At 46.1% G+C, this 71,774-nt stretch overlaps 4 protein-coding genes and 1 long non-coding RNA gene across 5 annotated transcripts; 2 read left to right on the top strand and 3 right to left on the bottom strand.

Moving 5' to 3' along the window:
* The first annotated feature begins 13,762 nt into the window (after positions 1 to 13,762).
* LOC109764228 (protein REDUCED WALL ACETYLATION 3) lies at positions 13,763 to 19,566 on the top strand. Its single transcript, XM_020323074.4, has 16 exons — positions 13,763 to 14,246; positions 15,069 to 15,160; positions 15,342 to 15,470; positions 15,574 to 15,630; positions 15,723 to 15,795; positions 16,300 to 16,458; positions 16,703 to 16,852; positions 16,964 to 17,219; positions 17,304 to 17,425; positions 17,637 to 17,723; positions 17,854 to 17,942; positions 18,032 to 18,094; positions 18,198 to 18,254; positions 18,745 to 18,841; positions 18,917 to 19,075; positions 19,175 to 19,566. Exons 1-15 carry the CDS (start codon positions 14,214 to 14,216, stop codon positions 19,073 to 19,075), a joined length of 1,623 nt encoding a protein of 540 aa, XP_020178663.1. The 5' UTR covers positions 13,763 to 14,213; the 3' UTR covers positions 19,175 to 19,566.
* Positions 19,567 to 24,904: 5,338 nt separating this feature from the next.
* Positions 24,905 to 25,207, bottom strand: LOC109764243 (uncharacterized). Its single transcript, XM_073506518.1, has one exon. The coding sequence runs from the start codon at positions 25,205 to 25,207 to the stop codon at positions 24,905 to 24,907; it is 303 nt and encodes a 100-aa protein (XP_073362619.1).
* An 8,498-nt stretch (positions 25,208 to 33,705) lies between these two features.
* LOC109764229 (uncharacterized) lies at positions 33,706 to 35,252 on the top strand. Its single transcript, XM_020323075.3, has one exon. The coding sequence runs from the start codon at positions 34,054 to 34,056 to the stop codon at positions 34,951 to 34,953; it is 900 nt and encodes a 299-aa protein (XP_020178664.1). The 5' UTR covers positions 33,706 to 34,053; the 3' UTR covers positions 34,954 to 35,252.
* Positions 35,253 to 36,973: 1,721 nt separating this feature from the next.
* Positions 36,974 to 38,001, bottom strand: LOC109764244 (uncharacterized). Its single transcript, XM_020323091.1, has 2 exons — positions 37,525 to 38,001; positions 36,974 to 36,997 (listed from the first exon to the last, which is right to left on the bottom strand). Exons 1-2 carry the CDS (start codon positions 37,999 to 38,001, stop codon positions 36,974 to 36,976), a joined length of 501 nt encoding a protein of 166 aa, XP_020178680.1.
* Positions 38,002 to 62,140: 24,139 nt separating this feature from the next.
* Positions 62,141 to 64,419, bottom strand: LOC109764255 (uncharacterized). Its single transcript, XR_012183294.1, has 4 exons — positions 64,022 to 64,419; positions 63,060 to 63,099; positions 62,612 to 62,751; positions 62,141 to 62,525 (listed from the first exon to the last, which is right to left on the bottom strand). It is a non-coding gene; the product is annotated as an uncharacterized lncRNA (long non-coding RNA).
* Between the last annotated feature and the right edge of the window lie 7,355 nt (positions 64,420 to 71,774).

Below are 71,774 nucleotides of genomic sequence, written 5' to 3'. Positions count from 1 at the left end.
TCATAGGATACCCAAAGGAGACTGTTGGGTACACCTTCTATCACAGATCCGAAGGCAAGACATTCGTTGCTAAGAATGGATCCTTTCTAGAGAAGGAGTTTCTCTCGAAAGAAGTGAGTGGGAGGAAAGTAGAACTTGCTGAGGTAATTGTACCTGCTCCCTTATTGGAAAGTAGTTCATCGCAGAAACCAGTTTCTGTGACGCCTATACCAATTAGTGAGGAAGTTAATGATGATGATCATGGAACTTCAGATCAAGTTATTACTGAACCTCGTGGGTCAACCAGAGTAAGATCCGCACCAGAGTGGTACGGTAATCCTGTTCTGGAGGTTATGTTACTAGATCATGATGAACCTACGAACTATGAAGAAGCGATGGTGAGCCCAGATTCCGCAAAATGGCTTGAGGCCATGAAATCTGAGATGAGATCCATGTATGAGAACAAAGTATGGACTTTAATTGATTTGCCCATTGATCGGCGAGCCATTGAGATTAAATGGATCTTCAAGAGGAAGACGGACGCTGATAGTAGTGTTACTATCTACAAAGTTAGAATTGTCGCAAAAGGTTTTTGACAAGTTTAAGGTGTTGACTACGATGAGAGTTTCTCACTCGTATCTATGCTTAAGTCTGTCCGAATCATGTTAGCAATTGCCGCATTTTATGAAATCTGGCAAATGGATAAACAAAACTGCATTCCTTAATGGATTTATTAAAGAAGAGTTGTATATGATGCAACCAGAAGGTTTTGTCAATCCTAAAGGTGCTAACAAAATATGCAAGCTCCAGCGATCCATCTATGGACTGGTGCAAGCATCTCGGAGTTGAAATATACGCTTTGATAAGTTGATCAAAGGATATAGTTTTATACAGACTTGCGGTGAAGCCTGTATTTACAAGAAAGTGAGTGGGAGCACTACAGCATTTCTGATAAGTATATGTGAATAACATATTGTTGATCGGAAATAATGTAGAATTATTCTGCAAAGCATAAAGGAGTATTTGAAAGGAGTTTTTCAAAGAAGGACCTCGGTGAAGCTGCTTACATATTGAGCATCAAGATCAATAGAGATAGATCAAGACGCTTGATAAGTTTTTCAATGAGTACGTACCTTGACAAGATTTTGAAGTAGTTTAAAATGGAACAGTCAAAGAAAGAGTTTCTTGCCTGTGTTACAAGGTGTGAAATTGAGTAAGAATCAAAGCCTGACCACGGCAGAAGATAGAAAGAGAATGAAAGTCATTCCCTATGCCTCGACCATAGGTTCTATAAAGTATGCCATGCTGTGTACCAGACCTATTGTATACCCTACACTGATTTTGGCAAGGGAGTACAATAGTGATCTAGGAGTAGATCACTGGACAGCGGTCAAAATTATCCTTAGTGGAATAAGGATATGTTTCTCGACTATGGAAGTGACAAAAGGTTCGTCGTAAAGGGTTACGTCGATGCAAGTTTTGACACTAATCTAGATGACTCTAAGTCTCGGTCTAGATACATATTGAAAGTGGGAGCAATTAGCTAGAGTAGCTCCGTGCAGAGCATTGTAGACATAGAAATTTGCAAAATACTTACGGATCTGAATGTGACAGTCCCGTTGACTAAAATTATCTCACAAGCAAAACATGATCACACCTTAGTACTCTTTGGGTGTTAATCACATAGCGATGTGAACTAGATTACTGACTCTAGTAAACCCTTTGGGTGTTGGTCACATGACGATGTGAACTATGGGTGTTAATCACATGGTGATGTGAACTATTGATGTTAAATCACATGGCGATGTGAACTAGATTATTGACTCTAGTGCAAGTGGGAGACTGAAGGAAATATGCCCTAGAGGCAATAATAAAGTTATTATTTATTTTCTTATATCATGATAAATGTTTATTATTCATGCTAGAATTGTATTAACCGGAAAGTTGATACATGTGTGAATACATAGACAAACAGAGTGTCACTAGTATGCCTCTACTTGATTAGCTCGTTGACCAAAGATGGTTATGTTTCCTAGCCATAGACATGAGTTGTTATTTGATTAACGGGATCACATCATTAGGAGAATGATGTGATTGACTTGACCCATTCCGTTAGCTTAGCACTCGATCGTTTAGTATGTTGCTATTGCTTTCTTCATGACTTATACATGTTCCTATGACTATGAGATTATGCAACTCCCGTTTACCGGAGGAACACTTTGTGTGCTATCAAACGTCAAAACATAACTGGGTGATTATAAAGGTGCTCTACAGGTGTCTCCGAAGGTACTTGTTGGGTTGGCGTATTTCGAGATTAGGATTTGTCACTCCGATTGTCGGAGAGGTATCTCTGGGCCCACTCGGTAATGCACATCACTATAAGCCTTGCAAGCATTGCAACTAATGAGCTAGTTGCGGGATGATGTATTACGGAACGAGTAAAGAGACTTGCCGGTAACGAGATTGAACTAGGTATTGAGATACAGACGATCGAATCTCGGGCAAGTAACATACCGATGACAAAGGGAACAACGTATGTTGTTATGCGGTTTGACCGATAAAGATCTTCGTAGAATATGTGGGAGCCAATATGAGCATCCAGGTTCCGCTATTGGTTATTGACCGGAGACGTGTCTCGGTCATGTCTACATAGTTCTCGAACCCATAGGGTCCGCACGCTTAAAGTTAGATGACGGTTATATTATGAGTTTATGTGTTTTGATGTACTGAAGGAGTTCGGAGTCCCGGATGAGATCAGGGACATGATGAGGAGTCTCGAAATAGCCGAGACATAAAGATCGATATATTGGACGACTATATTCGGACTTCGGAAAGGTTCCGAGTGATTCGGGTATTTATCGGAGTAGCGGAGAATTACGGGAATTCGCCGGGGAAAAGTATTGGGCCTTATTGGGCCATGCGGGAATAGAGGAGAGAGGCCAAAAGGAAGGAGGCGCGCACCCCCCCCCCCCCTGGTCCGAATTGGACAAGGGGTGCAGCCCCTTTTCCTTCTCCCTCTCCCCCTCTTTCCTTCTCTCCTACTCCAACAAGGAAAGGAGGAGTCCTACTCCCGGTGGGAGTAGGACTCCCCCCTTGGCGCGCCCTCCTCCTTGGCCGGCCGCCTCCCCTCTTGCTCCTTTATATACGGGGGCAGGGGGCACCCCATAGACACAACAATTGATCATTGATCTCTTAGCCGTGTGCGGTGCCCCCTCCACCATATTACACCTCGATAATATCGTAGCAGTGCTTAGGCGAAGCCCTGCATCGATAGAACATCATCATCGTCACCACACTGTCGTGCTGACGAAACTCTCCCTCAACACTCGGCTGGATCGGAGTTCGAGGGACGTCATCGAGTTGAACGTGTGCTGAACTCGGAGGTGCCGTGCGTTCGGTACTTGATCGGTCGGATCATGAAGACGTACGACTACATCAACCGCGTTGTGCTAACGCTTCCGCTTTCGGTCTACGAGAGTACGTGGATACACTCTCCCCTCTCGTTGCTATGCATCACCATGATCTTGCGTGTGCGTAGGAAATTTTTGAAATTACTACGTTCCCCAACAGAGTGGAACTACCTTGAGGCTATCATGACCAAGATGGGTTTTGCACCTACTTGGGTAGCCTCAATCATGAGAATGGTGACTTCGGTAAAAAAAAATTGTTCTATTCAATAGAAACAAGCTTGAGGAATTCACACCATCCAGAGGGATCCGTCAGGGAGACCCTATTTCTTCATACCTGTTTTTGATTGCAGCGGAGGGCCTTTCGTTCCTCTTAAAAACCCAAGATGAAGCATCGCACCTCGGTGGTATTCGAGTGGCTCCGACGGCACCGCTGGTAAGCCACTTGCTTTTTGCAGATGATAGCCTGCTGTTTGTCAAAGCCATTTCAGCTGGAGCAAATGAGTTATCTTCCTTGATGGATAGTTATTGCAATGCCTCAGGCCAGAGAATAAATTTAGCAAAGTCTTCAGTGTTTTTCAGTAAGGGCACCCCGAATTCGCTGAAAACGAAGGTAAAAACATTTTGAATATTCCAAATGAATCTCTTTCTGATAGATATTTGGGCATGCCCACCGATGTGGGAGCGAGCAAAAACGGAGCCTTCAAATTTCTTAAAGATAGAGTATGGAGCAAGATTAAGGGGTGGATGGAAAAGCTATTGTCAGCCGGAGGAAAAGAGGTTCTGATTAAATCCGTTGCACAAGCGGTTCCCGTTTACTCCATGTCATGTTTTAAGCTCCCACGAGGCCTATGTGAGCATATCAACACGCTCATCAGAAAGTTTTGGTGGGGTAGCAAGGAAGGGAAACGGAAAGCGAGTTGGGTTTCATGGAGCACTATGACCATGCCAAAATTCTGCGGTGGATTGGGATTTCGGGATATTGAGCTTTTCAACCTAGCGTTGCTAGCGAGACAAGCCTGGAGAGTCTTGACGGACCCCCAGTCCCTTAGCGCCCGAGTCCTGAAAGCAAAGTACCACCCTACAACGGATTTCGTGAGCGCGGAGCTGGGTTCGGCTCCCTCCCAAATCTGGCGAGCTATCATGGATGGACGAGAAGTGCTAGATCAGGGGTTAATCCGGCGCATTGGTGATGCCTAACCACGCATATTTTGGAACCAAAACTGGCTACCACGTCCGGCTAATATGAGACCGATAGTGAGCAGAATAGTGAATCCACCTCAGGGGTGAACGAACTAATATTGCCAGGTGCACAATGGGACAGCACAACGATCTCAGAGATTTTTCTTCCAACAGATGCACAGGCGATTATGTCAATACCCTTGTGTACGAGACACATTGAGGATTTCTGGTCTTGGATCCATGAAAAGAATTGGGTGTTCTCCGTAAGATCCGCTTACCGCATGCTGGTTAACACCAAGATGAGGAGAGAAGCATGGCTAGAAGGCCGAGCTAATTCCTCAGATAATGACAGGGACTCAAAGGAATGGGAGCAGTTATGGAAAGTTAATGTACCCCCCAAGGTGAAGATCTTTTTATGGAGGCTTGCTCAGCAATCTATCCCCACGGCAGATTTGCTACATCACCGAAACATGTCCACAAGCACACGTTGTGGCTTGTGCGGGGCAGAAGATTCATGGCAACACTCGTTACTACACTGCATAGTCGCACGTTGTGTGTGAGCGCTGCAAGATCCGGAGCTAGTTGAGGCTTTGAACAACACAACAGAGCCGGACGCGAAGAGGTGGTTGTTTGCCCTAATGGAAATGCTTTCGCCGACAGAGTTCACTCAGGTCGCGGTCACCATGTGGGCGCTTTGGCACTCACGGAGACAGGCGCTGCATGAGAACATATTCCAGAGCCCTTTGTCAACGCATAGCTTCATCTCAAAGTACATTCGGGAAATCGAGGAATGCAAGCCCAAAGTGACTCGAGGAGCTGTGAACCCAAACCGGGTCCAGGTTCAGGCTAAATGGATACCACCGCCGCCGGGAGTGGCGAAGATCAGAGTTGATGGAGCAACTGCGAGAAATACCCTTGTATGCAGAGATGACACGGGTGTATTCCTAGGAGCCTCGGTGATCAAGATTCCAGGAGTGGTGGATCCGGCTACTCTGGAAGCCTTGGCGTGTCAGGAGGCGCTTGCTCTAGCGTCGGACTTGGATCTTCCCCGGCTTGTTATTGCTTCGGACCGCCAGGGTGTGATCAGGGACATCAAAGAAGGCACAAGAGGATTATATGCTAGTACTATCAAGGAGATCAATGAGACGGCACAGGACTTTGATCAATGCACCTTCATCTTTGAGGGCAGATTGACAAATATCGAGGCACATAGCCTCGCTAAACACGCTTTCGGACTAGATTATAGGCGCCATGTATGGCTTATAAACCCACCAGACATTCATTGTATTCCTATGAACTTTTATGATTAATAAAGTGTGTTTAGTCTTAAAAAAAACCCTGAAACGGACACACACACACACAATGACACAAAGCAGCTGCAGTGTCGCTTATCCCTCATCAAAAAGGAAAAAGAAAAAAAAACAGCAGTGTCGCTTTCTTCCTTCCTTTCTTTGCAACCGCCCACCGGCCGTTAGTTGCAGCCCGTGGTTCTGGACCAACCTTGCACCGGTAAATGCACCGTGTTGTTGTCACGGAGGGAATAATAGAATCCCGTTGGGAGGGTTCCTGCTCTTTTTTGTTGGTTTTTTTAGTTTGCTTAGGGTTTGTGTCTTGCTTACAAAGACGAGACGGCAACAATTTCTTGAACATGGAATAAGGTTCTTCCCGCCTAGCCCTCGTCCAGGGGGTGCGTCTAGCTTGTTGGCGACGTGTGGAGGTGTGTCTTTGGTGGATCTTGTGGGATTCGATCGGTGTTTGTATTCGGTGAATCTGCTTGGATCCGATCTTTATTCATCTCAGTTCGTGTGTCTACAAGTTGGATGCTTTCAATCTACGCTTCTTTTCATCGACGATGATTGATGTTTTGGTGTGCTGGTTTCTTGCGGCCTTAGCACGATGATTTTTCGACTATCTATTGCAATAAAGTTTGTCCGACTCGGATGAGAAAAGGACGATGACGGTGGCGTGTCTTAGCTGGGACTTTGGATTACGGCCAACAGGACCAAACCTGACCCTCTTATCCGAGCTGACTCTCTCGTGTTAACCTCGGTCACGCGCGTGGGGCCGTGTTCAAATTTAGCATGCATACGGGCATGGGAATGGCATCCCGGCGGGGAGCGGCCGTAGGAGTTGGCCACATGCATCTGGCTGCTGCCACGACATGGATATACCGCCGGACCGGGCACCCGGCAGCAAGCACTGCCTGCACACCTGCGGCCGTCGGGCGGTGCAGCACTGTACTCGCTTGCATGGCAGGCAGCGACGGCGAACCAATGCAAAGAGTCAAAGCTTCCGAGTTCCGGCGACGATTTGCATTGGCAGTGCCGCAAGAAGTCCAGGCATGTCAATGACTTGACGAGCATCTGATCCGGCAGTGACATACATAAAAGCAGTGGAGATCAGTGCTGTCGCCCCCAACCCATTCGATGCTCTCTCCGTGCACTTGCCACCTGGATGCACGTCTCTCTCTAAAAACTTGGATGCTTTTCTTTGAGCGAAGCTCCGGTGCACGTCGATGCAAATGAAAGTTTTTTTTTTTTGAGGGACATGCAAATGGAAGCAAGCACGAAGTCTCTGACCAGGCACCTGACGGGCTGGTGCAGCGGGCCAAAAAAAGGCCGATAGCTTGGGACTAGCTGAAGCCCAACATGAGAACCTGCAGGCAGTGTCGCTTTCAGCTTTCTTCCTTGCTTTGTGTGCAACACAACAACCTCCCACACCGACCGACTCGTGCCAATCTGAAATCATTCTCGTCGTACACCAACCAGGATGCGACCCACAATGATCGTCCAGCGGCCATGCACGTACGTGCACCGGCATCCAGTTTCTCCCCGTTTTTCTTCTACAATCGTGCCGACGTCCGTTCACCCAAAATCGCAGGAATGACGGACACCAATAGCACTAGATTCTCCTCCTTGTCACTGCACCCATACGTTGTACGCCCGCGCAGCATGCCGATCCGCCTCGCCCCACACCTAACCGTTGCCGCCGGTGACGTTTCTGTCTGCACTGCCCTCTAGCATAATCGTCGGCGATCTCTTTGCCGCGGCACGGCACGTCGAGGTTTTTTTTTTGCGAGCTCAAAAACCTTGTATTACTCAATCATAGTATCATTACAATCCTCAGCAACTAACTCCAAAACCTCAGGAGGACCTGACCCTAACCAAGTTATAATCCTATTATTAAGACGACCAAAAGATGCTAACTTATCACTCGCCTTATTCTGTGAATGAGCAACATGAGCAATACAAGATTGATGAAGGTTCAATAAACCTCTAATCTCATTAACCAACGACGAGTATAGTGATCGATCCGTATCACCACAAGTGATCATAGCTACGGCGACAGAAGAATCCAACTCAACTTGTATCGGTAGAGCTGTACGTTGTCGACGAGGACATCCCCTCCAAGCACGCATAAAGTTCAGCCTCCAACGCATCTCGGCAAAACTGTAATGCCCTGCAAGCAGAAAAAATTATTTTTTCGGACTCATCCCTCAAGATCATGCTAGCACCCGCATTATCACATGCCACAAAAGCTCCATCTGTATTTAGTTTTGTCCACCCGTGCTTCGGTTTCTCCTAGCTAGGCAACTTGGCCATATGAGTATCTGTTTGAACTCTTTTGTCCATAGTAATGTATGCCTTTCCTTTCACTGGGTCAGCTCCATTGTCATTCTTGATGGCCACCAGTGAGACAAGATAACTCTGCAAGAATCTTACTAATACATCCATCTGCGGCGCCGGTTTATGATGCACCACCTCATTGCGTATGTACCAAACTCTCCAGAAAACAAGAAGAAGCATACATCGTTCAATCTCACTTCTTGGCGCAAGTAGCTGCAAAAGCCACTCCTTTCCACAGTTAACAATTGTCTGAAGCCGAGGTAAACTCCAGATTTTTGCCATTTTCGAATATGGATCTCTTCCTAATTGACAACTCAAAAACGGGTGGAAGTTGTCCTCCGTGTCTAGTCCACAAACTGGACAAATACTTGTGGTCTCCAAACCAATCTTATGTTTATTTTTCCACGTTGGCAGCCCATCAGTCTCAGCTCTCCATGCAAAATTTGCCAGCGTTGGCGGCACGCCACAATTCCATATGAACTTCCAACAGTTTCTCGCCCCGGACGGCGACGAACTAGAGGACGCTGCATTGGCCCTATGTGCCTCATCAAACGCCAGATGATATGCACTCTTTACGGAGAAGACACCCAACTTATCCGGTCCCCCATGCAATGACATCTTCGTCCCGCCTGGGTGATGCCCTGATCTTTAGGATCTTTATGCGTGCTTGGAGGGGCTGTCCTCGTCGATCCAACGTACGTACAGCTCTACCGATACAAGTCGAGCTGGATTCTTCTGTTGCCGTAGCTATGATCACTTGTGGTGATACCCTGATCTTTGCTTCGTCATGTCAATCAGCACCGTTGAACTTGCTCCACGGTGAACCGGTCCGCCCAAAGAGTGAAAGCTTCCAAGGACGACGGCATTGACAATTTTTTGACACGTACGCAGCAAGTCTTACTAGCTAGTGTAGGGATCTTAATGTAATGATTTGACGACGAGAGCATCATCAGATCCGGCAGTGCCGTAAATAAATAAAAGCACTCCACCGGAGATGGATGCTGTCGCCCACAACCCAATCCATCCAGGTTCTATCTTCCCTTTTTTTTATAATTTTTTTGAGAGTCCCTTTTTTTATAATTATAAAGAAGAATCCAGGTTCTATCTTCTTTTTCTTGAGCAAAATACAGGTTCTATCTGCAGCACGTCTATGCACGCACTCTTTTTTGTTGTTGTTGAGAAATGTGTACGCACGCAGGCAGCTGTAAATGGAGTCCGTCCCAGGAAAGGGCCCTGACGGGCCGGTCTAGCGGGCCGAAAAAGGACAGCCTGAAACGGACAGCAGCACAAGTGTCGCTTTCTTCCTTCCTTTCTCTCTCTGTAACCTCCCACCGGCCGTATCCCTCAAAAAAAGAAAAAAAACTCGGACCGGCCGTTAGTTCGAGTTGCTACTACTAGTGTCGAGTAGTAGCTTTAGACCAAACAAACCTGCGCCGATGCACCATGTTTTCTCACTACCGACTGTAACATCATTTCTCGTCGTACACCACCAGCAGCACGATCCACAATAATCGACCAGCTAGCTAAGCTGGCCCCACAGGAGAAAAACACATCCATTCCCCTTGGGTTGGGGTGCAGTGGTGCACCGGCGGGCAGTTCCCCCCTGCTTTTCTCCACCAGAACTGCTATACAGACGACATTCACAGACGATTTCAGCACGACACTCCATCTCACACCATCCATTCAAGACGCCAATGTACAGAAAGTTGTTGGATTTGGCATCGGCTCAGGATCGTGCAAGCAAATGTCGTCTGTGAAGTAGTTTTTGTTTCTCCACCCATCACGCCGACATCCCTTCAGCCAATGCGCACCACATGGCGGACACACATTGTTATTGGCACCAGTTTTCCCTATATGTATGTTGTGGCACCAGGTTTTTGATGGTGCTACACCCAGCTCGTAATTTTTCTGCTAGCGATGCAAGTTGGGCTCTCGCTAGGCCTGCAAACTGTGACGCACTAGTTCAAAACAACTCCCTCCGTTTTAAATATATAAGTTTTTTTTAGATTCCAATTAGGACAACATTGGAAGCTAAAATATACTCTATATATACATTCGTATATGGTTTTTATTGAAATATCCGAAAAGACTTATATTTAAAAATGGAAGAGATAGATGCAAAAGGCAAAAGGCGTGCTTTGCTGCACCGTTTGTTTTCTAGAGTTGTCATGTCATTTTCTTTTAGATTCTTATTATTATTGGATTTTCAAATATTTACATTATGTTGATTTTTAAACTCCTATTTTTGAAAATATTACATAAGAGATTAGTCATATGAAGACCAAAGAAATTTCTATATGTACAATTTCATAAGTAAGAAGCAATAACTAACCATGTTGAAATGTTCATTGCACATTAGCTGTGATTGTAGCATAACTCACGGCCACATTATGACCAGTCAAAACCTGTTCGCCCGTAACCATTCCAAGTACTACCAAACAGTGCAAGTACTTAATAGGAGGTATAAAATATAACCTTTATCTATTAGCACATTAGAAGAGAGAGTGAATAAAAAGAAATCTAGGTTAACATAAAAATTATTATTTTTAACACAGTACAGACGCAAGCGTTCATACATATGCGCATACACTTATCTCTATAAACGCACACACGCACACACTACCCCACTGAGCCGACATATTATCTTGAGATTTACAAAGTCATCGTAGGCGTCTCAACGTCGATGGGAACTTTCATCCCGCTGAAAACGCATCGCCGGAAATCCTGAAATAAATGCAGGAATAATGCGAGCACCAGGACTTGAATCCCTGTTGGGCTGGGAATACCGCTGTCTCTCTAACCATCCAACCACAGATTAGTTCACAACATAAAACTTAATTGAAGATATATCACATAAGTAGTTTCACTTCAGAGCATGTCCGTCCCAAGACGTGCAGAGTTTCTCTCTTTTACTTCAGAGCATGTCTGCCCAAGACATGCAGAGTGCATCCGGAAAACAAAATATCGCTAATCATTCATAGTTGAGCACGATGTCACCTCCTTTGAACAAACAGACATTCGTAGTTCCACTGAAAATCTATTTTATGGTGTAAAAGAAATATCAGGACCAGACTTGCACGATAGTGTTCGTATGTGACGTGTATGTTGTATTAAATCCAAAAAACTATGACTAAAATTAGAAGTCGCAACATATGCGGTTCTAGAGTTTCATAAGACCCACATGTTTTCTCTCTCAAAACTCCCCCCCCCCCTAGGAGATGGGTGCGAGCAGGAGAGTCATGGAGCACAACCCCATGGATACTATTCAGATGTAAGCAATCACAACACACATTAAAAATCCAACCGAATGAGAATCACGAGAACACATTAGTTGAGCACGATGCCACCTCCTTCACCGCACGGATGTCGGCATGGCGGGCCTGTGCATGAAAACCTCGCTGGACTGTTTTCCTAATTGGATGTGGCTGCTACAATTTGTTCTCCATGAGTTGTCAGACTCCATGCACCCCCAGTGTTGTTAGTAGCATGACACATGCCCATGCCTCCTCCCAATTGAGTGTAGCAGCATACGGGGCATGGGAGATATTGGAAAAGGGGAGGAAGGGGAACCACCCATGGATTTTGGATGAAGCATAACTTTGCTATGGATTTAGAGTGGACCAGTCAAGGATTGAGAATCAAGTAGATCCTGCGAGGGGTCAGATGGAGCCATGGTGGCGACCGGCGAGTGGTGAAGAGCGAGAGTGGCATGAACGGGGAAGAGGAGAGAACCAAGAACATAGTTTCCCCTTTTTGGGATGCCGCCTACGATTTCAGCGGCGGAATTCCAACTGGGCGTGAGATGAGATACACTAGCCGCTGAGGGCATGACACACAAGTCAAGAGGAAATAAGCAAGCGCCTTCGTTCATTGACTAGGACACCCCCGCAAACCTCTCGAAGTAGCCTCAAGCAACGAATTGCCCACTTGCAAATGAGCCAATGAGCACTTCCCAAGGCCCTCCATGCACCACGGGCAAGTACTCATAGGAAGCTTAGAGTTTTAGGTGATACATGAAAAACCGCCAAGCTCTTCTCACAAAGGATTTAGATGTCGTGAAGCTGAAAGCGGGCTCTACAAAGGCGTCGTTCTGCACTATAGGGTAGCACCCTGCCAGAGCATAACCGAGAAGCCATGCCTTGTAGCATAACCAAAGATTCTTTCGAGCCGTATGGCTAGCTCCTCACTTATCCACAGACGACACGTCGCCAGGGTGATCGGAGGACGAGTCTTTGCGGTCCCGATGACCATGTCCATGTTCATGCTCGTGCTCCCGAGTTCTACACGTCGTTGCACGGAGAATGCGAAGGAAGAAAAATACAGAATGGAAGGCTGTCATCGAAATAGTTAGACATGATTGTAATCCTTAATTTCTAATGATAGAATAATTATTAGAAAAAACCCGTTCCTTACACATAAATGATGCCATATGACATATCGATGACTCTCTCTCTTTAATAAAATAAAAAATCGAGGAGGAACTCACCAGATGAAAAGGAGCACGAGCGAACCAACTCATGGTTGGATGGTTAAAAAGACAGCTGTATCCCGAGCCCACGAGGGTTCAAGTCCTAGACTTGACATCCGTGCTCACATTATTCCCGAGTTTATTTGAAACTTCCGCCGATATTCGTTCAGTGGGAGGAGACGTTTCCGTCGACTATGACGCGCCTATGGTGATCTCGTAAAATCTCAGGATACTATGTCGGCTCAATCTCTCAAAGATGCTTGTAAGAGCATCTCCAGCAGCGCCCCCAATAGGCCCCCACGGCCGTTTTTTAGCGCCGGTTAGGCCAGAAACTGGCGCCAGCGGACCCAGGCCGAACCCGGCGCGCTAGGGGGCGCCGGGGCGACTGATTTTGGCGCGAACGAACAGCGGGCCCGCCGAGTCAGCGATCCCGCCTCGTCGTCCTCAACGCCTCGGTTTTCCCGTGGGGAATCAATGCCAAGGTTGCCGTCGGTCAGCCTTCCATTGATTCCTCACGGGCGGCGCGGGGCGGTGACGCGCCCCCTCCAGCCACGCGTACACACGACGCCGCCCCGCCGCCGCTATATAAGCAGCGCCTCCCTCGCCGGTGGCCGCACCCCGCCCGCAGGCCCCTCTCTCCCGTGCACAGCCGCCGCCGACGACCTCTCTCCTCTTCCCCTCTTCACGTTCGCAGCCGCGACGATGGGCGAGAGGTTCCCCTCTTCCTCTTTTTTAAGTATTTCACTTTGCTATGTAAAAAACTATTTAAGTCGCCTAAGTAATGTCATGTTTGCCGAATTTTAGCCGAATCTTTATCCCTTTGGCCGAATTTTAACCTAATCTTTGTTCAAAAAACTTTAAATAAGGCGTCTGAGGGCGATCCTGGGGCCGGCGGCTGGGAACCCAAACGCTCCCAAGCCGTTTTTAGCGTCGGTTCGCCTCCAGACGGCGATTTTACGAGCCTCTGGTGGGCCAACGGCTGGAGATGCTCAGAGTGTATTCGTGTAGCTGTGATTGTACTGTGTTTTGTGTTTTTAAAAGGAGCACGAGGACAGGGTCCAAAAATCTAAACTAAACCCAGTATAAAAGCAAAGGAAAAGGGGTGGCACCAAACTTTGCAACCACCCACCATCCCGTCGTCGACCAACCCTCCTCCTGCCGCTGCCCCTTTTCCCCATCATTTCCTTCCCCGCCCGTCGGTCCGTCCGTCCGGCCCGACCGCGACCAGCCACCGCCCCGTCGTTCGCTGGGTTGCTTCAGATCTCCTCCTCCCCCTACCTCTCCACCCTCCGCCCTGGGGCGCCACCTCCAATCCCACTCCCGCCATTGCGCAAGATATATAAATCCCATCCCCATCAGCCCAGTCTCCTCCCCACCCGCCCGCGACCTCGCCGTCCGTCTCTCTCCCCCGTCCAGCTCGCTCTCCTCTCCTGCCCTGCTCGCGGGGCATGGCCTGCTGACGACTGATTTGGTACAGAATCCTCTCCCGGATCTGACCCGCCCGCGCCGCCGCTGGGATCGGGATCGGGATCTCGCGCGGGAGGGACGGGCATGGAGGTCTTCGGCCCCGTCACGCCAGGCCAGGTGATTCCCCCTGCTCTACTCGTCGAATTCCTCGTCTCATTTCGTGGCTGCTCAAGCAATTCCCGCCGCGCCGGCCGAGATAAGCGTCTTGCCGGAGTCAATTAGCTCCTCCGCTCTCGTTTGAAATCGTCTAGTACAGTACTTGTGTGTAAGCCTACTGAATTTGCTGTCTAAGCAAGCACTAGGAGCCTCCAGGATCCCTACCGACCAAAATTGCCGACGAATACGTAGCGGGGGTTAGCTCATGCGCCTGAAGCTGTGCTCAACACGCGTCATGTGCACGTGAGCAGCCTGGTTGCGAGTTTAATGCCATGGTTTAAGGTTGCTCCAGGGCTTGAGGAAGAATTGAATTCAGTTCAGTACGTACCCACAAAGGTGTCTTGTGTGCCTGCCACGTGACTCGGTCCTTACCTCACGACTTTGGTGGCGGTCCGGCTCTGATTTAGTTTCACAAATGTCCTTTTTCGTGTCATGATCGAGGAAAGCAAAGAAAATTATGCAAAAAAAGAAATTACTAGAGTTCAGCACTCGAGCTGTGATATTCCAGATCTTATCTGGTCAAAAACATCAAAGCAAACAGTCCACCATGCCAAATTCATTGTGCTGGGATATATATATCACTAGATCTCCCTTTTCCTGAAGACAGTATAGAGCAAAGTTTACCGGGAGTTGGCTGCTTAAGTCCTCAAATCCAAACTTAGGCTGACCTCTTTTTGTTTCCTAGTCTTCTGCTGTTGTTTGCATGGGCTAATTGCGGCTAGGCTCATTTTTCAATGCTGCCATGGGCTTATGTAACACGCACGGTGATTTCATTCCTTGCAGGTGTCATTTTTACTTGGTCTTTTCCCGGTCCTCATTGCATGGGTCTACTCCGAGATCCTGGAGTACAAGAAATCTTCGTTACATGGGAAAGTGTAAGTATCTACTTTTGGTTAACTTTAGAACATAAAACTCGAGTAACTGTTATTAAATATACATATCCACTGCCAGCCGCAGACTGCTGCTTCAAATAATTCAACTGTTTCTTTGTTAATCAGAAGCTGAACAACTACCATCCTAACTTTGCCTAATCATCCATTATTTTGTCATCTGCAGTCACTCAGATGCTACTTTGGAAAATGAAACTTCCAAGGAAGATGAGAAGGCTATATTAATCGAAGGAGGCCAGTTGAAATCACCATCGGCGAAATTCCGGAACATGTCTACCAAAGCCAATTTAATACGGTATCATATGAATAAACAATACGATGCATATTATTGGGTTACAAGTTCTCATAACACATGCAAATGATGATTGCTTATGTCATGATGTGATTGTGATTTCCAGGTTTATAACAATGGATGAGCCTTTTCTGTTAGAAAACCGCGCTGTACTGAGAGCCATGTAAGATCCTACAGAATTAATTGCATCCAGTTTAGATTTTCCAGCTAAGAGATCAGCTATTGAAACTTATGTGTCCACTAACCATCTTTCAGGGCTGAATTTGGCATTGTGCTGGTTTACTTTTACATTTGTGACCGGACAAACATATTTCCAGAAAGCAAGAAGGTAACTATGTTGCTCTTGTGTACGCATTTTGAATGATGTATCATAGTAGAGTAGATATAAACTGTAGCAAGTGTAAAACATTATTCGTATCTCCAAGGAGTGTCATTGTTACTTCTGGTTTCATGATCCGCCATGACTTGTTTCCGCATTCATCTTTCAGCAATTAATACCTTCAAGCTGTAATGGTTTGTCTGGCCTAGCTTTAGTTTAGATATGACTAATAAGCTAGAGACTATGGGCTAGAGCAAAGCAGGTGACACGTTTGCTGGCAAATCTAACAATTTTAAGCTTTCCATCATCTGGGACCCTGTAGCCAATAGATGGTGGCTTATACTTGCAACATTTTGTAAGCTGAGTCTGCCCAACTAACTCTTGTGCTCATGTAATAAGCAACTATGTAGGGATAAACCTGAATTACTCGAAACAAAACCATATATGTTCGTATGTGTACGCCTGTACGCTTCACTTTGCTTGCATTGTAATCTTTCTTCCTTCTTTTTACAGAACTACAACAGAGACCTGTTTCTGTTTCTGTACATTCTTCTCATCATAGCATCAGCACTTACTTCACTTAAGAAGCACCAGGAGAAATCAGCATTTTCTGGAAAGTCCATACTTTATCTTAATCGCCACCAAACTGAGGAATGGAAAGGGTGGATGCAGGTTAGTTTTTACTACTCTGCATTAAATTCAAAAGAATGTGTTGCGTTGTCGTCCAAGTCTGCTACTCCGTATCCAAACTACTCTTGTGACAGTCTCTTCTCATTTATGTTACATCAAACTTATACCACACTGATAGTCAATTATTACAGTGTCATTTCTGTTGCTGTCCTTTGTAAGTTTTGTGCAGTTGTATTCTGGCTGTAACTATGTTATAAACTTATAATTATTCAATCTTCCTTTCCAGGTCTTATTTCTGATGTACCACTATTTTGGCGCATCAGAAATATATAATGCAATCCGTGTTTTCATTGCTTGCTATGTTTGGATGACTGGATTTGGGAATTTCTCGTACTATTATATCAAGAAAGATTTTAGCATTGCAAGATTTGCACAGGTGCTGAGTCTACCTCAACCTTTATTGCTTCTGCGTATGATAAATTTAACTCTCTTGATTTTTGGACCATCTTTCAGACACTAACAGGCAACAAATACACTTTTAACGCAGATGATGTGGAGGCTAAATTTCTTTGTGGCTTTCTGTTGCATTGTCCTTGACAATGATTTTATGTTGTACTATATCTGCCCAATGCACACCCTATTTACACTTATGGTGTACGCATCACTTGGCCTGTTTAACAAGTATAATGAGATACCATCAGTTATGGCTATTAAGATTGCTGGCTGCTTCTTGGCTGTCATCTTGATATGGGAAGTTCCTGGGGTATTCGAAATTTTGTGGGCCCCCTTTACGTTCCTGCTTGGTGAGTTGTCCATATGTTTTTCTGTGGATATTCTTCTCAGTCATGGATCAGAGTATTAATCTTTGTTTTTTCTGTCCAATGTAGGCTATAAAGATCCAGAGCCTTCTAAGTCACACTTACCCTTGTTGCATGAGTGGCATTTCCGATCTGGGCTTGATCGGTACATATGGATTATTGGAATGATTTATGCTTACTTCCACCCTAATGTAAGTTTTTCAAATATGTATATGTATTTCTCTCCTTCAGTTATGCATGCATACACAGTCAATATTGTTAAGTTCTTTCCACAAACTTCCTCTGTGGAGTCTCTCCTGATATAAACAGTAATGATGATAGACTTAGATGTTATTGTCCTATGTATTTGTTCCTTCTGCTTATCCCAAATTAATCTAGTATATAACCTTAAATACTGAGCAGGTGGAAAGATGGATGGAGAAGCTGGAAGAATCTGAGACTAAGGTTAGGTTGTCGATCAAGGGTACCATTGTGACTCTTTCGGTCCTGGTAAGTCACATGACCATCTCATACAAATGCACTGACTTGTTATTTATGTCAGCTAGCTTGGATGTTACCAACTAGTCAACATTGCTGTGTTCCTCAATTGCTATACTAACTAGGACTTCTGTTCTTTTAGGCTGGCTATCTGTGGTATGAATATATCTACAGGCTGGACAAAATTACGTACAACAAGTACCATCCCTACACGTCATGGATTCCTATCACGTACGTATAAAAAAGAAGATATCATAACCAGTATGACACGCGGCCGACATTTGTTTCATGCAGTTGACACAGTGCCTTATTTCTTACAGTGTATATATTTGCCTACGCAATTGCACCCAACAGTTGAGGGGCGCTTCTTTGGCTCTTTTCGCGTAAGCATCTAAGTTTTTAGCACCTTATATGGATTGTTCAGGCATTTTGCCTTTCCCATTCCTTTGCTTTCTCCATTACTAAGACCGAGATCTTATTTGACAGTTGGCTTGGCAAGGTCACACTGGAGACTTATATTTCTCAGATCCACATTTGGCTCAGGTATGGGACTAAGCTGTTTCAGCATATGTTTATTCTACTTTTAGTTACTGAATGTTGAAACAGTTCAGTAGTCCGGTGATAAGTATGCTTTGAGATATTAAATGTTTAAGCTGAAGACTCGAGAATAAAAATCAAAGGGACATTCAACTCTGTCTGTAAGAACTTAAGCTTTTTTATGTAGCTCGAGTAGACATCCAGCTGTTCCTGCCTGATAAACCATTAGTACTTATTCTGTTGGTCTGGATGCGGTAGTTCTACTAAGCACTAGACAAAATGGTAACTATCACAGTTGAACTTGTGTCTATCCCTACTCCATGTAACATTAATGTCCTTGGCCGACAAGAGAGTTTCTTGAAAGCAGATGAATATCTTTTGACTGAAGTGCATGTAGGATTTATTGTCATTCTCCCTGTTTCTGCCTTTTGTGCCTTGTGCCTCTGGTTTCTGGACGTGGGATCTGTTTTCAGAGCTGGCTCTTTTCTTTTTGCAGGTCTAGTGTACCAAACGGGCAGCCCAAATGGCTTCTGTCTTTCATACCGGGCTACCCGATGCTTAACTTCATGCTAACGACATCAATCTATCTTTTGGTAAGTATACCGATCTCAGATGCATTTCACAAAACCGAATCATCAACCATACTTATTCCATGCTCAATGTTGCAGCTATCATACCGGGTATTTGAGATCACAAACGTGCTGAGGGCAGCCTTCATTCCCAGCAGAGACAACAACCGCCTGTACCAGAATTTCGTTGCCGGGGTTGCCATCTCCGTATGTCTGTATTGCTGCTCACTCGTTCTTCTAAAAATTCCGGCTGTATAGGTACAGTGCAGGACCCTACTCTATATACCCAACAGTTTTCAGAAATCACCACTCGCTTATCTTGGAGCATTTTTTACTTACTTTGTCATGTAATTGCAGATGAATAGTTCTTATGGATGTAGAATTGCCAAGTAAATGATACCGGTGGAAGGCTGGCTGCTTCTTCCACACGCACAAAAGAGGTTTGCTTGGCGGGGATGCTCGGTTCCATTTGCATCTAGGGGATCCCCTAAGGAGCTGCCCTTGGGAACTTGATCGCTGTGGAGGGAGACGCAAATTTTTGATCATTTTTCTTCTTGTTGTAAAAGCCAACCCATTCTTCTGGGAGTTGTAACAGCTGTCGGCCGTGTAACTGTCAACTTTGGTGTGCACCTTGTTGTTTTGTAACATGTCTTAGATATTCTTCTTCTATACATACGAGGAAAGCGTTTCCCTCCTGTAAAAAAGAAATAGCGAGTTGAACTGTGAGGCATACCTTGTCGTGCTCCGAATTATTTCTGAGTTATTTTGAGAAGGGCGAACGGGGGAAGGGCCTGATACTCAAATGCCATCTTTATGCCTTGCAAAAGAAGAAAAAAAAACTGAAAAAGCGTGCCTACACATATACCGTGTACTCTATGTACGTGTGGATGTTTATAACACCGAGTAATATGATTTCATATGTGACATAGACAAATGACCAATATGTACATGAAAATGGGGCTTATAGACACATGGGAAGGATGAATCCTTCAAAGATTACAGGCTGGTTATCCGAAACTACGGAACTGGAGCCTAGCAAGCATGCTACCGGATGGCACAGGATTGCATTACAAGCTTTCGGTTGAAATGGTGGCAGGAATTATGTTGAGATGCCGAGGACTAGGAGGGGGATTATAAGGTAATAATTCACACGAGTCATTAGGATTTTAAATACCCACTCATGAAGAAAAATGCAAGCCTCGATTGATCTGTTGGATTTTACTAGAAAAGGTGAAGACAATTTTGTAGCAGAGGATGGCTGACATTATTGATGATTCCGTTCCAATGAATGATTCCTTTCTAGTATAAGACATTGGTTCGCGGATTAAGCTAATTTTCTTGCAGGGCAATACTCACCTCCCGATAGGACTTACCAGCAGAGAAAAAAACAATTCTTCTGCGATCTGTGATATTACTTCTGGACGACCCACTTCTTTCTTTATAGGCGTGGACTTCCATTAGCTTCAGCTACTTATCCATTATTTTAGCTTTGCCTTTTTCGGTTTCTACTTTCGCACCGGTTTAGCTAAAACCAGGCGAGCCTGTTCTTGAGCTCAAGAGTGATATATTCTCTCCTACTCAAAAAAAATGAGCATCGTTCCCGTTTCGTTCCTCTTGGGCCGACCTTCCTCTCACCTCGGTCTTTTCTGCTAGTACGTCCCTTCGTATAAAAAAACCGGGGTGCGGTATTGTGACGGTGTCATGAGGAGGAGCGTCCATAGTGATGCCCCGGGGATGTAGCCATATCGGTGAACCTCGTTAACAAATCTCGGTGTCGTGCCTCGTGTGATTGCTTGGTCCTCGGATGATCGACGAAGCGCCTTGGATTTATTCTAACAAGTGGCATCATGAGCAAGCAAGGTTCAATTTAAGGCCGTGATATTGATCTGGAGGAGGAAAATTCGGCTTTGATCGGTTGTTCGCAGGAAAGATGTCACCGAGGGAGTGCCATAGGCGGATGAGAAATCGATCTTGAAGCGGATGAGTACAAGAAGCGAATCAAGAAGCACGCGGTGGCATACCTATTGGTTTGAGCGGATCAGAACGGAAGTCAGCAGAGAGTGGCGTCGGCGAGATCGATTCGTAGATTGACAGAGGCAGCGGCGGAATCCTAGCGTCGGAAGTCTCGGCGAGATCGGAGTCTAAGCATCGACTAGGCGTACTACAGCCGGTGCTGTTTTTTTTTTTTTTTTTTTAGAACAGCCGGTGCTGGTAGGCTGGCCCAGGCGGGGCTGGCCGAGCCAGGCCATGCGTGGGCGGAGGCCCACGGGGCGCCAGCGGAGTCATGGCTCGGTGGGCAGGTTGGGCCGTGAGAGCACATGGTAGCTAGTCCATGGGTGACTGCCGCAGGCGCGTGTGTGTGCTGGAGGCTGTGAAGCGTATGTGTATGCTGTAGCTACGAGAGATTGGTGAAGGAAAAAGGAACGTCACGAGCCAACACATTGCAATCAGGAGCAGGAGAGTAACGGAATAAAGTCTAAGCTTGGTGTGGTGTATGTCAAGATGGTTTTTGCATGGACACAGGAAAATCTAAGCTACGTGGGATTTTATTGGCTCTTTTGCTTGGTACGTACATGGTCATGTATGGAGATGGCAGCGTGTAGGCTGTGGCCGGATGGTAATCGAGGCGTGGGAGTCGCGGGTCCAGTACAGGTCGACGGAAGTTGGTATTTTGGGTTAATGCTTACATTGACAGGCTACCTGAATTCAAGTGTTGCAGGAATTGTTTGTGCGACGGATATGCTTGATGGAGTAGCAGGATGCCAAGTTGATCAAGATGGACATTGTGCGTATAAGGCTCGGAGGAGTCTGGAGCGTGTTGTTGAAGGATCATGCATACACAGGGCGTTAAGCAATGCACAGAGATGTGCGGGGCGGACACGACGCAGAGTGAAGCATCGTTGCAGTCGGGTAATTTCGGCTGGGTCGGACTGGACTGTCTAACGGATCGACGGGGATGTCGGTCAAAGTAGAAGGCGGCGGTGATTTCAGCGACGATGACATAGGAGCGTGATGCTGATGGTGGCCAAACTTCTGGGGCGTGGAAACACGTGGTGCAGGCCTGATGGCTTGTGCGGCTTCGACAGACTATGACGCAGGGTTGATTCAAGGATGTGTACACATGAGAGCCTGAAGTCGACAGGGCGCGGGGTAGCATAGCGCAGCTACATTGAGTCATGTTGATGGTGGAGCTGGAGTCTAGCGGAAGACTTCACTCTGTGCTGATGGAGGGGCTACGGCGTAAGTCGACAGAGAGTCGAAGCCTGTTTCAGCAGGATAGCGAGAGACATGTGGTTCAGACTGGGTACCAGTGGTCTGATGGAGACGTGATACTCGGCATCGGTCGGTGATGATCGGTGGTTCTCTGCAGTGGGGGTTGAGTGGCGTGGGTTCGCGACCTTGAGAGACTCGACCAGGACAGCAAAGACTCGACGCGGTGATAGCGGTGAGGGGTGCGGTAAGCACGGGACATAGCGACAGGCCAAGGCACTGATCATCAGACATGTGGTCAGATAAAGTGTGCAGAGGGTGCTGAAGCAGTGTTGACGAGTACCAGATTCAAGTTGGTGACTGGGTCTATCGGTGCTAGTTGATGGACAAGAGTTGACCGTGGAGAATCTGAGAAAGTGGCGGAAAGTCTGAAATTGTCAAAAGCTGATAGAGTACATGGCCGTATATTCTGTGATGTTTAGTGCACATAGCAAAGTGCGGATGACAAGTATAGAAGGAGGCGGAGTGCTATAGCTGTGGGACATGCCAGAGACTATCCGGAGAAAGGATGAGACAACTGCGAATTTGACTCAGGGTGACACAGGGCGATGTGAAATTCTTTCAAGTTTTAGACAAGCAGTCAAGAAAGAGCGGTGACGTTGAGTTCAGGTAACTCTAACTCTTATATGTGGCGTCCAATATGTGAGTCTATTCATTTTCACGCAGAAAGTGGTCGGTGTGTGATGGCGTTGAACGGGTTCTCCGGAAGTTGGGAGCACAAAGTAGAGTAATGAGGAACTTAATTTTGCTCGAGTGTTGACTGAGAAGAAGACGAGAAGGGACTACAGTTGCAGGTGGAGTCATATGGAGTCTGGGAGTAGTAGCGGTGCTCATGGCGTATCTCAACTCCAATGTACATGGAGGTTCGACGCATGGATGAATTCAAGGTGGTGAAGAATATTCGCCAAGGTGGAGTTTGTTAGAGTTGTGTCGAATATTATTGTACAAGTTAGGTTACAGTTGGACTTGGTTTAGAACTGTGTGTAGACAGGGTAGGAGTTGTGTCCTAATAGGACACTTGTATCCTAGGCCTCTCATATATAGCGGGGGTGGACACACGATGTAAACTATGCCAACATAATAGCACGCGTACGCGGGGGAGACGGCGGCGTGTGCTGGCGCCCGGGCGGCCGGGGTGCGGTATTGTGACGGTGTCATGAGGAGGAGCGTCCATAGTCATGCCCCGGGGATGTAGCCATATCGGTGAACCTCGTTAACAAATCTCGGTGTCGTGCCTCATGTGATTGCTTGGTCCTCGGATGATCGACGGAGCGCCTTGAATTTATTCTAACAGGTGAGCCGGTGACCAAGTCTTTTTTTTTCTGTCCATACACAAAACATGTGTATCATTTTATTGATAGGTAAGAGAAACAACAATCGCCAGTACCAGAATTTTGTTGCCAGAATTGCCATCTCCGTATGTCTGTATTGCTGATCACTTGTTCTTCTGAAAATTCCAGCTGTATAGGTAAAGCTGCAAACCGACCGTACTTGAAAGTTTTCATAAATTGTTTGTCTCATCTCTCAAAGCATTTCTGACTTTTTGTCCATGTAATTCCAGATGAATAATCATGTAGAATTGCTAAGTAAATGATGTTGGTGGAAGGTTGTTTCCACAAACAAAAAGGAAGTTTGTTTGGTAGGGTTGCTCTGTCTAGGTAAAATGCACTCCTCAAAGAAGCTGCTCCTATGTTGGAAAGCGAATTACCGTATGGTCCAATTTTTTATCATATTTTTCTTCTAAAAATTTGTACTCACTCCCTCCATATATAGGGCCTAATGCGTTTTTTGAGACTGCATTTAACTATTGATAAGATTAATAGTATGCAAAATGTATAGTGTGAAAGGCTCTTTTTACGTACGAATTTGATGGTGTGCTGTGTGTAACTTGCATGCCATATATTATTGTTTTAACATATGATCAAAGTTAGCCTAAAATAGTATTAGACCCTATATACATGGATAAAGGGAGTACACACAATTAGCGATGATGTGCTCTGGGAGTTGTAACAGCTGCCAGCCGTGTAAGAAGCAAATGTTTGTAACATGATCTTGGAGAAGATTCTATACAAGGAACGCATTTTCCTCTTCTAACAGAAAGTAGCAAGTCAAAACATATGCAGTTTGCACTCTGAACTAGGGGGCAAAAAAACTTGGGAATGGTGTGGGTTCTGCTAAGCAAATGAGCTCATGAGCTGGAGCAGTGCTGGTTGACGACAAAGACGGGAGCAACTGTCTGCGCCCTTAGAGCATCTCTAACATGTGCGCAACACGCGACGTGTTAAAAAAGCGTTTACAACGTCTTCGTAGCCAGTTTTTGCGCGTCGTGGATCGCTGGCTCCAGCTACCACTGCAAAAAAAAAATGTGCGCGCCTCTTCAACAGACGCGCTATATTTCTACTCCGACTTGATACGCATTCGGCTCGGCATAGATAAATAAACGATAGATAGATTGTACATAGATAGATACAACGATACATAGATAGTTCATAGCCTCCTTCTATGATAGATAATAAAACGATAGATAAAAAACTACTCCTCGTCGTCCTCCGACTCCGACTCCTCGGTGATGTCCTCCTCCGACGTCACAACGAAGGCGTCAAGGTACCGATCGTCCTTGGAGTCCCAGGACGACGCTGGTCCTAGGTCGATGTTGAATTGAGCGGACGCCTTCCGCGTACGCCTGTCATTGCGATAGGCGGCTCGCTCCGCCCTCCTCTCCTCCCTCTCGGCCCTCCTTTGCGCGAAGAACTGGCACTCGTTGATGACGTCCTGCGGGAAGCGTTGGCGCCACAACTCCATGGCTTCCTCGTCCCTCTAGGCGAGGCTGAGACGGTGCTGGCGCCTCCGGTTGTCGTGACGATCCTCGTCGGTGATAAGCCGTGGAGGAGGCACCGGCTCCTGCGCCAGCTCCCGCGTCGGCACCTTCGATAAGTTCATGTCCCTACGAGGCCGCCGGAGGCGCCACGCCGCCGCGTCGTACGCGCGGGCGGCCTTGTGGGTGGTGTCGAAGGTGTCGAGGCTGAGGCGCATGTCGCCGGACCGGATCTTGGCGGAGAACGCGTCAGAGGGCGCGCGGTCGCCGCGGCAGCCCGAAACTCCCCGGCAGCGCGGCGACATGGTTTAGCGGCGGTGGCTAGGCGAGAAAGCGGCAGAGGGAGCGGGGAGAGAGCGGCAGAGGAGCGCGTGGTGAGGTGGAGAGCGGCGGGAGGGCGCTGCATTTATAAAGCGCGCCGGACGCCGCGTGCTAGCCCGGCCGCTTTTTCGCGCGCGCCTGAGTTTTCCACCACCGCTGGAGCGCGCGAAGCCGCCCCGCGCGTGCTTTTTTTGCAGCCACTGTTGGAGATGCTCTAAGAGCCCTTCCGCAACAAGATGTTTTACTGGCATGGAGCGCTCCAGCACTGTTGTTGGGCGCCTTTTCCATTTGAAAGGTTTTCCTTGCTTGTTTTTTTTGTTTTTTCTTCATTTTTCTGTTTTGGCTTTTTAAACCCTAATATCTAGTTTTTTGTTTTAGTATGCCCTAATATTTACTCCCTACGTTTCTAAATATAAGATCTTTTAGAGATTTCACTATAGACTACATTCAGAGCAAAATGAGTGAATCTGCACTCTAAAGTATATCTATATATATCCGTACGTAGTTCATAGTGAAATCTATTTTATGAACACAGGGGGTAGTGTTCGATTGCAAGGGTAATAGCCCCCCATTAGCTTTTACGCTCGTTTGTCAGTAGGCAGGCCCAGCGCGACCCCCCAAACCCAAAAGGCCCAGTTTAATTATTGAGAGGATAATATTTTTATATTGAAACACCCCAAAACTAAAAACTGCCATGTCATTATAAAATAAAAAATTCCATCCTCTCAACATTAAAAAATGCCCTCCTATTGATAATAAAAATACTATCCTCTTAATAATTAAAATGTCATTGTATTATTGATAAAAGTGCCATCCTATTGTTAATAAAAATGTCGTGAGCTAAACAATAAAATTCTCATGCCAGTAAAAAAAGTCATATCTCAATAATAAAAATGCCATTCTATTATTGATGACAATTCCATCATATCATTAATAAAAATGACATGCACTTAGTAATAAATTTTTCGTGCCATTAAAAAGAAAAATATCATCTCTCAATAATAAAAATAACATCCTCTTAAAAAAATGCCATGCTATAAAAAATAAAACTTCCATGCGAGAAAAACGAAAAAATCAAGATATTTTTATTGAAAAATATATGTGGCATTTTAAAGGAAAAATATTTATAAATGCCCGCTCAGCCAGTGGCATTGGGCGCTCGCGCATACACAAAAGGTCGTGGGTTCTAGTCCCTCGCCCCATGATTTTTTTAAAAACAAACCACGCGTTCACCATAAGCAGCTGAACACCGAACCACTCTAGCGATACTACATGGCGTTTTCTCTACGCTGAGATACTTGCGATGAGTGGGAACCGTTTGCTGGGGTTAGCCCCCCGGCGAACGGTCGTCAGGTAACATTTCTCCTTCTTTTTTGGTTTTTGTTGTTTCTTCTTTCTTCCACATAAAGTGAAGCACAATTGTGTTTCTGCGTGAAGCATAAAATTGTGCTTCTCTGCTTCAGGAAAAAGTGCTTCTACGTGAAGCATAGTTATGCTTCCGCATAAAACACAATATGTACTTATGTGCTTTCCAAAAACAAATGAAGCACAAATTTCTGTGGTTTATTTCCTTTTTGTTTGGTTTCTTGTTTTCTTTCAGGTTTTTGATGTTTCCAGCTACCTTTTTATCTCAAGTTTTTGTTTTTTTGGGTCTTTTTTTTTGTTTTCTACTTTTTGGGTATGTCCCTCCTCGTCCACCCTGTCTCACACCTACAATTTGATAGTCTTGTACTCTAGAAACGTCTACCAAGTTATTTCGTAGATTATAAAATTTAAAATATTATATCAAATATTATTGATATTTATGGATACTGTGAACAAGGACATATATAAGTGCACCAAAATACTTTAAGAGTCTTAAGTAATGCAACAGTTTCTTGGACCTATAGTGTAGCCATTTAAAGAAAAGCAATCCTATATCCAAATTAAATCAATGAAATAAAAATGCAAGAAAATGTCATTTTAGTCTAGCACAACAAAAATGCATAACAAATAATTATTTTATTATATATAGTCATGATTACTTATCAATTATGCTACTCCCTCCGATCCATATTAATTGTTGTTCATTTAATTAGTACAAAGTTGAACTAAATTAGCAACAATTAATATGGATCAAAGGGTAGTTATATTTGACAGTGCTACTAAGATAATACAATGAAAGATGCATCAACAAAATAACATATATTTAATGACAATATTAGTTATGTCAAAGTTAAAAAGTTCAGTATAAATAGTGATGATACTCTAACCTCGTGGTAAGTCGGCACATCAAGCCAGCCTCGGGGCCCATCTACGATCTAGGCCTCTCGTCTAACCTTCTTCCGGAAGCATCATCAGATTGGAGCCCAAGACTCCATTCCTCATATCCAAGCAGAGTGTTAGGTCAGTACGATGCCTACTAAGATTCATGTAATTTATGTCTCGCTTCTTTATATAAGGCGAGACCGGGACTAGGATAGATACCAAATTGCGAAACACTAGCCTAGATAGAACCTTCATATTGTACCCTTATATGAGGCACCCGTACGCCAATCCACTTAAGCGGGAGAAGATATTACAACCACGACGAGGGCCCAAACTTGGGTATAAGTCTCGTGTCAAATTTCCCATATGGTACTTCCGATCACGCACACTACCCTATCAGTGATACTGCCGTTTTCCGACCCGACAAATAGCTAAAGAGTCAAAATTAACTTGCCCCGTTCCCGCATTATTGTTCGATCATCTTTGGTTAAAAGTATTAAATATTAAAACACATTTTATTTCCATGTAATTCCAGATAAATCGTTCTAGTTCTATGGATGTACAATCGCCAGACAAATTAATGATGGTAAAAGCTTGCTTTTATCCTTAAAAGATTAAACAAGTTACTTGGTAGGATGGTTAGATTAATTTGCATCTTGGGAGTGGGGTAGAATATACTCTCCCAAGAAGTTGGTAGTTGAATCGCTAGATGTGTGTGTGTGTGTGTGTGGGGGGGGGGGGGGGGTTAATTTACAATTTTATTCTAAAAACTTCTACACAATTAACCAACACATGTATTCTCTGCGAATTGTAACACACATCTAGTGGTTGTGTAATAAGTGTGAATTCTCTATAGTGCTGCACCTTGTTTTGTAACATGGCCTAGAGATTCTATACAAGGAAAGTGTTTTGCCTCACTTGTAAACAAAAAAATATAACAAGTCAACACATGAGAATATCAGGACACACTCAAGGTGCTTTACTCTCTTTTGTCTCACCAAACAATAAATACCGGGATCCGTTCCCATTTCGTATTACTAGAAGCATACTGTTTGGATATAGAACATTTGATGGTAGATGAAACCCACTATTGTAGACCCACTAAAAATGGAACATGTGAACTTCAATGCATTTTATTCTCACCAGATTCAAAGTCACGTTCTGAATTTATGACATTCTACTAATAGTTGCAGCAATCAACACATTAACTTTAGTATTTAACACTAACTCACACAATAGAATGAGAAAAAATAAGGTTTAAATTTATTTATAATTATTTTGACTCAATTGTATATTACAAAGATGATGCAAAGTTAATGTCCAATATTTTTGACTTCGCTATATTTGCATTATTTCAAGAAAATTCTAGATTTAATTGTTTCAGATACTTCATAATTTCAAAAAAATTCTCGAAGTTAGATTATTCAAAATTTCCCCTAGGTATTTCTTATTTTAGTTCAGATTTCCAGACTGCATACAAACACATGTTTGATCCAGGGTTACAAAATCATCAGGCCCAATAAGAACACATCAAATTTGTGTACACATCAATTAGCACAAAACCAGAATCACAACTATATCAGTTGAAAATATCAAGCCTAATTAAGAATACATGTCTCGTGTCAATAGAACAAATGAATCATATGTCAGCATATGATAAGAAAATAGATCTAATATCTGCTTCGCAATATGAAAATCATTATGGTGGCTTAGTGATGAAAACCTCGACATGGATTTTTTCTGACGATTGCTTGTCTTTCGCCGCCTAGTGAAATCCCAACACATTTGGTTCGTCTACTGTACCAAATTATAGAGAGCCAACCATCAAATTTGTGTTTAAAAATAAGCACTCCAAATCACGAACTAAATTTTCATAATCGCCGTTGCTAATCATCTAAACCGTCTGAGCGTAATAGTAATAGACACACTCAGATCTATGCCACGTTCGGCGGTGGCCGGCCGGCGCACGGCGCGGGGAAGCCGCGGTCGTGGGGATCGAAGAGCACCTGTGCCGCGCCCAACTCCCAAGTCTCAAAAAACGCACGATAAAGAGCGCTTTCGAGTAGGTTTTACAAGCAAGCGTTTTTAGTATCGCCCTGGGAAGTAGCGACCGACAAGCAAGCCCTGGTGCCACAACAACCAGAAATTCCTTCTGCTAGTAGCAATGAGTGTCTTTGCCATGGCTAAGTTGCTTGCTTGCAATGGTTACACATCGAACAATACCTTCTTGCCCCCTTTCCCTCCACCCCTCCCCGGCTTAATAAAAACCCAAAACAACCACCGCTTAATTAAAACCCAAAGAACACCGATTTAGAAAGGGACTTTAGAAAAGTAAGTGAGGCTGCTGGAGGCCTGGACATGGATTTGGAGGCTGAAGGTGCCATGCCTGAGGGACAACCATGAACTGGAATGCCTCAGGTCGCTGAACAAGGTCACAGAGGTGAGGCCAGATGATAATGCGGATGTCGAAGATATCGATGCCTTGTCCTTCATGAAGGCATTGTTGTGTTGTGCATCTTTCCTCCCGTGTATACTTCGAGGGAAACCTCAGATCTTGTTTACCGGATCGGATGAAGACACCACCTCTTCTGTTGTTGCCCTCCTTGGAGGCGTTATCTTTGGAGCTGACCGGCTGACTAGACCATTGGATGGCAGCTTATCCATGTGGTGGTGTTGCAATTTTTGCGGCAATGACAGGGCTTGCAAGCGGATCTGAGTCGTGGCTTGTCCCTCTACCGCCATTTCAATGTCCCTTATGGGTGTGTTTCATGTCGTTTCTCATCATGATGCAAAGAAGTCAAAACCGTGTGCCAGTGTCACTATGGCAACATCGACTAGTGAATGGTGGTTTCGCTGACTATACTCTTTGGTTGGTGCATTAGACTAGGTTAGTGCGAGGATTGCAACTTTCTCCTGCGAGGCTCATCGGCAGAATCAAAGCTGCCTGATCCTTGATGCGTGTCGCCGGTTGTTTGGCATAGGCCAACATGGTTCTCATAAGTCATTGTTCGAAGGGTCTTGATGGGTCATCCACTGTGAAGTCAGAGTCGCTTGATCAGGGAGAAGTGATGTGGACGACACTGTAGTCAACCACGATGGTGTCCTCTCCTTGACAGTGTTTATGGATCTTGTGGGTAGCCAGGTCAGTTAGGGTGCCCTTTCTTGTGGGCGTGTTGTACTGTTTTTCGCCTGGGTTTCCGCAAATTAAGCGAGAAAAACTTTTTTTAACGAATCGGCGCCCTAGGGACAAAACCAAAAAAAATACAAGGATGGCAGCGGCAGAAATACACAAAAACTAAATAGGTGATGTATTTGAGTGTGCCGACAATGAAGTCGAAGACAAGGCTGCCAAATGCGGATCTAGACTGACATGGACTTGTAGGCCTGGATAGACCCGTGCTCACCGGCGAGATGATGCCTAGATCCTGCTGTCACTGGGTCTGGGGATGATATCTATGGAGCTTCTGTGGTCACCTGCCCAACTTATGTGTGCGGGATCTGAATCTAGCATCCATGTTGTGTGGCTTGTGCCCATGGCGGAGTTGGATCAAATTGTTGCAGGCTCTATAGACCCAATCACATTTTGTAGTCTTCTGCTGTAGGAGATTGGGGCATGAGCTCTGGAGCCATAAGAGCTGGTATAGAGCAGTTGCAGCCCACTTATTCCCACACAAAATATTGAATTTCTTTTCGCCCATTAAGGGCATTTTCAATCAAATGTTATATTTTTAGATAAAAGGCGCAAGTGAAAGTCAATACAGGCCAACGATAACAAGGTCTTACATAATGTTTAACATAACTAAAGCTTCCACTAGACTGACATGGAACCAATTCTACCGAACAAAAGGCGGATCCCAAAAGTCCAATATGTCATCATAAATGGAAACAAGACTTCATGAGGAGTCGCTCCTATGTATAGTGGAGGCGTTTGATCTCGAGCAGAACTCCGGATGCTGCTTCATAGTCCTTCCTCTTCCCTAGAGGGCACCACAACAAAAAGAAAAATGTACCATTTGGAATATAATTGGTAGGGTGAGCAGGCCATTGTCCTTCAATAGCTATTTCATTTGCATTCGTCCAAAAGCACCAAAACTAAGGCCGCACGAGCGCCAAGCCAACCTATGTTGCTGGCCTCTCATGGAGCGCAAGAAAGACAACTGTGCATCCATGGAATTGGGCGCCCAAGAGGCACTAAAGGGCTCCCTAACGCAAGTCTAGAGTAATTTTGCAGGAGCACATTGAAAAGAATGTGGTTGGCGTCTTCTGGGCTACCGCACATGGCATAACAATCATTCCTCGGACACGACGATTTCTGATGATTAATCATAGATGGGAGGCGATCAAGCGAAGCTTGGCATAGGAAAAATACAAACTTTAAGCGGAACTCTCATCGCCCGTAGGGCATATCTCACCCTAGGGCCATGTACCTGGCATAGAGAGATTTGACCGATAACACACTTGATGCCTCTAGGTCCCTCATAGCACAACCCCTTTCCGCAAAAAAGTGAAGCTGCAGCAAGCTCAGGAGTGGATAGGTTGCACATAAACGCCAAGTTGGTCCGACCGTTGACGAAAACTTCATTGACAAGGATCTCAGGCACATAAGCAATGACAAAGATCTCAGGGAATCTATCGCATAGAGGTTTGTCATCGATCCACCTAGACAACTAGAATTTAGTATCCTTCCCATTCCCTATGGCGAAAGAGCATCCAAGTTAAAATTTGGGTGCATTTCTAAATCTCATTCCAAGCTTGGGAGCCCTTGGCTTTAGACTCGAAGAATGAGCCATTCGGAAAATATTTGGCTTTAAGAAGGCGAGCCCAAAGGCTTTCGTTGGCCTGAGCAATTTTCCAAATCCACTTGGTCACTAGCGCTAAATTCATTTTCTTGGAGTTGGTGATGCCCAGACCTACCTAGTTTTTGGGTTTACAAATGTCAGCCCATTTGAGCAGGTGGTATTTGCACCTAGCCACATCTCTCTCCCATAAGAACCAATCTCTAACTTTGTTAAGCGCGGAACCCCTCCTTTTTGTTTACAAATGTCAGTCCATCTGACCATGTGATATTTGCGCTTAGTTGCGTCGGCCTCCCAATAGAATTGAGCGCTAACTTTGTCAAATTGCACATGGACCCCATCCCCGAGAATGAAGAGGCCCATCGCAAATGTAGAGATCGCTGATAAGCAAGCACTGATGAGAGTTAGCCCAAGAACATGAATTTCTTTTGCCGAGGGTCCACTCACCCGATGACTTTGCTAATCGTGGGATCTCTATCCGACGCCATGAACTGCTTATCTGAGCACCAACGATCAAATGTTACATCAAGTTGATACAACCACAATGAGTGAATACCCGATCTATGCATAACAAGATGCACACAACCAACAAGTCAAAAAAAATATAAACCAAATTATTCCTGAAATTTTATGGCCGCATGAGGATTTGTGAAGAACTATTATTATCAACACCCCTCAACCAGTTGTGAAAATATTACCAAAAATATTTCGACTACAGTACACTAGTTGATGACTCAATGCATGTGGCAAGTGGAGGGTGGTGGTGCGTGCTGGCATGCATCCGCGGTTCGGGTACCGACCGAGACACATGGGACGAGTAGTATTAGGCTGGGCACCAAAATGACGAAATGGAGCCCATGCAATCATGTCATGCTAATCAACTGGATATACATGCATAGTCCTAGTATATCACAAGCTTTGTCTGAAGATCTACTCCAGCTCCTTTGAAGGTCTTATGTTTGGTGTATGCTTTTGATTAGCCAGTATGTGCCTGTCAAATGATGCTCTCGTTGGTTTCTAGTATTAACTGAAATTGGAGGAGGCCCCTGTAATTTTCTCAAACAAAAGAAAACAAGCTTTGCTTGATCAAACTTAATTAAAGAAACCTTGCCGGCAATCGTTAATATAAAATTGGGTCATCTATTTTAGAACGGAGGGAGTATTATATTTTGTTACGGAGGGAGTACGATTTACGAGCATGAGCCAAGAATCTTATTGAGACGCTCGCTGAGGACTAGTCACCTGACAAATAAGTTCGTGGTCGAGCTCAGGCGTGATGCAATGGCCGGTAGTTTCTGTGGTGCCGCGACCCCCCGGTCCAGATACTCCACTCCACTCAACTACTTACTTGCCTTCACGATGTAAACCAGAGGCCCACCGTCAATTTAGCCTGGACGCATACATGTATAACAATTAACGAGACCAAGATTTTTGCCACCAAGCAAGGGAATCGACACGGACAGATTAACTCTGACATCGATCTGCTGGTGGATGCACACCAGCAGAAAAATCTGACGAGCAGAGCAGGTTCGAGAGAAGAAGAACCTGACACAGAACCGAGTCACGTCAATCATTTAGGCCTTTCAACAAAATAAATAAATACAGTAAATAAATCATTTAGGCCGATCCGTTGGGACGTTAGCTGAAAAAATTCGCCTTTAAATAGCGCGCCAAAGCTCGCATTATTGCCACGGCCCAATAATCAATCCCAACCTCCACTGCCTGGCTGGCTGGCAGCCTAGCTTAGCTCCTGCTCTTCTCTGCTCTCTCCGGCCTGCCGGTCGCCGATGGAAGCCCCGCTCCTCCTCCCCGTGTCCACCGCTGCCTCCTCCTCCACGTCCATCACCGTCGATGACCACAGCCACGGCGCGGCCGGCGCCTCTGTATCACCGTCCCGCGCCTCGCCTTCCGGCCGGAGCATCGCCGCGCGCTACCTGGCCGTGGCCCTCGTCGCCGCGGTCTCGCTGTTCGCGCAGCACGAGGCCTCCAAGGGCTTCCGCATCAACGTCGTCCGGGGCGGTGGCACGGCCGGTGCCGCCGGCCGGCGCTTCGACCTCCTCTTCGTCGCCAACGGCCGCGCCGAGCGCGTGCTCCACCGCGCCAGCCGCCGCGTCGAGGACGCGCTCTTCCCGGACCCCTCGTTCCCGCGGCGCCTGGTCGCCCGCGTCACCGTGCGGTTGATGGCCGGCGGCAATCTCACCGCCGACGACGCGACCGTCGACGCTGTCACGGACGGGGAGTACGTCATCTCGCTGAGCCCACGCCTCCTGTCGCCGTCCTCCGGAGGCGGCAGCGCCGGGGCCGCCGACGCCGTCGCCGCCGCGGTGCGCCGGGCCGTGGCGCGCATGTGGCTGTGGGACGGCCGCGGCGCCGCGCCGGCGCGCGTCACGGAGGCCATGGTGGAGTACCTCGCCACCGCCGTCCCGGACGAGTCGTCGTCGCCGGCGGAGGAGCACGCGTCGGCGTCGAACACGCAGTGCATCTCGCCGCGGTTCCTGAAGCACCTGGAGCGGCGGCGCGCCGGGTTCGTGGCGCGGCTGAACAGGGCAATGAGGGACCGGTGGAGCGACGCCGCGGTGGACGCCGCCCTCGGGGCGCCGGCACGGCCCGTCTGCGCCGCCTACCTCGCGGCGGCGACGGAAACCGGCGGCCAACGACCGGTGGTTGGGTCCGGGGTGGCGGTTTGAGCCAGCAAGGCGTCGGAACAGCGCACGAAGGGTGGTTTGCGAGAGATCGCACATGCACGCCATGCCTGTCACGTGACTCAGTCGGTCAGTCCCTTGTACGTAAATGTAATTGATCCGCCATTATCGGTGAGTGGTTAATTAAGTAATGGGATGAGACGAGTCAGCGGTCGCTACTCCTACAAGTGTAGTTTTCTTTGTAAATCCACAGTAGTTTTTTATGTTTGTGTGGTGGAATATATGGCGATCTCAAATAATTGTAGAACGCCCAAGAAAAAGCAAGACGACCGTTCTATCGATCACTTTGATTTATGGGCTGCCCTTCCTTTCACGATCAAAGTAGAACACCTCTTCGACCGTTCGGCGTGAATGGTGAGCTATCTGAAAACAATGGACAAAAAAAAAAGGTAGAGCATCTTTTCAAACGTTTTCTATGGAAAAAGTAGGATCTAAATGTTTGCAAAATTTTACACATTCAAGTTGCTTTGTAGTGTTCAATCCTAGAGGATTGTTCTCATGATTTTTGTGTTTTATATTCCATGGAAATTCCTATTCCGGAAAAGGAAAAAAAAACTTTCCAAGCTCTCAAATCTCTTGCAACGAATCTTTTCGCTAAAATTTTGCACAAATTTAGCCTTCTAGGATTGGATCGGACAATCGCATGACACTTAATATACTGTAGTAATCTCAAAAAAGAAAAAAGAAATCTACTGTAGTGTTTTAGTTTCAACTCCAAAATTAGCGACTCCGTGGACAGTAATTGTACTCTTTCATGTAGCTGATATAACAACGATTTCTATCGCACTAATAAAATCAGGGAATCTGAAAGACATAGTAGCCGCCGCCTCTAAAAAATAGATTAGGGTTCCACTACCTCCCGCCGGCGCCGGCGCCGGTCCGCCTCGTCTCCGGTGGCCTTAGGGCCATGGGGCGCGGTGGATCCCGGCATTTGCTGACGGGAGGGCTTTGATTTTATATGTTTCTTCGAGCTTTGTTAGGGGTTTGTGTCCTGCTCAGAAAGGTGAGACGGTGGCGGCCCCTGAAGATGGAATAAGGTTCTCCTTGCCTTGCCCCCGTCCCGGTGTTGCGTCTAGCATCATCGATGGGCGTGTGGAGATGTGTCTCCGACGGTTCTGTCTTTGATGGATTTGCTCAGATATAGTCGGTGTTTGTCTACATTCGTGTGTCTTCAAGTTGGATCCTTTCGATCTACGTACGCTACTCTTTGTCGGCGGCGGTTGCTATTCTGGTGAGCCGGTCCTATGGGGCCTTAACACGACGACTTCCCAAATGTTTACTATAACAAGTTTTGCCCGACTCCGGCAAGGGATGGGTGATGACGGTGGCGCGCCTTCAGCTCGCTTTAGTGCTTGTAGTCGTCGCTAGGTTGTTTACAGATATGAATGTAATTTTTATCATTTTTGGTGTTTGTTGCACTGCTACGATTGATTGAAGATGAATAGATCAAAAGATTTTTGAGGGAAAAAAGAAGAAGAATAAGGGAGGACATGTACCATTAGCCTACGACACGTCAACACGTCTTAGTGACTCGATGCTCGATGTTGCCAGGTCCACCGTAGCAATGTGAGGCCGAGAACACAACAAGAGCACTTTGGGTAATATCTTCATGTCACTGCCCGGTTACAATTTTTTTTTAATTGTTGCATTTGTATAATCTTACAAAATAGAGTTCCTTGTATTTTCACTTATTCGCATCACAAAACCCCCAAAACTAACCCTAATTCCATGAGCTGGTGTACTTGCTGACATGTATCATTTCATTTCCTGCTCCAAATCGTCGCAGACACCCCCACCAGTTAGAGCATCTTCAATAGATGGTCTAAATTTTGGCGGTGCAAACAGGTGATGGTTCAAATTTGGAGCATCAAAAAGTGCTTTTTATATCTTTGAAAAAGGCTCAACACCAACAGATGGTTCAAAACGGAGATGTAAAAAAAGGGCAACTCCAACAGATGGTCCAAAACGAAGATGCAAAACTGGCCTGCGGCCACGCGGCTGCTGTTCAGCCACTGTACAGCCGCACATACTGCAAAAAACATCTAAAAAAACATAAACAAGTTATACATGTCCACACTATCAAATTATTACATAGTTGTTCAAATCCACGAGATCAAATGCAACACAAATAGAACATAGTTTTGCACAATACAACATAGTTTTTCACAAACAAATAATGAATCTATGCGGCTCTTTCGCCATGCCATTTCCAATGCTCTTCCATCAAATCTTTATGGAGTTGATCATGCACATCGGTGTCTCTAATCTCACTGTACACCTTCATGAAACGTCTGATGCGCTGTTCTTTTCGCACGGGGTTAACAGGAATGACCATCAAGTGATAGAAGTTGTAATCTAAATGTTTTCCACGGTCGTTCTCAATGATCATATTATGCATAATCACGCAAGCAGTCATGATGTACTAAAGGATCTTTTGATCCCAGAATCTAGATGGTCCTCGCACAATAGCAAATTGAGATTGCAAAATCCCGAAAGCCCTTTTAACATATTTTCTTGCGGCCGCTTGTGCATTGTGAAACACGAGTTCTTTCTTACCTTCGGGTTTTGCAACCGGCTTGACAAATGTACTCCACCTTGGGTAGATCCCATCTGCAAGATAGTACCCATACTGTATGTGCGGCCATTTGCTTCGAAGGTCACTGGTGGTGCTTCTTCATTTGCTAACTTGGCAAACAGAGGTGACCGGTCGAGCACGTTGATGTCATTGCAAGATCCAGGCATCCCAAAATATGCATGCCAAGTCCATGTTTCATGATCGGCAAATGCCTCAAGAATGATAGTCATCCTTCCCACGACCCTTGAATTGTCCATGCCATGCTTTGGGCAGTTCCTCCATTTCCAATGCATGCAATCCACATACCTGAGCATACCTAGAAACCCTCGAGTTTTGTTCATCTCCAAAAGCCTCTGAGTGTCCTGAGCATTGGGTGCTCTCAAGTACTGTGGACCAAACACTTTTACCATAGTCATTGCAAATTGCTTGACATAGAAGATAGCAATGCTCTCCGCCATCGCCAAGTTGTCGTCAATGTAATCTGCCGGAACACCATATGCCATCATGTGCAAAGCGGTAGTGACCTTCTGTTCAATGCTATGGCCAAGCAACCCAGCACAGTTCCTTCTCTGCTCGAAGGCAGGATTATGCTGCTTCACGGAATTGCAAATGTGGATGAACAAGTCTTTCGACATTCTGAAACGGCGTCGAAAGTAATTATCCAGGAAAACAGGTGGTGATCCAAAGTAGTTCGATCCGTCTATCGTTGGTTCGATTCGTCGCTGCTGCGGACAGCGGCGCAGAGGAGAACTGCTGCAGACGGCGGTGCAGAGGGGAAGGGAGCACGGCAACACAGAGGAGAAGGGAGTACGGTGGACTGCCGGAGTCGGCGATTCCAGCCGCGACTATTTCCCTAAACAGCGGCACCGGGGCGGCTGCTTGACGCCCTCCGGCGGGGAGGCGACGAGGGCTAGGGCGGCGGCGGCGGCGCAGAGGAGAAGGGAGCAAGACGGACCGCCGGAGTATGCGAATCCAGCCGCGGCTGCCTCCCGAAAAGGCGGCGCCAGGGCGGCTGCGAGACGCCCTCCGACGGGGGAGGCGACGAGGGCTAGGGCGGCGGAGGGCGGCGGCGGCGGCGGCGATGTGGGGCGGTGGCGGCGACGGCGACTTGGCCGGTGGCGGCAGGGACTTTTGGCGGCTGGTGCTCGGTCGCGGGCGGGCGATCGCCAGGCGGAAGCGAAATGAAGTGGCAGTTGGGCGTTTGACGGACGGGCGGCCGTGGTTTTGGACCAGTTGCATCTCGTGATGTAAATTTGCATCACAAAGTTTTCAATATTACATCACCCGGAGGCCGCGGTCCAATTTTTTACATATGGACCGTCTGTTGGAGCAACGTTTTTTGCCCTAGACGGTTTAAAAGTTAGGTATTTTTACATTTGGACCGTCTATTGAAGATGCTCTTAGTGTCACACTGCGCTCCCAGTCCCATGAATCACGTAGCAATAGTACAGGGTTTTGGACCAATACCCTACCACAAGTCACGAGTTCTTATTGGCTCCACGCTGGATGTTGTGAGGTACACGGTAGCAATGTGAGGTAGAGAACCCAACAAGGGCACTTTGGGTAATATCTATGAGTGTGGCATGGGCAGTGTATTATCATTCATGCAGCGTGTGCCATAATCCCATAATCAAACCTCTAGCCGTAGTGGGAGGCGGTCGCTCTCACCACCTTTTCTTATGCCATTATTGGTAGTCAAACGATTGCTTGTACTCCATAACCAAAAGGATCATGTTGAGTCGTTGACGTTACCAGTAGTTCATCTAGAATATGGAAGTATGTATACGGTGACCTAGAATCGTTCAGATCAACCGTGGCAAGTGGCAACCTAGCTAGTGGTTGTTGACTACACGTCGGACGTCGATGCATGGTCCAGGGTGGCAACCACGCCTTGTTCAAAGAAAAAGGGTGGCAACCACGCGACGACGCGAGGAGCGTACTATGATATACAGCAAGTGCAGTTTGGTCAAGGGTTCATATAATTTGTGAAGATTAAGCAAGTGATGGTGTGTGCGTGTGCGTGACATTACCGTGCCTTAATCGTGGTGTGAGGCGAGCAAGCGGTCGCTCTCCACGCCATTCTTATTTCATGCTATTATATGTGGGTCAATCAGTGGGTCCCATGAGTAGATTTTTTGGGCGTACGTGTAAGGATGTGGTGGTCTGTAACGAATCTGGGGACACCCTCGATCTAGAAGTGTGGCTCGCAACCCGCGAGCAAACAAACAAACGGGCCCACCTTGCTTTTGACCCGTTTAGTCTTTTCTACGATGTTCGTTCAGCGGGAGAAGATGTTTTCATCGACTAAAAGGTGTCTGTGGTGAATTCGTCAATCTCAAAATATTTTGCTGACATAGTATCTCGGAGGTGCTCATCGGGATATGGTGTGCGTATATAGGTTCATAGGGGTAAAAGCATCTACAACTGGACACCTCAAACCATCTCTCATATGCATGCAGACCCTCCTGGTTAGTGACTAGACAAGAGAGAAGGAAAAAAGTGACCCAAGCGGGCCCCTCATATCATCCCTATATGTCCGGACTGTTCGCGAACCCTCATATCTATCTCGAATGTAAGGAGGATACGAGGCTCGCGGACGCGCCCGTGCGCGTCCGGTCATTCCGCCATGTAGCCAGTTTAAAAGGAATCTCGGCTGCCCTTATCCCTGGCTATCCTTCCTCTTTAGTTAACCAAACACCTGGCATCCCCTTTAACTGGCTATCCCTGTCCTCGCAAGATTATCCAGTGAACCAAACACACCTGTAGGACGCGGCCTCATCCCGGTGTTGGGGAACGTAGTAATTTCAAAAAAATTCCTACGCACACGCAAGATCATGGTGATGCATAGCAACGAGAGGGGAGAGTGTTGTCCACGTACCCTCGTAGACCGACAGCGGAAGCGTTATCACAACGCGGTTGATGTAGTCGTACGTCTTCACGATCCGACCGATCAAGTACCGAACGCACGGCACCTCCGAGTTCTACACACGTTCAGCTCGATGACATCCCTCGAACTCCGATCCAGCCGAGTGTTGAGGGAGAGTTTCGTCAGCACGACGGCGTGGTGACGATGATGATGTTCCACCGACGCAGGGCTTCGCCTAAGCTCCGCAACGGTATTATCGAGGTGTAATATGGTGGAGGGGGGCACCGCACACGGCTAAGAGATCAATAGATCAATTGTTGTGTCCTTGGGGTGCCCCCCTGCCCCCGTATATAAAGGAGCAAGGGAGGAGGAGGCCGGCCCTAGGAGGGGGCGCACCAAGTGTGGAGTCCTACTAGGACTCCCTAGTCCTAGTAGGATTCCACCTCCCATATGGAATAGGAAAAGAGGAAGGGAAAAAGAGAAGGAAGGAAGGGGGCGCCCCCTTTCCCTAGTCCAATTCGGACCAGACCAAGGGGATGGGTGCGGCCACCCTTGAGGCCCTTTTTCTTCTTTCCCGTATGGCCCAATAAGGCCCAATACGTATTCCCGTAACTCTCCGGTACTCCGAAAAATATCCGAATCACTCGGAACCTTTCCGAAGTCCGAATATAGTCGTCCAATATATCGATCTTTACGTCTCGGCCATTTCGAGACTCCTCGTCATATCCCCGATCTCATCCGGGACTCCGAACTCCTTCGGTACATCAAAACTCAATAAAACTGTCATCGTAACGTTAAGCGTGCGGACCCTACGGGTTCGAAAACTATGTAGACATGACCGAGACACGTCTCCGGTCAATAACCAATAGCGGGACCTGGATGCCCATATTGGCTCCCACATATTCTACGAAGATCTTTATCGGTCAGACCGCATAACAACATACGTTGTTCCCTTTGTCACCGGTATGTTACTTGCCCGAGATTTGATCGTCGGTATCTCGATACCTAGTTCAATCTCGTTACCGGCAAGTCTCTTTACTCGTTCCGTAACACATCATCCCACAACTAACTCATTAGTCACAATGCTTGCAAGGCTTATAGTGATGTGCATTACCGAGTGGGCCCAGAGATACCTCTCCGACAATTGGAGTGACAAATCCTAATCTCGAAATACGCCAACCCAACAAGTACCTTTGGAGACACCTGTAGAGCATCTTTATAATCACCCATTTACGTTGTGACGTTTGGTAGCACACAAAGTGTTCCTCCGGTAAACCGGAGTTGCATAATCTCATAGTCATAGGAACATGTATAAGTCATGAAGAAAGCAATAGCAACATACTAAACGATCGGGTGCTAAGCTAACGGAATGGGTCAAGTCAATCACGTCATTCTCCTAATGAGGTGATCCCGTTAATCAAATGACAACTCATGTCTATGGCTAGGAAACATAACCATCTTTGATTAACGAGCTAGTCAAGTAGAGGCATACTAGTGACACTCTATTTGTCTATGTATTCACACATGTATTGTGTTTCCGGTTAATACAATTCTAGCATGAATAATAAACATTTATCATGATATAAGGAAATATATAATACTTTATTATTGCCTTTAGGGCATATTTCCTTCACCCGGACCACCTATTTTCTTTCTTCATTCATTGTTTTTTCTCTTTCTTTTCATCTTCACCAATCACATGCAAGTGACCGGACATATAAGCAAAAAATTGAGGATTGTGGCTGCACAGATGGACAAATAGGGACTCAAAACAGACACGCCCGGTCACTGACCGGGCTCGTCCGTGAACGTTTGAGGGGTTGAATTAGAGGCACGTGGATGTAGATGCTATAAGTGCATGTGTGTGTATGTGAGTATCTGTGAGTACTGTTTACGGGAAAAAAAGGGTACGAAATAGAATATGAATGAGCAAAGCTTTTGCACTTGCAAATATTATAATTTTGTTCGCAGTTTTGCTATTGGTCAATTTTTGTTTCGCACCCACCATTGTATATCATCTCAATGAATACAACATCTAAGACTATTGGGTTCAGTTGAGTTCAACTTTTAATCAGATACCTAAAATTTGGCTCTTCATTAAAAAAATGCGGGTAGCTCTTCATAATATTTTTACATCAATTTGCAAGTAGAGGTCCCTGTCGCGACGCGAGGGGAATCATCTAATAGTTGGCTAATATTTATGTGCCCATGAGAGTGGCATGGTAAGTGTTTTATATTATTCATACGTGATGTGTAATTAAGTAACACGTTTGGCATAATCAAACCTCTTGCCGCAATGGAAGGTGGTTGCCAATTACGTTGCTGCGGGAATTGGTAGATGAAAATTCGGGTTGATAATATGAGAAATAAATAAACATACATATGACATATTATAGAAGATTATGTATAGTTGTATCAATATTATTGAATATAAATAGCATAATTAAATGGAAAATATATGTTCGTGTTGAATATTGTGGTAGATTTTTTCTCATACATGATTGCATGTTAAGATGGGACTTACCCCGTTCAGAATCATATGATGAGGCGGCACGCTTCATGTTGAGATAAATACGTTAGTGGGAATAACTCTCTTAGGTATATAGGATGTCATCATTGGTAGGCCACATGCTTGCTTGTATGTGTGAACCTAAGAGGATCATGTTGAGTTGTTGACGTTACTAATTCTAGTTCTTTTATACTATTCTGGCCTAATTATATAGTTTAGATGGTGGCCGATAATGATTCAGAGAAGCAATGCACATGGTTTTGGCTTCATTTCCACAATCATCCCGTAGCCAGTGGTTCTTGACTCCACGCGGACGCCAATGCATGTGCCCAGGGTGGCAACCACGTGGCGACGCGGGAGCGTATTATAAGGCTGGTCGTAATGAAGAGTATCATATACTAGTATCATGCATGTGATATTAGTGTATGATACTACTTTCGTAATGCATAGAATCATAAGTTAGTATCGTAGGTAGCCTTATTAATTGTCATGCATGACACAAAGTAGTACAACATTTAATATGATACGGTATAATAATATGATACCACACCATCTCTTTCCTCATTTAGTTGTATGACATATCATTTAAAAAGTCTAGTTGACATGCATATACTTGCTTATGATACTTTCATTACGACCAGCCTAACATATACCAAGGGCAGCTTGGGCAACAGTTCACGTAATTTGTGAAGATTAAGCAAGTGATGATGTGCGCGTGTGGGTGTCATTACAGTACCCTAATCGTGGTGTGACTGTGTGAGCTGAGCAAGTGGACGCTCTCCACGCCATTTTAATTACATGTCACTATATGTTGGTTAATTAATCAGTGGGTGCCATGAGTAGATTTTTTCGGGTGTACGTGTAAGAATATGGTGGTCTGTAACGATTCGGGTGACACCATGGATCTAGCTAGAAGTGTGGCTCGTAACACGCGACCAAACAAACAAGCGGCCCCACCACCATGCCACTGGTGACCCGTTCTATCCATCGCCATCCGATGAGAGCGTTGCATACGTGAGATGATTAATCTGATGATTCCACCGAAGCCTCCAGAAGAAATTATCTGCCGGCAGTCCCGCCGGTATGTGTCCACGGACCCGCCGGCCTGAATGTGACCGGCCGGCAGCAGCCGCGATCACGTCGGGCGACGTGGAATCATCAGAATATGACCATGGTGACTGACTGCGTATGGGCTTGGTCTGGGTGAGCTTTCTCGGCGGCTTGACGCAACCATGGCCCAACCCATTTTTTCAGCAGTTTTTCTTCTTCTTTTGGTTGTTTTCTTGGATTTTCTCGATTTTTTGTTTTTATTTCTCCTTTTTATTCCAGGATTTTAATATAAAATAGTACGTTTTAAAACATGAACATTTGTAAAGGACGATGAATGTTTTTCAGCACTTGACAAACATTTTTTTAAACAAACTTGAATCATTTTAACAGACGGTTAACATTTGTCAAATACACGATTCAATATACGATTAATTTTTTCCAAACACATTAATAACATTGTTTCGGAATTTTGAAAGAATATTGCACATTTTCAATTCTAAAATTTGTTAACAATATTTTTAAAGAAAATATTTCTCATAACAAAATTTCTAAGAAAGGATATGAGGTTATTGGGCCACCCATGTATAGTGATTGATAAGGTGGACTTTTCTTATGTATTCTACACCATTAGAGAAGGCAATAAAAAAGTTATATAATGAACTATCTCTTAGTGTTATCTCTAGCATTTAATGTTAATGGATCTTAAAATTTTGGGGTGAGGAAAATTAAAACTAGAACATTCTGGATAAGAGAAGACATCTCGTACAATCGACACGAATGTCTCATCTTTCTTCATAAGTGACCATCCCTTAGGTAAGAAGAAGGCAATACTTTTTTCCGTTTCTCCATCTTCCACCTCACTAATTATCCTACATGATATCGCTAAGATATCACCATTGTATATGCTTTTAATGTTTTCACGTATTTTGCGAGGGGAAGGTTTCATATAAATCGTTATATCAAACACAACAAAAATTATCACACGTGCTATAAAACTATCCCAAATGCGCGAGCTGCTCTCCATGGACTAGAGGAGGGACATAACAGTACTGAAAAACGTCAATAGTCCCGAGATAGGGTGGCGTGTGAGATCGGAAGTACTAGAGGGATAGTACACGAAGCGTGTACCAAGGTTTGGGCCCTATCGTGGAGGTAATAGCCTACTCCTGCTTGGTTTTGATTGATGTATAGAACGCCCCATATGAGATGGTTACAATGGTTGTGGAGATGATTCTCTAAGGTGATGATTATTCATTGCCTTGAGTACCCCCTAGGCCTCGCATTATAAAGGGGGACAAGGCCTAGGGTTACACGGGTTGCCACCGACCAAGAGCTACAATCAGACTAGGAGTCATCGACTTGTACGCCAAGATGATGGTTTTCCTAGAAGGTGAACTCCTGGCAGGGCGAGGAGTCTAGGCTACTCCTCGACCTGTTGGGCCCCGAGGCTATCTTGCCTACCGACTTTCCCACCGATAGCCACCCCCGGTGTCGTACATGACCAGTAGCCCCGCGAGCTTGTCTGGAATTTGGCTGCACGACCTTCCATGTTGTCCGAGATGAAATCTTGACTGGTCCTTTCTTTTTCTTCTGTTTATGGGCCATTTATCCCATCTTATTTGAACTACGGACAAGCAAGGTCGCCAAAGAATCCGGCTTCCCTGATGCAGATCGAGCCAGAGTTTAGAATGACAGAGCCCCACAGCCAAGCCAGATCTGCCCTGGTTTAGCACATGAATCGACCATCAGGGCATGCATCTTGGGGCCATCCATCCTATCGCTCCACCCTCTCTTGCTCCTACTTATTGCACATTCACTGTCCAACGGTGACACACTTTCTCCCCAGGTACGAGTGTCCTGGGACGCAACAACAACGCCGAACATGGACCACTAATCTGCCATGACTTTGTATTGACTCCGCAACAGATGTTGTCAGATCCACGTTGGCAGTGTGAGGCAGAGAACCATCAAGGATACTTTGTGTAATATCTACGTGTCCATGCATGTGGCATGGATAGTCTATTACTATATACTACTGTTGGAGAACGTAGTAATTTCAAAAAATTTCCTACGCACACGCAAGATCATGGTGATGCATAGCAACGAGAGGGGAGAGTGTGTCCATGTACCCTCGTAGACCGAAAGCGGAAGCGTTAGCACAACGTGGTTGATGTAGTCGTACGTCTTCACGATTCGACCGATCAAGTACCAAACGCACGGCACCTCCGAGTTCAGCACACGTTCAACTCGATGACGTCCCTCGAACTCCGATCCAGCCGAGCTTTGAGGGAGAGTTCCGTCAGCACGACGGCGTGGTGACGATGATGATGTTCTACCGACGCAGGGCTTCGCCTAAGCACCGCTACGATATTATCGAGGTGGATTATGGTGGAGGGGGGCACCGCACACGGCTAAGAGATCCAAGGTATCAATTGTTGTCTCTCAAGGGGGTGCGTCCCTCCCCGTATATAAAGGAGTGGAGGAGGGCGAGGGGGCCGGCCACCCTTGGCGCGCCCCATGAGGAGTCCTACTCCCACCGGGAGTAGGACTCCCCCCTTCCATGTTGGAGTAGGAGAGGAGAGGGAAGGAGAGAGAGGGGGAAAGGAAAGGGGGGGCACCGGGCGCCCTCCTTGTCCAATTCGGACTGGGGGGGGGGGGAGGGGCGCGCGGCTGCCCCTTGGCCGCCTCTCCTCTTCCACCACTTGGGCACATGAGGCCCAATAACCTCCGGGGGGGGTTCCGGTAACCCCCCCCCCCCGGTACTCCGGTATATATCCAATAACCCCCGGAACCATTCCGGTGTCCGAATATAGTCGTCCAATATATCAATCTTCATGTCTCGACCATTTTGAGACTCCTCGTCATGTCCGTGATCACATCCGGGGCTCCGAACTACCTTCGGTACATCAAAACACATAAACTCATAATATAACCGTCATCGAACTTTAAGCGTGCGGACCCTACGGGTTCGAGAACTATGTAGACATGACCGAGACACATCTCCGGTCAATAACCAATAGCGGAACCTAGATGCTCATATTGGCTCCCACATATTCTACGAAGATCTTTATCGGTCAAACCGCATAACAACATACGTTGTTCCCTTTGTCATCGGTATGTTACTTGCCCGAGATTCGATCGTCGGTATCTCAATACCTAGTTCAATCTCGTTACCGGCAAGTCTCTTTACTCGTTCCGTAATACATCATCGCGCAACTAACTCATTAGTTGCAATGCTTGCAAGGCTTATAGTGATGTGCATTACCGAGTGGGCCCAGCGATACCTCTCCGACAATCGGAGTGACAAATCCTAATCTCGAAATACGCCAACCCAACAAGTACCTTCGGAGACACCTGTAGAGCACCTTTATAATCACCCAGTTATGCTGTGACGTTTGGTAGCACACAAAGTGTTCCTCCGGTAAACGGGAGTTGCATAATCTCATAGTCATATGAACATGTATAAGTCATGAAGAAAGCAATAGCAACATACTAAACGATCGAGTGCTAAGCTAACGGAATGGGTCAAGTCAATCACATCATTCTCCTAATGATGTGATCCCATTAATCAAATGACAACTCATGTTTATGGTTAGGAAACATAACCATCTTCGATTAACGAGCTAGTCAAGTAGAGGCATACTAGTGACACTCTGTTTGTCTATGTATTCACACATGTATTATGATTCCGGTTAATACAATTCTAGCATGAATAATATACATTTATCATGATATAAGGAAATAAATAATAACTTTATTATTGCCTCTAGGGCATATTTCCTTCACTCTCCCACTTGCACTAGAGTCAATAATCTAGATTACACAGTAATGATTCTAACACCCATGGAGTCTTGGTGCTGATCATGTTTTGCTCGTGGAAGAGGCTTAGTCAACGGGTCTGCAACATTCAGATCCGTATGTATCTTGCCAATCTCTATGTCTCCCACCTGGACTTGATCCCGGATGGAGTTGAAGCGTCTCTTGATGTGCTTGGTTCTCTTGTGAAATCTGGATTCCTTTGCCAAAGCAATTGCACCAGTATTGTCACAAAAGATTTTCATTGGACCCGATGCACTAGGTATGACACCTAGATCGGATATGAACTCCTTCATCCAGACTCCTTCATTTGCTGCTTCCGAAGCAGCTATGTACTCCGCTTCACATGTAGATCCTGCTACGACGCTTTGTTTAGAACTGCACCAACTGACAGCTCCATCGTTCAATATAAACACGTATCCGGTTTGCGATTTAGAATCGTCCGGATCAGTGTCAAAGCTTGCATCGACGTAACCATTTACGACGAGCTCTTTGTCACCTCCATAAACGAGAAACATATCCTTAGTCCTTCTCAAGTATTTTAGGATGTTCTTGACCGCTGTCCAGTGATCCACTCCTGGATTACTTTGGTACCTCCCTGCTAAACTAATAGCAAGGCACACATCAGGTCTGGTACACAGCATTGCATACATGATAGAGCCTATGGCTGAAGCATAGGGAACATCTTTCATTTTCTCTCTATCTTCTGCAGTGGTCGGGCATTGAGTCTTACTCAACTTCACACCTTGTAACACAGGCAAGAACCCTTTCTTTGCTTGATCCATTTTGAAGTTCTTCAAAACTTTGTCAAGGTATGTGCTTTGTGAAAGTCCTATTAAGCGTCTTGATCTATCTCTATAGATCTTGATGCCCAATATATAAGCAGGTTCACCGAGGTCCTTCATTGAAAAACTCTTATTCAAATACCCCTTTATGCTATCCAGAAATTCTATATCATTTCCGATCAACAATATGTCATCCACATATAATATCAGAAATGCTACAGAGCTCCCACTCACTTTCTTGTAAATATAGGCTTCTCCAAAAGTCTGTATAAAACCATATGCTTTGATCACACTATCAAAACGTTTATTCCAACTCCGAGAGGCTTGCACCAGTCCATAAATGGATCGCTGGAGCTTGCACACTTTGTTAGCTCCCTTTGGATCGACAAAACCTTCCGCTTGCATCATATACAACTCTTCTTCCAGAAATCCATTCAGGAATGCAGTTTTGAGATCCATTTGCCAAATTTCATAATCATAAAATGCGGCAATTGCTAACATGATTCGGACAGACTTAAGCATCACTACGGGTGAGAAAGTCTCATCGTAGTCAACCCTTGAACTTGTCGAAATCCTTTGCAACAAGTCGAGCTTTATAGACAGTAACATTACCGTCAGCGTCAATCTTCTTCTTGAAGATCCATTTATTCTCGATGGCCTACCAATCATCGAGCAAGTCAACCAAAGTCCACACTTTGTTCTCATACCTGGATCCCATCTCAGATTTCATGGCCTCAAGCCATTTTGCGGAATCTGGGCTCACCATCGCTTCTTCATAGTTTCGTCATGGTCTAGTAACATAACCTCCAGAACAGGATTACCGTACCACTCTGGTGCGGATCTTACTCTGGTTGACCCACGAGGTTCAGTAACAACTTGATCTGAAGTTTCATGATCATCATCATTAACTTCCTCACTAATTGTTATAGACGTCACATGAACCGGTTTCTGTGATGAACTACTTTCCAATAAGGGAGCAGGTACAGTTACCTCATCAAGTTCTACTTTCCTCCCACTCAATTCTTTCGAGAGAAACTCCTTCTCTAGAAAGGATCCATTCTTGGCAATGAATGTCTTGCCTTCGAATCTATGATAGAAGGTGTACCCAACAGTTTCCTTTGGGTATCCTATGAAGACACATTTCTCCGATTTGGGTTCGAGCTTATCAAGTTGAAGCTTTTTCACATAAGCATCGCAGCCCCAAACTTTAAGAAACGACAACTTTGGTTTCTTGCCAAACCATAGTTCATAAGGCGTCGTCTCAACGGATTTTGATGGTGCCCTATTTAACGTGAATGCGGCCGTCTCTAAAGCATAGCCCCAAAACGATAGCGGTAAATCGGTAAGAGACATCATAGATCGTACCATATCTAGTAAAGTACGATTACGATGTTCGGACACACCATTACGCTGTGGTGTTCCGGGTGGTGTGAGTTGCGAAACTATTTTGCATTGTTTCAAATGTAGACCAAACTCGTAACTCAAATATTCTCCTCCACGATCAGATCATAGAAACTTTATTTTCTTGTTACGATGATTTTCAACTTCACTCTGAAATTCTTTGAACTTTTCAAATGTTTCAGACTTATGTTTCATTAAGTAGATATCTGCTTAAATCATCTGTGAAGGTGAGAAAATAACGATACCCGCCGCGAGCCTCAACATTCATTGGACCACATACATCAGTATGTATGATCTCCAACAAATCAGTTGCTCGCTCCATAGTTCCGGAGAACGGCGTTTTAGTCATCTTGCCCATGAGGCATGGTTCGCAAGTACCAAGTGATTCATAATCAAGTCATTCCAAAAGTCCATCAGTATGGAGTTTCTTCATGCGCTTTACACCAATATGACCCAAACGGCAGTGCCACAAATAAGTTACACTATCATTATCAACTTTGCATCTTTTGGCTTCAACATTATGAATATGTGTATCACTACTATCGAGATTCATCAAAAATAGACCACTCTTCAAGGGTGCATGACCATAAAAGATATTACTCATATAAATAGAACAACCATTATTCTTAGATTTAAAAGAATAACCGTCTCGCATCAAACAAGATCCAGATATAATGTTCATGCTCAACGCTGGCACCAAATAACAATTATTTAGGTCTAAAACTAATCCCGAAGGTAGATGTAGAGGTAGCGTGCCGACGGCGACCACATCGACTGTGGAACCATTTCCCATGCGCATCGTCACCTCGTCCTTAGCCAGTGTCCGCTTAATCTGTAGTCCCTGTTTTGAGTTGCAAATATTAGCAACAGAACCAGTATCAAATACCGAGGTGCTACTGCGAGCTCTGGTAAGGTACACATCAATAACATGTATATCACATATACCTTTGTTCACCTTGCCATCCTTCTTATCCGCCAAATACTTGGGGCAGTTCCGCTTCCAGTGACCAGTCTGCTTGCAGTAGAAGCACTCAGTCTCAGGCTTAGGTCCAGACTTGGGTTTCTTCTCTTGATCAGCAACTTGTTTGCTGTTCTTCTTGAAGTTCCCCTTCTTCTTCCCTTTTCCCTTTTTCTTGAAACTGGTGGTCTTATTGACCATCAACATTTGATGCTCCTTCTTGATTTCTACCTCCGCAGCCTTTAGCATTGCGAAGAGCTCGGGAATCGTCTTATCCATCCCTTGCATGTTATAGTTCATCACGAAGCTCTTGTAGCTTGGTGGCAGTGATTGAAGAATTCTGTCAATGACGTTATCATCCGAAAGATTAACTCCCAGTTGAATCAAGTGATTGTTATACCCAGACATTCTGAGTATATGCTCACTGACAGAACTATTCTCCTCCATCTTGCAGCTGTAGAACTTATTGGAGACATCATATCTCTCAATCCGGGCATTTGCGTGAAATATTAACTTCAACTCCTGGAACATCTCATATGCTCCATGACGTTCAAAACGTCGTTGAAGTCTCGGTTCTAAGCCGTAAAGCATGGCACACTGAACTATTGAGTTGTTATCAGCTTTGCTCTACCAGACGTTCATAACATCTGGTGTTGCTCCTGCAGCAGGTTTGGCACCTAGCGGTGCTTCCAGGACGTAATTCTTCTGTGCAGCAATGAGGATAATCCTCAAGTTACGGACCCAGTCCGTGTAATTGCTACCATCATCTTTCAACTTTGCTTTCTCAAGGAACGCATTAAAATTCAACGGAACAACAGCACAAGCCATCTATCTACAACAACATAGACATGCAAAATACTATCAGGTACTAAGTTCATGATAAATTTAAGTTCAATTAATCATATTACTTAAGAACTCCCACTTAGATAGACATCCCTCTAATCATCTAAGTGATCACGTGATCCAAATCAACTAAACCATAACCGATCATCACGTGAAATGGAGTAGTTTTCAATTGTGAACATCACTATGTTGATCATATCTACTATATGATTCACGCTCGACCTTTCGGTCTCAGTGTTCCGAGGCCATATCTGCATATGCTAAGCTCGTCAAGTTTAACCTGAGTATTCCGCGTGTGCAAAACTGGCTTGCACCCGTTGTAGATGGACGTAGAGCTTATCACACCCGATCATCACGTGGTGTCTGGGCACGACGAACTTTGGCAACGGTGCATACTCGGGGAGAACACTTTTATCTTGAAATTTAGTGAGAGATCATCTTATAATGCTACCATCAATCAAAGCAAGATAAGATGCATAAAAGATAAACATCACATGCAATCAATATAAGTGATATGATATGGCCATCATCATCTTGTGCTTGTGATCTCCATCTTCGACGCACCGTCATGATCACCATCGTCACCGGCGCGACACCTTGATCTCCATCGTAGCATCGTTGTCGTCTCGCCAACTATTGCTTCTACGACTATCGCTACTGCTTAGTGATAAAGTAAAGCAATTACAGGGCGATTGCATTGCATACAATAAAGCGACAACCATATGGCTCCTGCCAGTTGCCGATAACTCGGTTACAAAACATGATCATCTCATACAATAAAATATAGCATCATGCCTTGACCATATCACATCACAACATGCCCTGCAAAAACAAGTTAGACGTCCTCTACTTTGTTGTTGCAAGTTTTACGTGGCTGCTACGGGCTGAGCAAGAACCGTTCTTACCTACGCATCAAAACCACAACGATAGTTCGTCAAGTTAGTGCTATTTTAACCTTCTCAAGGACCGGGCGTAGCCACACTTGGTTCAACTGAAGTTGGAGAAACTGACACCCGCTAGTCACCTGTGTGCAAAGCACGGCGGTAAAACCAGTCTCGCGTAAGCGTACGCGTAATGTCGGTCCAGGCTGCAGGCTGCTTCATCCAACAATACCGCCAAACCAAAGTGTGACATGCTGGTAAGCAGTATGACTTGTATCGTCCACAACTCACTTTGTGTTCTACTCGTGCATATAACATCAACGCATAAAACCTGGCTCTAATACCACTGTTGGGGAACGTAGTAATTTCAAAAAATTTCCTACGCACACGCAAGATCATGGTGATGCGTAACAACGAGAGGGGAGAGTGTGTCCAAGTACCCTCGTAGACCGAAAGCGGAAGCGTTAGCACTGTGACGCCCCCGATTTGACCGTACACTAATCATGCACGCAAATGTGTACGATCAAGATCAGGGACTCACGGGAAGATATCACAACACAACTCTACAACATAAATAAGTCATACAAGCATCATAATACAAGCCAGGGGCCTCGAGGGCTCGAATACAAGTGCTCGATCATAGACGTGTCAGCGGAAGCAACAATATCTGAGTACAGACATAAGTTAAACAAGTTTGCCTTAAGAAGACTAGCACAAAAGTAGCAACGATCGAAAAGGCAAGGCCTCCTGCCTGGGACCTCTTAACTACTCCTTGAAGTCGAACTCCATGTAGAATCATCCTCGGGATCTCTAGCTCCTGGACTCCAGCATCTGGTTGCGACAATCAGGTATAGAAAGGGGAAAAGAGGGAGAAAAGCAACCGTGAGTACTCATCCAAAGTACTCGCAAGCAAGGAGCTACACTACATATGCATGGGTATATGTGTAAAGGGTCATATCGGTGGACTGAACTGCAGAATGCCAGAATAAGAGGGGGAGAGCTAATCCTGTCGAAGACTACGCTTCTGGTAGCCTCCATCTTGTAGCATGTAGAAGAGAGTAGATTGAAGTCCTCCAAGTAGCATCGTATAGCATAATCCTACCCCGGCGATCCCCTCCTCGTCGCCCTGTTAGAGAGCGATCACCGGGTTGGATCTGGCACTTGGAAGGGTGTGTTTTATTAAGTATCCAGTTCTAGTTGTCATAAGGTCAAGGTACAACTCCGGGTCGTCCTTTTACCGAGGGACACGGCTATTCGAATAGATAAACTTCCCTGCAGGGGTGCACCACATAACCCAACACGTTCGATCCCATTTGGCCGGACACACTTTTCTGGGTCATGCCCGGCCTCGTAAGATCAACACGTCGCAGCCCCACCTAGGCTCAACAGAGAGGTCAACACGCTGGTCTAAATCCTATGCGCGCAGGGGTCTGGGCCCATCGCCCATTGCACACCTGCATGTTGCGTACGCGGCCGGAAGCAGACCTAGCCTAGCAGGCGTTCCAGTCCAATCCGGCGCGCGCCGCCCCGTCGCTGACGTCAAGAAGAGCTTCGGGTGATACCACGACGCCGGGATACCCATAACTACTCCCGCGTAGATGGTTAGTGCGTATAGACCAAATGGCCAGACTCAAATCAAATACCAAGATCTCGTTAAGCGTGTTAAGTATCCGCGAACGCCGACCAGGGCCAGGCCCACCTCTCTCCTAGGTGGTCTCAACCTGCCCTGTCGCTCCGCCACAAAGTAACAGTCGGGGGCCGTCAGGAACCCAGGCCCACCTCTATCGGGGTGGAGCCACCTGTCCTTTCAGCCCCCTCATCAGAATCACTTGCGGGTACTCCTCGAGCCGACCCGACTTTAGTCACCACATGTGTCATGTATATAATGTATATAGTATATACCCGTGATCACTTCCCGAAGTGATCACGGCCCAGTAGTATAGCATGGCAGACGGACAAGAGTGTAGGGCCACTGATGGAACACTAGCATCCTATACTAAGCAGTAGGATAGCAGGTAAGGGTAACAACTGTAGCAACAATGACAGGCTATGCAACAGAATAGGATTAACCGAAATCAGTAACATGCTACACTACTCTAATGCAAGCAGTATAGAGAAGAATAGGCGATATCTGGTGATCAAGGGGGGGGGGGCTTGCCTGGTTGCTCTGGCAAGTAGGAGGGGTCGTCAACTCCGTAGTCGAACTGGGCAGCAGCAGTGTCGGTCTCGTAGTCTACCGGAGAGAAGAGGGGGGAAGAAACAGTAAATACAATGCAAACATAAGCATGACGATGCGTGACAAGACAATGAGCGGTGCTAGGTGTGTCCTAACGCGGCAGTAGGTGGTACCGGCGAAGGGGGGAACATCCGGGAAAGTATTCCCGATGTTTCGCATTTTCGGACAGATGAAACGGAGGGGGAAATTTGCGTGTTCGATAGGTTAGGGAGGTGTGGTGGACGAACGGGCTACGTATTCGGATTCGTCTCGTCGTTCTGAGCAACTTTCATGTAGAAAGTATTTTCATCCGAGCTACGGTTTATTTTATATGATTTTCTAAAGTATTAAATAATTTTAGGATTTATTTAATTTATTTAATTCAACATTATCCAGAATAGTGCCTGCTGACGTCATCATGACGTCAGCAGTCAACAGGGCGTTGACTGGGTCAAACTGACGTGCGGGACCCACCTGTCATTGACTGATTAATTAATTAACTAACAGTTTAATTAGTTTAGTTATTAGATTAGTTTAATTAATCAAAAATTAATTAGGTTAACTAATTCTTTAATTAATTAAATATTTTAATATATTATTATTAATTTTTTATTATTATTATTTATATTTATTTATTTTTTAATTCCCCTTTTTTTTCTTTTTTTTAAACGTTCAGGGGGCTGGGACCCTACTGCCAGTGGCCCAGGAGGCCACTGGAACGTGTGCTAGCGGGCGAACCCGACGGGCGCGGGCAAGGCGCTGCCCGCCAGGACGCGGGGTGAGGCCGTGGCCCGGGCATGACCAGCGGCCACAGCCGGGGCTCCGGCGCGGCGGAGGCAGCCCCGGGAGGAGGGCCGGGGCCAAGTGCAGAGGAGGGGGGCGTGCTTGCGGGGGAGCAGGGAAGGCGACGGAGCCGAGGGCGCCGGCGACGGGGCGAGCGGCGAGTGATCTGCGCGAAGGCGGGGGACAGCAGAGCGGTGGAGGCGGCCACGGTGGGCACGCGCAGGGCGGGGCGTGTGCGAGGTGAGGCCACGGTTCAGCGAGGCGAGAGGGGAGAGGAGGTCGGGCCTCACCGCGCGCGTAGGGAAGTGGCAGTGGGGCGTGACGAGGAGGACGGGGACGTCGCGGCGGAGGGGAAGAAGGCCGGCGAGGTGGAGGAAGCAGGCCGGTGATGGAGCTCCGGCGAGGCGGTGTTCCGGGCGGCGAGGGCGCGGGGAAGACGACGTTGGGTAGCGCCGGGCGCCGAGGCATGGTCATTGGGGCGCAGCGGGGAGGCGTTCGACGAGCGGCGTGGTGGCCCGGCGACGGCGGGGGCCAGCGGCGTCGGGGGCGATGACGGTGAGCGTCGGCGACAAGGTTGGGGCGCCGTGCCCGAACCAGTTCGGGCAGAGGGGGGGCGAGGAGCGAGGGGCGTGGGGATCGGCCTCCTCCCGATCCAGATCGGGGGAGGGAGAGGCGACGAGGGGGGGGGAAGGGGATAGGGCTAGGGTTCGGGCAGGTGAGTGGATAAGGGAGTGGGGGCCGCGAGGTGGGCCGGCCCATTCGGGCGGCCTGGTGGCCAGCTGGGCCGAGGCCCAGTGAGGGGGGGGGGGGGTCTTTCTTCTACTTTTTTTTTCCTATTTTCTCTTATTTATTTTCTGTTTAGTAGTTTTCTATTTTGTTTTCTATTTATCTTAGTTTTATAAATTAGGAAAATAGTTTCTAAATTAGTGTTATGGTTTAACCCACTGCCACAAAAAGTTTCACTCCTAACTAAAATAGTTTGATATTTTATAAATGATAAAAGGCATTTAATTAATTAAGTTGCCACTGTTTTATTTATTTTAGGACATTCAAACATTTTTAAGGATGTTGGTTTCTCCACCATTATTATCTAGGTATTATTTGTCACACATGGAATATTTTAGTTTTAATGTTTGAAAAGTTTTATTTTCTTGCTTGATTTTGGAATTTGAATTGGAATCGGTTTCGAACTAACGCGAGATTAGGAACAGTAACCAAGGTGACGTGGCGACATTAACGGGGGATTACTGTAGCCTAATTATGCGGGCGTCACAAGCACAACACGGTTGATGTAGTCGTACGTCTTCACGATCTGACCGATCAAGTACCGAACGCACAGCACCTCTGAGTTCAGCACACGTTCAACTCGATGATGTCCCTCGAACTCCGATCCAGCCGAGCTTTGAGGGAGAGTTCCGTCAGCACGATGGCATGGTGACGATGATGATGTTCTACCGACGCAGGGCTTCGCCTAAGCACCGCTACGATATTATCGAGGTGGATTATGGTGGAGGGGGGCACCGCATACGGCTAAGAGATCCAGGGGATCAATTGTTGTCTCCCGTATATAAAGGAGTGGAGGAGGGGGAGGGGGCCGGCCACCCTTGGCGCGCCCCATGAGGAGTCCTACTCCCACCGGGAGTAGGACTCCCCCCTTCCATGTTGGAGTAGGAGAGGAGAGGGAAGGAGAGAGAGGGGGAAAGGAAAGGGGGGGCGCCGCCCCCCCTCCTTGTCTAATCCGGACTTGGGGGGGAGGGGCGCGCGGCTGCCCCTTGGCCGCCTCTCCTCTTCCACCACTTGGGCCCATGAAGCCCAATAACCTCCGGGGGGGTGGGGTTCCGGTAACCCCCCGATACTCCGGTATATATCCGATAACCCCCAGAACCATTCCGGTGTCCGAATATAGTCGTCCAATATATCAATCTTCATGTCTCGACCATTTCGAGACTCCTCGTCATGTCCGTGATCACATCCGGGACTCCAAACTATCTTCAGTAAATCAAAACACTTAAACTCATAATATAACCGTCATCGAACTTTAAGCGTGCGGACCCTACGGGTTCGAGAACTATGTAGACATGATCGAGAAACGTCTCCGGTCAATAACCAATAGCGGAACCTGGATGCTTATATTGGCTCCCACATATCCTACGAAGATCTTTATCGGTCAAACCGCATAACAACATACGTTGTTCCCTTTGTCATCGGTATGTTACTTGCCCGAGATTCGATCGTCGGTATCTCAATACCTAGTTCAATCTCGTTACCGGCAAGTCTCTTTACTCGTTCCGTAATACATCATCCCGCAACTAACTCATTAGTTGCAATGCTTGCAAGGCTTATAGTGATGTGCATTACCGAGTGGGTCCAGAGATACCTCTCAGACAATCGGAGTGACAAATCCTAATCTCGGAATACGCCAACCCAACAAGTACCTTCGGAGACACCTGTAGAGCACCTTTATAATCACCCAGTTACGTTGTGACGTTTGGTAGCACACAAAGTGTTCCTCCGGTAAACGGGAGTTGCATAATCTCATAGTCATAGGAACATGTATAAGTCATGAAGAAAGCAATAGCAACATACTAAACGATCGAGTGCTAAGCTAACGGAATGGGTCAAGTCAATCTCATCATTCTCCTAATGATGTGATCCCGTTAATCAAATGACAACTCATGTCTATGGTTAGGAAACATAACCATCTTCGATTAACGAGCTAGTCAAGTAGAGGCATACTAGTGACACTCTGTTTATCTATGTATTCACACATGTATTATGTTTCCGGTTAATACAATTCTAGCATGAATAATAAACATTTATCATGATATAAGGAAATAAATAATAACTTTATTATTGCCTCTAGGGCATATTTCCTTCAACTACTCCCTCTGTTCCTAAATATAAGTCTTTTTAGAGATTCCGATATGGCCTACATACGAAGCAAAATGAGTGAATCTACACTCTAAAATATGTCTATATACATCCGTTCGTAGTCTATATTGAAATCTCTAGAAAGACTTATATTTAGAAACAGAGGGGGTATTCATTATGAGTGTGATTATGTAATGCATGTGGAATATTCAAACATCTGACTATGGTGGTAGGCAAATCAGAGGTCGCACTCCGCTACTTTTAAAATGTCATTATCAGTAGTTAAGCTCTTGCTTGGGCTTTTGAATTCGGAAGGATGATGTTGGTGTTAATAATAGTTTTTGTTTCCATGGAAGGATATGTTGGTCGATGATGATCATGGAACTAGGATGCTTCTAGAGGGTTGTAATGTACCAAGAAATCAAGAAGGGCCCTACCCTCTGAGTGACATGACATATTACAATGGTGATTTTCATTCACACTGATTGTTTGTTGAAGTCTCAGAGATAAATTAGGGTTGGGATTTGTGGCTTGGGAGTTTCACATCAAACAATTTCAACAAAACCGTGAATTTATCGGGGACAAATTAGAGATTGGGATTTGTGGCTTGTGAGTTTCACATCCAACAGTTTCAATAAAACCGTGAAATTTATTGAAGATAAATAGGATTTAGATTAGTGGCTTGGGAGTTTCACATCCAACAATTGTAATAAAACAGTGAACTTTATAGACCACCGTTTAAATTTTTTAAAAGATTATTTTATAAATAGTTTGAATTTCTTACCACATCTGCCATGTGATATTTAGGAAAAAAGAATTGAGTGGTAGAATTCTGATACTATACTCCCAAAGCAATAACGTGGTTGTAGACTCCACATCGGACACCTATGTATCTAGAGGGCACTGGTAATAACATGAGCGCACAACATATAGCCAGAGCACATATACACTACTGGTTGGTGCCCGCCATTGCGGGCCGCTTGCCGACGAAGGCAAGAGAGAAAAACTAAAGGAGAGAATATGGAAGGATGGAGGAGTGGGTCCGGGAGGGGTTTTGGTTGGGCCGGGGGCGTCGGAGTCCTGCGTAGTTGATGTCCGGACTGCCGCAAAGCCCCCTCCCCCCCCCCCCCCCCTAACCACAAGTTTGTCTCGAGTTTGCTGGAAAAATATGTTCCGACTGCTCGGCGGACCGATACAGTACCATGTTGGATGACTAAACACGCCCAGACCGCGTAGTCCGGATGGGCGATATTTAAGGATCCACTTTAGAGATGCCCTAATCAAACCTCTAGAAGGCGGTCGCTCCCGCAACCTTTTCTTATGCCATTATTGGTAAGTTAAACGATTGCTTGTACTCCATAACCAAAGAGGATCATGTTGAGTTGTTAACGTTACTAGTAGTTCTTTTAGAATATGGAAGTATGCATTTGGTGACCGAGAATCATCAGGGAAGCTATGCCAATGGTTTAGCTTTCATTTCCACAATCATGAACGAAACATCCGTGGCAAGTGGCACCCGAGCTAGTGGTTGTTGACTCCACGTCGGACGTCCAGGGTGGCAACCACGTGACGACGCGGGAAGCGTACCATAATAGAAGTATACTAGAAGGAAATGCGCGCCTTGCTGCGCCGTTTGCATCCATGAAAAGTAAAATATACATGTACTCCAACCATTTAGCAAAAATAATAATTTCAATGCCACCACAAACTAAGAGAAAATTTCATTCGAATTCCCTAATTCATCACCACCTTCTCACTTGCCTCCCTCAACTACCGTTTCTTTGGGCTTCCTAAAACATATCTTACTTTCCCAAAAAATGTCTTCTGTTCTCACATAACTTCCATTAACTATTTATACAGTTCTAAAGAAAGCGTGAGTAATCCTTCTTGAGTTTTGCCTGTTTGGACCTGTTCTTCTCGTCCCCCGCATCGCCCTCCCTGGTGACACGGGGGAAACCCTAGATCGGCGCCGCCACCCCCCCTTTCCACCCTCCCCTTGGCTCGCCGCCGCCGGGGGAGCGGCCGGCAAAGGCCGTGCCGGCTCCGGTGAAGGTGGCAGCAGGGCCCTCTCATCTCCCTCGTCTGCAAATTTGGCGAGGAGGCTGCCAAGGACGGCATAGGGCGGGGCCATGGCGGCGCGGGGGCTCGCATGAGCGACGCCGTGGCCCGGGGCGGCGCGTGGCGGGAAGCTTGCTGCGACGGTGGTTCGCGACGAGTGGCTGCCTGCGGCGGCCGTGCGGGAGGCGGGCCGGCGCGCCAGTCGGGCGCACGGGCGGCGCGGTCGTCGCCCTGCGCGACGGAGGGAGGACGTGGCGCGGCTGCTCGCGCGGGGCACGCGCGGATCTGGCCTGCGCGCGACGGAGGGGAGGAGTTGTGCTGCAGGTGCGGGCGGGCGTGGTGGTGAGCGCGTGTCGGGCGGCGCGAGGCTGCTCGCTCCCGTGAAGCGGTGGGCCTGCGTGACTGCGAGGGCGCCGGCGTGGTTGGGCCTGCGCGCGGATCTGGCGCGTTGAGGAGGACGACCCGGAGGCTTCGCATGGCTGTGGCGGGGGAGGCTGCGGATCCGGGCTCGGGTGCACGGGATCCGGTGCTGGAAGGAGAGGGATGACATACGAGGGTTGCGGCGGGCGTGGCCACACAAGGGGAATGCTGCGGGCACGTCGAGGATGCGAGGGGGCAGCCAAGTGCCAGGTGGCCTGGATCTGCCAGGTCGTCCATGGCTGGCGGCCCGGGAGGGGCACTGCCGGCTGCTAGTGGTGCCCGTCTCCCGCTTGTTGGAGCAAGGAGGCTTCGGCCGTGGTTGGATACGGGGTGCAGGACCCGATCTGGTCTCTGCAGGCCCATCGTTGGGGAGGCTAGTTGGTGGTCCTGCACAGCAGTGGTGTGCTCACTGTGTGGGGGTGCGCAGTCCAATGGAGGTACGAGTCGACCTCGGCCTACTGCGCGGGAGTGTGGCTGCTCCGGGTAAAAGCCTGGCCGGTGCTGACCGGCCGACGACGACGGCGCCCGTGGGCGTCGCTATCCTCCTTGGAGGCGTCGTCGGGGACCTCACAGCCACTACTCCCGGATCAAGTCCTTTGGGTGAAAACCTAGATCCTGCTGCAGGGGGTGGTGGCGTCGTCTTCAACATCGTTCCCCTCTTTAGGGCGCCGTCTTGAAGACTTTGATCCCTTTGGTGCTTCCTACGACTGGACGTGCACGGTGAATTCTGTGGCAACGATGACGGTGGTGAGCAATGTCGGAGGCATGGCCTTGGTCATGGTAGTCGGCACTTCTTCTCCGAATTGTCCGTGGGAGTGCCTCGACTGCCTATTCCAGTGAAGTCGAAGCCGCGGTGGGGGCCGGTAGTATACGATGACGCGTGACAGGCGGTTTGTTCGGTGATCCTCCGTGACGCCAACCTTGCCTAGTTTCCTTTGTAGTTCACCGTTCGTGTCGGAGCTGCATTGTCTAGGATGGATTGTATGGAGTATTGTGCTGCAGCTATTAGGGCCGTTGTTTTTCTTTTTCTTTGATCTTCGGATCTTATGGTCCTAGGACCTTCACCACTTGTTGTTTTCCGTTGCTTCCTGCTATTATCAATGAATGCCAGTGATGCTGGATCTTTCAAAAAAAAAAGTACTGTTCTAAAGAAGTCAACAGTCAAAAGTTTATTCATGCAGCCAAATGCATAATACAATATTCCATACAATAGTATGTTATTCGCAGGCATATGGTACTCACCAACTGTAGTATAACTACATAGCAGAATTGACTCATAATATTTTTTTTCTTTCAAATCAACTGTAGATGCTGTCATCATTAATATATGTGTTGATATTTAATAACACCAACCAATTTCCTTGGTACCCAACTTGACTGTCATCATCTAATATATGTCCTCGTATTCAGTAACGCCAACTGCTTCCCTTCGAACCCAACTTGACTTTGACTGCTTAAGAAAACGTCTATATCCCTCGATCAACATAAGTAATTCTGTAGCACCAAGGGCCATGCATACACAACTCCTTTATAGGATAGAGAACCGTGAAATAGTGAAATACTAAACCATCTACTAAATTTATATTACTACTAAGGATGTTCATATGCTCACCTTCAATGTGAAACCCGGTCCTTGTAAGCTCAAGAGGAATGCATGGGCAACACAAAGGATTTAGCTTTTTAACCAAAGTTCAAAGGCATCCATGCTATCTAAACATCATAACTCGATACATTATGTAGCTTTATATGTACCTGAAATAAAAAATGATGAATCAGGTGGATAAGTCCTGGAATGAGTGATCTAAGTTAAGAAAACACCTGTATATGAGACACAAAACAACTTTGAGCACCTATTGCATACATGAAGTGCAAATGTTGTCTCTAGGTTGTCACTTTTTTAATCGAGAAACATAACACAATATAAATTTTCCTCTAGGTGCTTCCAGTTGCGGGATAAAAATCATTCTGTTTTGAGTCTCATTGCAAGAAAAAAAGTTTATAAGTGCAAATGATGCAAAATTTTAATATAGACTATTGACACAAGATATAATATGACTTACCAGTTACCACAGCAGTTAGCACCAAACAGTAGCCAGATTCCTAAAGAAAGAGAACATTCAAAACAAAAAGGGGCAGTATAAGCCATTAGCAATGAATTGCAGTAAGATAAAAGCAAGCTAATTGTAAAAATACCAACAACAGTGAACATTATGTATCTTACATAACCATTTCTAGACTATTGGAATATCAGGACTCCTAATAAGCATTATTGACTATAGGAAGGCGATCGCTGCTTTGTTAATTTTTAAACTCAAATTGCTTAACCTGACAACAAAACAAATGAGGCTAGAAACAGAATATCATGTGTGCATAGATAACCGCATATATAAGAACTTTCCTCTATGTTACCATAAAAGAAGCTTTGTTATTTTTCAGATTGCACATTGTTTAACCTGAGAACGCAAAACAAATGAGCATAGAAGCGCCATATGAAATGTGCATAAACAACGATAGATATAAGGCAATAGGTTTTTTTTATGATGGCACTACATTATAAGTTACTGTAAAATAATTCAACATACATATTTCTTCAAAAAAAAAAACAAATCTAATAGTGTCTTAGTGAACATACGTAGAGTTTGAGTTTCAGCGATGGAAGCAACCAAATTCTGGAACTTAAATCCACTAAATCAATAAGAAAATAACCCTTGGTGTGCCATATATGAAAGAATGAAAGGTTAGGACTAATGCTAGTTGCTAAATTTGTTAGATAAACATCAAGAGTAGAACATCATTGCAACTGAAAAATAAAGCACGCTAACATCACCAAGATTCAGTCGCGCAAAGCCCCGTGGCGGCAAGTGTGAGAACCAGCGGGAGGTCTCTAGGGTGATACTTTTCATCAGGCACAAATTGAAGACGGGAACTCCATGGTGACAACTTTGCGCGGCAGCACAGTGCCCTCGTCGACTCGATCTAGAGACAGACTCGATCGGTACCAAAGACAGGAGGACACATTCACCTGTATCCGGGGACGAAGTCGGGCCACCAAGCGGGTTCGCGGAACCGGAGCTTCTCGGCCATGGGCGCGCAGGAGAAGGCCAGCCTGGCGGCCCGCATGGCGTCGAGCAGCCCCGACGGGACCCATGGTTGACGACGTGGAAGGCACCCCACTCGACGCACGCGCGGCCGACCACGTCAGTTGTTGTGGCGGCGGCGTCCGAGAGGTACACGGCAGGGACCAAGAGGGAGGCGGAGAGGGACGGACCCGCGCGGAGGTCGGGTGGCTGGATGTACTACGCCGGCAGGTGGGGCACACAAGCATCCGCGAGCACCTGAACGCGTGGCACTGGCACCGCGATGGTTTCCGCCGGAGGAGCGGGTGTTGGTCGACCTCCCAGATGCTGAAAGCCCAGCCGCGAATCTCTCGAATCTCCTCTCAGACCGCATGCTTCCAGCCACAGACCATCACCCAAACCGCATCTCTACAAATCCTTCGTTGGGAATCACACCTCCAACGCCCACGAAGAGGGCGAACCAACTTGTGGTTGGATGGTTAGAGGGACTGTGGTATCCCAGCCCACCGGGGTTCAAGTCCTGGTGCTCGCATTTATTCCTGTATTTATTTCAGGATTTCTGGCGATGCGCATTTAGTGGGAGGAGACGTTCCCGTCGAAGACGAGGTGCCTACGGTGACTTCGTAAATTTCAAGATGATATGCCGGCTCAGTCTTTCGGAGTTGCTCATAGAGATAAGGTGTACATGTGTGCGTTCATAAAGATGAATGTATGCGCGTGTATATGAGCGCTTGCGTTAAAAAAAACGCCGACGAAGAGGTGCAAGAACACGTCGTATTAGCCCAAAACTCATCGATGCATCACGGTTGGTCCAAGGCGGTTCTCCTAGGGTCAACACAGGCTGACCAGTGGGGACATAGACGGAAAAAAAGACCAGGATTGCTGTGGGCGCTCCATTTCGTGGGAGCTTAGTAACTTTATCGATATACCAAGGGCAGCTTGGGCGATAGTTCATATATAATTTGTGAAGATTAAGCAACTAATGGTGTGTGCGTGTGGGTTACATGATCGTGGTGTGACGCGAGCAAGTGGTCACTCTCCACGCCTTTTCAATTACATGCCATTATTTATTAGCCTTAAAAAATTACATGCCATTATGTGTGGGTTCCATGAGTATATTTTTTTGGGCGTACGTGTAAGAATGTGGTGGTTTGTAACGATTCTGGTGACACCATCGATCTGGAAGTGTGGCTCGTAACACGCGACCAAACATTCAAACAAAACAAGCGGCCCCACCCTGCTGGTGACCCGTTCTATCCATCGCCATCCGCTGAGAGTGTTGCAAAAGTGAGATGATTAATGTCATAATGTGATTCCACCGAAGCCTCCAGAAGGAATTTTGTCTGGTGGAACGAAGGAGTGACGCCCGATCAGTACTCCATCTGCCGGCAATCCGGCAGGTATGTGTCCACGGACCCGCCGGAGTGTGACCGGCCGGCAGCAGCCGCGATCACGTCGGGCGACGTGGAATCTCCAGAAAATGACCACCGTGACTGACTGCGTATGGGCTTGGGTTGGCTGGGCTTTCTCGGAGGCTTGACGCACAGGATATGCACCCATGGGCCAACACATTTTTTGCAGCAGTTTTTCTTCTTCTTTTGGGGTTTTTCTCGATTTTATATTTTTATTTATCCTTTTTATTTCATTTTTATTTATAAAATACATTTTAACAGATGATCATTTTTTAAAGCATGATGATTTTTCTGTAACACATGCCAAACATTTTATTGAAAGACAGTTGAATTATTTTAACACATGGTTAACATTTGTCAAATACACGACAAATAGTTGTTAACATATGAATAAATTTTTCCAAACGCATGAATAACATTGTTTCGAATTTTTAGAAAATATTGCACAATTTCTATTCATAAACTTGTGTTAGCAATATTTTTAAAGAAAAAATTCTCATAAAAAATAATCTAAAAAGGATATATGGTAATTGAGCCACCCATGTGATAAGGTGGACTTTCTTATGCATTCTACACCATTTAGAGAAGTCATTAAAAAGGTTAAATAATTAACTATCTCTTAGTGTTACCTCTAGTATGTAATGTTACGAGATCTTAAATTTTTGGGGTGATGAAAATTAAAACTAGAAATATTGTGAATAAGAGAATACATCTCGTGCAATGGACACAAATGTCTTATCTTTCTTCATAAGTGACCATCTCTTAGGTAAGAGAAAGAATACTTTTTTCCATGCCATTTCCATCTTCTAGCTCACAATTATCATGCCTTTGATGGTTCCATGTATTTTGCGAGGGGAAGGTTATGCTTAAATTGCTATTTCAAACACAACAAAGAACATCACAAATACTACAATACTATGACTAAATGTTTGAGCTGCTCTCATGGACCCTGGGAGGGACATAACAGAACTAAAAACCGTTAGTAGTCCCGATAGGGTGGCGTGCGAGATCGGAAGTACTAGAGGGGGTCGTACATGAAGTTTTTACCCAGGTCCGGACCCTCATCGCGTGGAGGTAATACCCTACTCCTGATTGGATTTAATTGATGTATAGGACACCGTGTATAAGGTGGTTACAGTGGTTGTGGAGATGGTTCTATCGAGACTAAGGCGAGGATTATTCAATGGCTTGACTACTCTGTATGCCTTGCCTTATAAAGGGGGACAAGGCCTAGGATTACACGGGTTGCAACCGACCTAGATCGAACTAGGAGTCCTTGACCTGTACAACAATATGATGGTTTTCCTGGAATGTGAATGGGCCACTCCTCGGCTTGTTGGGCCCTGAGGCCATCTTGCTTACCGACTTTCCCACTAATAGGCTACCCTCGGTGATGTATACCGCCAGTAGCCCCCGAGCTTGTTTGGCATTTGGCTGCGCACCCCTCCGTGTCGCCTGAGATGAAATCTTGACGGGATCCTTTCTTTTTCTTCCGTTTATGGGCTATTTATTGTTGGGTTCTATGCTAGGTGCATCGGCTGCAATTAAAAAAATTCCCTACGCGCGAATCAACCAGGAACATGCTACAGGAGATGTATCACGGATCGCTGCCACTAGATGCATTGTGCCGTGTAGCGAAAGTAGAGTTGAGGCAGCGCGTCTCTGGAGTCGTCTCCTCCTCGTCGATCTCCCACGTAGCTGATCGGATCCCAAGAACAGGTTCGCCGGAGCGGCGCAAGTGCACCGTCTCTAACGGTATCCGCGCGTGCAGGAGGAATATCGTGCGGTGGACTGCTAGGTCCGATCACACAACCGGCGGCGAGTGGAGGTGGCTAGTTGTAACACATGCAAAACCCTAGTGACGGTGCCGAAGCGATCAATCGAATGAGTGTGCCACACCTTCACTATTTATAGGCATCTGTCGTCGGCTCAACACTTCGGCCTCACACAGATCCTAAAGCCCACGAGTCTACCCAGTCACGATCCAAGTCCAGCTCGGATCACATTCGACCAGTCTCCTCGGATCCGACCTCATAGGTTCCTTTCCTAAGCGCGCGACCTCTTAGGTTCAAGTCAGCTTGGCCGCATGCCGGATCACCTTTGACCTACTCGGTTGGTAGCGGCCTCTAGCAAGGCGTGCCGACCACCAAGTATATAATGAAGTCGGTTGGCAAACCTGTACAACATGTCACACTTCTGTTCCCTTTGTCACACGATATATATTGTCAGGCTCAAGGGGAGTCTGTCATCCTTGTGCTAACCCGACCTCTTTCTCGTTCCAGTGATGCCAACCACAAACCGGATTATATCATAATCCTTGTTGCATGGCCATGCTTATGTTGGTTGGATCACACGAGGGCCCCAGAGTATATCTCTTCTGATCCAAGGGGCAAATCCCATCTTGCTCGACCATGTCTCGCAGCATGGCTCTGGACAAGCCTGAAACCTACCCTTATAACTACCCAGTTACGGAGTAGCGTTTGGTCGGCCCAAAGCAGATCTGTCACCATCCCGAGTACATGCACCAGCTCAGGTCTTAAGACATAGAACATATGTTGTACTAGAGACTCGCAGATGACCTATCGCTACGTCTCAGGTCTGTCCGACTCAGACCTTGTCTTGACTCGGATCCGACTACCAGATCCTTCCGAGTCCATAGTATCCGGCTAGCATCCAATGCTCCATAGCTAGTGAGACCGAGCCATCCACCATGTCATATGCTAGTCTAGATGGTTGCGCGTCCACACTACCCTTTCGACTAGGGACCTTTTAGGACAGTCATCATACAATGCATAGTCCCACAAACAAGTCACATACTACTTACTGATACACATCATTGATAATGTCCAATGACTATCTTTATTTATAAACACATAGAAAATATCATCATACATGATTTCCTCCAAGGCATTATTCCAACAGTTATCCCATCCATATTCCAACCTGCAAACGAGCGAGGTCGTGAAAGAATCCGGCTTCCCTGATATTGATCTAGCTGGAGTTTAGAATGACTTAGCCCGAGAGCCAAGCCAAATCTTCCCTAGTTTGGCCCAAGAATCGACCATCGTGACATGCATGTTGGGGCCATCCATCCTATGTCTCCACCCTCTCTTGCTCCTACTAATTGTACGCTCACCGTTCAATAGTGACACACTTTGCTCCCAGGCACGCGTGGCCTGGCACACAACGACAATAACGCCGAACATGGGCCACCAATCTGCCATGACTTTGTATTGACTCCACAACAGATGTTGACGGGTCCGTGTTGGCAATGTGAGGCAGAGAACACATCAAGGTTACTTTGGGTAATATCTATGTGTCCATGCATGTGGTATTGGTAGTGTATCGTTATATATTATTCGTTATGAGTGCGATATGTACTGCGCGTAGAATAGTCAAACATCTAACTATGGTGGTAGGCGAATCAAAGGTCGCACTCTACTACTTTTAAAATGTCATTATTGGTAGTTAAGCACTTGCTTGGGTATTTGAATCAAGGATGATGTTGTGTTATTAATAGTTTTTATTTCTGTGGAAGGACATGATGGTCGATAATGATTCATCGAACTAGGATGCTTCTAGAGGCCCGTAATGTACCAAGAAATCAAGAAGGGCCCTACCCTCTGAGAGATATGACATATTATAATGGTGAATTTCATCCGCACTGATGTTTGCTGAAGTCTCGAAGACAAATTAATTAGGATTGGGATTTGTGGCTTGGGAGTTTCACATCAACAATTTCAATAAAACCGCGAATTTATTGGAGATAAATTACATAATGGGATTTGTGGCTTGTGAGTTTCACATCCAACAATTTCAATAAAACCGTGAAATTATTGGAGATAAATAGGATTGAGATTTGTGGCTTGGGAGTTTCACATCCAACAATTGTAATAAAACAATGAACTTTCTAGACCGCTACTATCGTTTAAATATAAAAAATGCTTTTTAAATAGTTTGATTTGCTTACCACATCTGCCATGTGATTATTAAGAAAAAAAGAATTGTATGCTAGGATTCTGGTACTATACGCGTGGAGCAATAACGTGGTTGTAGACTCCACGTCGGACACCTATGTGTCTACGGGGGCACTGGTAATAACCTGAGTGCAGAGCATATAGCCGGAGCACATATCCACTAGTGGTTGGGGCCCGCCACTACGGGCCGCTTAAGAGAAAGTTGTGTGCGCATTTCTCCATCTTAAAAAAATCGTCCTCATCTCAAAATAAAAAATAAATTTCTCACATTATGTAGACGTCACATCACATGAAAAAGAGAAAAGCAAAAGGCTAGAAAAACTTTTCTTAAAAAGAAAAATAGAAAAAGCTTCACTTTCATCTTCTAAAAAAAATCAAAAACTTTCTTACCGTGGCCAACCAACATGCGCCGTGTGGCATAGCTGGTTGACTGCCTTTCCAGTGTGCCTTAATAGGCTTAGTGTCTAGTTGTCCATGCATGAGTGTTGCTTTCAAGAGAACGCTTCCGCTGGATCCCCTTCCATTCACGACTCGGCTGGATTCCACCGCAGGCTGCTGGTGTCGCCCGCGTCTCCTGCATCAAGCACCCGCCGCATCTGTGCGCCTCGCATCGGTACTGGATGGAACACACACCGGTCGCTTGTATCCTTCGTTGATGGACCCCCTTCAGCCAACCGCAACGCTGGAACCCCTTGAGCGAAGCGCATATGTCTTTATGAATGGGCTGAAATAGCTGGCCGACAGCCAGTTAACCAGAGAGCCTCCTTTTGGCATGTGGAGCAGCAGTCCATAGGACAGCTGGGCCAGTTGCGGGAGACATGGATCCAACGGCCAGAAACACATAGGTCGTGGAAATGGACGGCTAGAAACGCAAATCGCTAAGAAGGCTCACATTAGGCTCAGTTTTACTGTTCTAAATTGAGGAAAATTAAATAAGTGATAGTGTGCTTGTGCGGGTGACATAGACATAATCCACACCTTAATCATGGTGTGAGGCGAGCAAGAGGTCGTCTCCACGCGCTTTTACATGCCACTAAAAAAGTAAAAAATAGAGAGAAACGATTGTGGTCATTGATTCGATGACAAGATTTTTTTGGATGTACGTCAGTACGTGGAAGAATGTGGTGGTGTGTAATGATTCGAGGCCAGGGACACCCTCGAATCTTCGAGTGGCTAGTAATCTGCGACGAAACAAACACGATGGCCCACCCAGCCGGTGACCCGTTGTATCATCGATAGCTCGCTTTCAGCGACATCGATCGATCGACTCTCTGTCGCTGATATGTGTTGGAATTAGATGACTCATGGACGAGGTTCGTAGCTGCAGAGACTCTACTGATTGGAGCAGCAGCAATGGTGAAAAGTCCGGAAAGAATCTCCCGCCAACCATCGTAACTGACTGACTGCCGTGGGGGCGCTTCCTCGCTGCGCCACGAGAACTCGTGGCTCGGGGCGTCCCGAGTTTTGTTTGAGTAAGCAGACCAACAACCATGGTCCATTGCCGGAGACAGACAGGGCGGCGACGACGATGGGCATGGGTTGGGTTGGGTTGGGTTGGGTGGGCTCTTTCGCTCCATCTCCTCGGATGATGATGCTTGGACCACCTTGGTGTCGCATCCGCGGCTGAGCTGATCTCAACGGCTGAACTGGCGTTGCAGTCCTGACCTGAGACCTGAGCTACCAGCTACGGCCCAACTTGGCGGCTCCATGTCCTTTGCACTGCTGTCCTGTGGTTCTATGTCCTCCTTTCGCTTTCTTCCTTTCGAATAGTAGAGGCCATTGAGGGGACAGGAAGTTTCTGCGAGCTCATACACTTCTCATGAACAGGGAATTTGAAAAAAAGAAGTAAAAAACAACGTTATTGGTGCTCCACAAAACCTGTTTGAACTGTTTTCGAAAGCTTCTATGGACCGGTTCGAACTGGATTTAGAAATTTCTGTGTTTTTTAATTTTTTATTTCCACATTTTTTCTTCATCTTGAAATACATATTGAACTTTTTATGTATAGGTTGAACATTTTCAGATACACGTTGAACATTTTATAAATAAATATTGAACATTTTTCGGATATACCCATTGAACATTTGTCAAATGCACATTGAATATATTGTTAATACATACTGAACGTTTGTTAAACACATTCATTTCTTTGAATGGTACGGACATTTTCTAAAAATTGTGCGAACATTTTTTTTACACTACATGAACATTTTTAAACATACGATGAACGCTTTTAAAAGTTGAAGTAAACTAAGTTATGGCATATATGTATTTAGAACATTTCAAAAATTTATATATAAAAGGAAAAA

This window comes from Aegilops tauschii, chromosome 1 (genome assembly GCF_002575655.3).
Source record: "Aegilops tauschii subsp. strangulata cultivar AL8/78 chromosome 1, Aet v6.0, whole genome shotgun sequence".
Taxonomy (NCBI): domain Eukaryota; kingdom Viridiplantae; phylum Streptophyta; class Magnoliopsida; order Poales; family Poaceae; genus Aegilops; species Aegilops tauschii.
Note: the sequence above shows the minus strand (reverse complement) of the source record. Positions and strands in the feature narration are given on the sequence as shown.

What these genes read in the sequence shown, in the direction of transcription:
- LOC109764228 (XM_020323074.4), top strand. Translation starts at nt 14,214, where the DNA reads ATGGAGGTCTTCGGCCCCGTCACGCCAGGCCAG. An exon ending in ACCAAAGCCAATTTAATACG is followed by an intron (nt 15,471 to 15,573) that starts GTATCATATGAA and finishes TGTGATTTCCAG; the next exon opens with GTTTATAACAATGGATGAGC. An exon ending in CCCCTTTACGTTCCTGCTTG is followed by an intron (nt 17,220 to 17,303) that starts GTGAGTTGTCCA and finishes TGTCCAATGTAG; the next exon opens with GCTATAAAGATCCAGAGCCT.
- LOC109764243 (XM_073506518.1), bottom strand. Translation starts at nt 25,207, where the DNA reads ATGTCGCCGCGCTGCCGGGGAGTTTCGGGCTGCCGCGGCGACCGCGCG.
- LOC109764229 (XM_020323075.3), top strand. Translation starts at nt 34,054, where the DNA reads ATGGAAGCCCCGCTCCTCCTCCCCGTGTCCACCGCTGCCTCCTCCTCC.
- LOC109764244 (XM_020323091.1), bottom strand. Translation starts at nt 38,001, where the DNA reads ATGGCGGAGAGCATTGCTATCTTCTATGTCAAGCAATTTGCAATGACT. An exon ending in GCCGGTTGCAAAACCCGAAG is followed by an intron (nt 36,998 to 37,524) that starts GTAAGAAAGAAC and finishes TGTTTTTTGCAG; the next exon opens with TATGTGCGGCTGTACAGTGG.